The sequence below is a fragment of the Tenrec ecaudatus genome, chromosome 17 (assembly GCF_050624435.1).
Source record: "Tenrec ecaudatus isolate mTenEca1 chromosome 17, mTenEca1.hap1, whole genome shotgun sequence".
NCBI lineage: Eukaryota > Metazoa > Chordata > Mammalia > Afrosoricida > Tenrecidae > Tenrec > Tenrec ecaudatus.
In genome coordinates this window covers 40,123,016-40,195,104 of record NC_134546.1, presented here as the reverse complement: position 1 = coordinate 40,195,104, position 72,089 = coordinate 40,123,016, and positions in this window count along the sequence as shown.

Below are 72,089 nucleotides of genomic sequence, written 5' to 3'. Positions count from 1 at the left end.
AGTGGTACCCAGGGGTTTCCAAAGCATCTGTGGCTTACAGCAGACCAGGACAAGAGATGTAGAAATGGGATTATGATTATCGTTACACCAGACAGAAGACCCTACAAGATGGGTCCAACATAGTCGGGATGTGACTCAGGACCTTGCAAGTCTCCTACACCAAAGTTCCATCAAGGACACACCCAGGGAATCCCCCTAAGGGCTAGTCTGCCCCTCCCTAGACTGGTGAGGGCAGTGAAAATAATATATTTCAAGGACTAGGCTGTTCACATTGCCCATCAATGGTCAATAGTCAGAAGGAATTCAGTAGAGGTTTCAGGTATGTACCTCCTTAGTTAAAACAGATCTTGGATTTTCACCATCACTGTAGCCCCTGTCAAACATGGTGCTCAGAATTTAAGCTGTAATATACCAGCCAGTTATGAGTTCAGAGCTGTCATGTTCATGTTCAGACTAGCTCATTTAGGACACACACGCTCCAACTCTCAGTCACTGGCCAAGTAAGATCTCTCACGCTTTCTTTCCTCAGGACCCCAGGCACACTCCCTCCTCATGGCATTGGCTGCCACACTCTCTTCTTCCCAGAACCTTTTCCACAAGAGATCTGCCTGGCTTGCTCCTTCGACTCCCTTTGACCTTGGCTCAAATCAGGAAGGCTTTCCTCAAACATCCCCAAAGAAAATGGTGCTGATGAGCCCACAAGCACAACAGAAGGAGATACGGCCTGCTCCTGCGCTGCCCCCAACTGTGATTGTGCTCCAGCCCATTGTTGCTGCCACGGTGTCAGTCCGTCTACTTGTCCACGGCCTTCTCTAGGGACTGCCCTCTCCTTACAACCCGTCCAAAGGATGTCAGATGAAGTCTCGCCGTCCTGACTTCTAAGTTCTCTTCCAAGACAGATTTGTGTGTCCTGTTAACAGTACATGGTACTTTCAATAATCTTCTCCAATACACCCCAATTCAAACACATTGATTCTTCTTCGGTCTTCTTTATTCAATGTCCAGCTTTAGAAATACCCTTGCTTTTCATTGTGCCACAAAAGGTTTTGTGCAGCAGATTTACCTAAGGCAGTGCATCTTTTGATCTCTCGACAACTGCTTCCATGAGCAGTGTGGGTCCTAACAGACACAGTCTTATCTTTCTTTACCAGAGTAGGTGGTGTGTTCGAACCCAGGACCTTGGGGTTAGCAGTCCCAGCTTACCCAAGAGCATCCCATAAAGATCCACTATGTGCTCAATTCAAGTCTTACAGGAGAGGGCAGTAGCACACCTCGTGGAAAGCATTTAAGCAGGCAGGGGCTTTGAGAACGTCCCTGGCAGGGAACACTGACATCAGTCAGTCATTTCCTGAGGAAGAGGTGCTTCGATGGAGAAGAAATTGAAAAGGAAAAGTCAATTAGGACTGGGAGATCGCTGCTCTGCTTCCTTTCTTCCTCCCTTCGCTAAAGTGGTTTTTGATTGGGCTGGCATCTCTCTGAGTTAGAGCAGCAGCTAATTGAAGGCCATTTGTCTTCCCTTTGGGGCAGCCTGCTCAAGATGAGCAGGAGCTTGGCCTTCAGCTCGGCATTTATATAAACGTGGCCTTGGGGATGAATGGGGAACAATTATCCTCAGATCAGAGTCCTTTTCAGAAGAACAAAATCAACATTCAAGGTTAATACAGAATCCCAAAGAGCCCGAAGCCCACGGAAATCAGCCCAGTGCCATGTTATCTCCGGCTCTGGATCAGCTTCAAATACAGTCTGCATTTTCAAAACAGAAAGATAAGAGAAAGACGATACATAAATGAAACAAAGGAAAACACTATGTGATTATATCAATTGATATAGAAAAAGCTTTTGATCAAATGCAGCAATCTTTCCCAATTAAAAACTAAACAAAAAACTGCTGCAAAATAAAAATAGCAGGGCAAGTTCTCAACACAATTAAGGGTGTATGTGCGAAACTAACAGCAGACATGCTCACTAGAGAAAGACAGAAAGCACTTTCTGCTAAAATAAGAGTGATACACCAATGCCGGCTACTACCACTCTTAGTCAATATTGTACGGGAAGTCTTACCCCCCTCCCCGCCCCCCGCCAAATAGGCAAGACTGAGAAATTAAATCTGTACAAATAAAAAGCATTTACATAAGTAAATCCATCTCTTTTTACACATAACACAATCCTGTATATAGAAGATTCTAAAAATGCCCCCATGAAAATCGCTGAAACTAATGGAAGAATTTAGTATTATTGCTTGGCATAAAATCAATGCCCCCAAATCAGCTGAGTTTGTTTACACAAGTAAAGAGTATCCTGAAAAGAAAATAATATAGTTTATAATTACCTCTAAATGATAAAATACCTAGGAATTACCCTAGTAATGGACATAAAGATGATCTCAGGTTTAGGACCATACTCTCATGAAACAACTCAGTCCATTGACCTAACTTTGGTCATGAAGTTCAAGTCCTGCATCTACTGGAGTAGTGTCTGAAATCTTAAAAGCTTACAGGCAAAAATGAAAAAAAATTTAAAAACCGTACAGACAACCATCTAAGAAACAACTATTTACTCTTCTTGTCAAGAGCAACAGCTTAAAAAGATCGTCAAAGTCTCAGAGAATTAAACAAATCTGCAGGGCTAATTACCATGACCTCATTTACCCTGAAACCGAGCTTGATGGTGCCTACCGCCATTCAAAGAAAATGGTCCCAATGACCCATAGAATGATCAAAGAGTATAATTAATATTACATGCAAGTGAAATTTTGCTGAAGGCCATTTTAAAGCAGTTGAAGCAGTACAGGGACAGGAAGCTGTGACCTATGTAAGCAGGATTCAGAAGAGGACAGGGCGTGAGGACATCCTTGCTCTTGAGGTCTTGTGACGACAGACTTTGCTGTGACAGCACAGGTGGTGTTGTAGGTCCAGGCACCACCAATGACTGTTCTCCCGCAGGAGCCACAGTGCCAGCTCCCCACGGCATAGTCTCTTCGTTTCGGTGGCTGCAGAAGGAGCGAATGTAGTTGGCATGTTGGCTGATTTACATTTTCTTCACCATTTTCCTGAGGGAGACATCCCAACGAGATTTACCCACGATTCCAACCATCTTGGTGTGTTTGGCCAAACACTCCCCAATTTGACTGGAGAAAATCAGAGAGGGCCCCCTCCTCTGAATGCACCCCTCTAAGCCTGGAAGGAAGTCACCCACCCTCCCAGGCTGTGTCCCAGAGTGAGCACACACAGGCCTGGGAGAATCATGTTTTCTGATGCATTCTGCGCCTCTCTGCCTTTTGCACCAAGAGTTTAGACCAATGCCTTAAAGGTGATTACTGAAAATGAATGCCTACCTCATTCAATCTGCTGTTTGGTTGATTTGTTTTAGTCTTGTATCTTCTTTGTCTTTTAATTCTTTTTTTTAAAATAAATCATTTTATTGGAGGTTCATACAACTCATCACAATCTATCCATCCATGCATTGTGTCAGCACATTTGTATATTTGTTGCCATCATCGTTTCCAAAGCAATTTCTTTCTACTTGAGACCCTTGGTATCAGCTCCTCATTTTCCCCTCCTTCTCCCTCCCTCCCTCCCTCACGGACCATTGATATTTATAAATTATTTTTTTCATGTCTTGCATTGTCCGATGTCTCCCTTTATCCCCTTGTCTGTTTCCATTCCCCTGTGAGAAGGTTATAGGTACGTCATTGTGATCAGTTCCCCCTTTCTCCCCCCACCTTCCCCTTACCCTACTGGTATGGCTACTCTCAATATTGACTCTGATGAGTTTATCTGTCCTGTATTCCCTGTGTTTCCAGCTCTTATCTGTACCTGTGTGCATCCTCTGGTCTAGCCAGATTTGTAAGGTAGAATTAGGGTTATGATAGTGGGGTGGGGGGGGGGAGGAAGCATTAAAGAACCAGAGGAAAGCTGTATGTTTCATCAGTGCTATACTTCACCCTGACTGAGACCTGTCTTCTCTCCAGGGGATGTCCAACTGCCTACAGATGGGCTTTTGGCCTCCACTCCATATTCTCCCCCCATTCACATTATGATTTTTTTGTTCTGGGTCTTGAAGTCTGATACCTGATCCTATTGACACCTCATGGTCACACAGGCTGGTATGCTTCTTCCATGTGGGCTCTGTTGCTTCTCAGCTAGATGGCTGCTTGTTTATCGTCAAGCTTTTAAGACCCCAGATGCTATATCTTTTGATAGCCGGGCACCATCAGCTTCCTTCACCACATTTGCTTATGCACCCGCTTTGTCTTCAGTGATGATGTCGGGAAGGTGCGCAATATGGCATGCCAGTTTAGTAGAACAAAGTGTGCTTGTGTTGAGGGATCTTTTCAATTCTTAGTTGTCGGTTATTACTTGTGCATTGCTACTTTCTTCTGACAAACTTAAAAATTTCTACCTTCATTTTTTTTGTGTACTTTTCCTAGGTGATGTCTTAGTGGTTATGGTACATGCAACCATACACAACTTGCAATGGCAATAATGTCTATCATGAACAAGAGGCAACACATTAAACCTGGTCCTGATGTGCTCTCCACCCCTCAGACCTGTTGTTGAGTATCTTATAACAGCATTGTACATCCCATCTCAGATAGCTTTATTTTGTTCTCAATTACTGCAAACTTAACACTGGACTGCTTACAGCATTAGATTATACTCTCCTAAAAATAGTATACATTTGGTTTCTAGGACGCTAATACTGTTGCATTTTCCTGGAAGACTTTGCTGTCTTATTTTTGCCCTCGCGTGTACAGATGTGAGTGATTGCTTCATGCTCTTGTCTTTCAACTTGGAGAACCCTCTTGTGTAGTACTTATAGGGCTAGTCTGGTAATAGCAAATTCTTAGAGCTCTTGTTTACTTGAGAGTGTCTTGATTCCCTTTGTGTTTTTGAGTGACAACTTTTCTGGGTATTGAATTCTTGGCTGGCAATTATTCCTTTTCAGTATTTAATATGGGGGAAATTATAAAAGATTGCTACAGCATCATAGGAATCTTTAGTAAACAAAAATATAGAAATCTTTGAGGACAGGGGAGTGGGGAATGAGGGGGAGGGGGGGAAGGAAAATGAGCTGATTCCAGGAACCCAAGTGGAAGGTGAACTTTGGGAATGATGAGGGCAGCGAATGTATAAGGGTGCTTTACTCAATTGATGTATGTATGGATTGTGATAAGAGTTGTATGAGCCCCAATAAAAGGATTTATTAAAAAATATATAGAAATCTAAAGCTAGAGTTTCTGCACATATCTGCAGTCTCTGCACTTCGGAAAGCGTGTTCTATCTCGCTTACCCTTCCCTGAAGAATTCTGTGCTCTTCTATCTATTCCGCATCAGAACAACATTTTAACATCCGCCAGGGACTCAAATTGTGTTCCTGAAATGTTCTTTGCCTTTGGAGATAAAAAAAAGTATGCTGGGCAAGGTCAGGATTGTCGCGTGAAAGGGGTACGGATTCCCGAGGATTCTGGGAGGGCAGCCCGGGAAGAATGGAATGAGCCATGCTTTTCTGTTGTTTTCTCACCGATGCAGCTGGGTTCCATCTTCCTTTCTCTTCTTCCCGCTCCACCGCCTTTAGTTTTCTATTTTCTTACTAAGCCCCATGACCATCCGTGTCCTTTAAGAAAATTCATCAAGATTAACCCTTTGGAATCCCAATTCCATCATTATCAGGAATCTTTCGGAGCCTTCCTGATCTCCTCTGTAAAATATTGAGAATGGCCCCATCTGAGAGCAAGCCTGTCAAAACTTAATGTGATGATCCCTGCCAAGTGCTCAGCACACGGTCTTACACCTTATGTGGGGAGTTGTCATCTCCATTTTTATGGATTAAGAAAATGGGAACAGAAGAAATTTACCCAAAGCCACACAGTTTCCAAGAAGCAGAGCTAGGATTAGAACCTGCAACAGCCAGGATCCAAAAACCAAGTCATGATCAGTGGGCAGCAGGGGACCAAAGCCTGTTCAGTCTCCCTGGTCTCCTGTCACAGACTCGCTCCAGGTCTGCCCCCTCCGGTGACCAGATCTCTCCTCTCCCTCATGTGCATTGAGCCTCCCGATCCCAAACCTTTGCATGTGGATGACCTCACTGGCTCCTCCCCTAGACGCATCAAGCAGATTGGTGTTATTCCTGCCCCCATCCACAGATGGCGGCGCACACTGATATCTAGGAGCCAATTAACCCGCACAAACTAAAACAAACAACTCACTGCTGTTGAGTTGTTGCTGATTCATGGCAATCCTGTAAGAAAGGGTAGAATTTTACCCCTTTGAGTTTCTGAGGTTGTAAATCTTTACAGGCGCAGAAAACCTCCTTTTTCTCCCTTGGAGTAGCTTGGTGCATTCGAATTGCTGACCATGCCATTAGAAACTCAACACATAATTCACTAGCTCTATCAATTCGGTGGCAGCAGTGGGATCAGGCTTGCCTTGCCCCGCCCCCAGTCTCAGGCTACTTGAAGTCCAATTACTCCCCTCTGGGCCTCCCTGTTGGCAGTAAGGGAAGCTTGGGTAGGAGGATAGAACAAATTTTAGAACCACAACACTGGTTCTTTGTTTCCAACTCACACACAGCAGCTGTTGGTAAGAATAACGACCCTCTTTCCCCGAAAGTAAGACACCCCCCCAAAATAAGACCCACCTACAGTTTTGCCTCTCACTGAAGTATAAGGCATCCCCCCGAAAATAAGACCTCCTTGGAAATAAGGCCTCCCCAAAGCTACTGTAACTCTGGACTCTGGACCGTAGCGACGGGCACACTGTTGGCCGCAGTGCAGCTGGAGCAGACAGGAAGTGTGAGGTCTCTTTTAATAAAACAATTAAAAAATAAACAATAAATGTGTACCGTATTCTTCTTCGTGGAAACATGAGACCTAGCATATCTTTGGGAGCAAAAATTAATATAAGACACTGTCTTATTCTCAGGGAAACAGGGTAGTACATACACAATACACGGGTAAACTCCAACTCTCTCTTACCAGTGTGTATAGGCAGGTGGGCCCTTCTGGTCATTGTTCACCCAAAAGCCTGGGAGAGTGAGGAGGGAGGGACCGAGCAATGAGAGACCTTACTTGTAACTTGACTGTTTCCCGTAACTAGCTGGGGCTCCTGGACCAATCATTTCATCTCCTGGGGAGTTCCTAACCCTGGCATTCAATGGCTTTGCAGTCTGGCATGCCACGATTCTGAGTTCCTCCGCTGGTAACTAGCTGCCACTGAATGACCTCAGAATCAGGCCACCCCATGTGTGTCTGAGCAGAGCTATGCTTCACAAGATTTTCCGTGGTTGGTGTTTCAGAAATAGGTTACCAGCCCTTTCTTCCAAGTGCTTTTGGTGAACTCAAACCTCCCATGCTTCTGCTTGCCATCAAGCTCATTTATTGCTTGCACCATCTGGGGACTCTCAGAGTTACCCGGGACAGACTTACGGTAAGTCACAGTGAGACTCCTCCAGGCCCACCTCCCAGTCTATGCACAGTGGTGCAGGGGTGTCAGCCAGAATGGAGTGAGGCAGCAGCTGGGGCTCGGGCTTTAACTTTGCAGCAGGGGCTCCCAGAGAGCAGCGGGAAGCCCTCCACACTGGCATTCGGCTGCACCAAACGGCCTCAGAAAGCACCCTGTCATCAACTTGAGGAAGATGGCGCCAGTGGTCAGAGCCTTCTTCAGCAGGAAGAACCCGGTGGTGTCCCCGCTGGCACGTACAGAGATGACGGGCTTTCTCATGGCAAGAAAGGGACTATCTCAGAGACAAACGTGAGGAGGACAACTGCCCCCGAGATTAGAAAGGACACCTCCCTAAGTTTCCAGGGTGGCACTTTGTTAGACCTGTGCCTTGGCCTCAGCATGGTCCCTCCTCAGGGAGGCCCTGGGAAGGCAGAGCGTGTGGGCCAGGAGCCCAGACAAGGACCCACTGAGTGAAGGCCGAGGGACTCAGGGCAGGCTGGGCAAGGAGGAGACGCCTTGAAGAGTCCGTCCATTTGATAGGGAGAGAGAAGCACAAAGGACTCCCTCCGTATACACCACAGGAAAGAACCTCCTGTTTCCCGAGCCTTTGTGGTGTGCTAAGCCCTGTGAGTTGTCTCAGGGAGTCCTCACAACAGCCCCATGGGGAAGGAGTGGTTTCTTTTGACCCAAGAGGAACCGAGGCTCAAAGAAGTTAAAGAATCTGTCCAAGGTCACACAGCAGATCGATGGTAGAGCCAGGACTTGAACCCTGCACTCTGAAGCAACTCCTGCTCTTTAAGATGAATAACTCCCGCTCTTCAACATCTCATTTAGCGACCCACGGAAGCTCCATCTTCAACATCTCATTTAACGACCCACAGAAGCTCCATCTTTAACATCTCATTTAGCGACCCACGGAAGCTTCGTCCCTGTGCCCTGTGCTTTTGAGAGGCCCCCCAGACAGGTACCCGGGCCTTCTGGATGGTCAGGTTGCTGAGAGGTCCCGGAGACCACACCTTGGCCCTGAGCTTCAGGTTTGAAGCAACTGCGCATCAGCACTGCCCCCCAGCCTCTGAGAACGGAGACGTCACCATCCCAGATTGACCATGACAGACGGCAGCTTGCACCCAGCAAGGATAACGAAACTGAAACACCCAACTCACCGTCACGGAGTCGACGTGGACTCGGACACCAGCCTCTGTGGGGTTCCGAGAATGTAGCTCTTTACGGAGTAGAAAGCCTCTTCGTTCTCTCCGGAAGTGCTTCCAGTGGTTTCTAACTACAGACCTTGCAGTCAGTAGCCAAGGAAGTAACCACTTTGCACCAGTTGCTCTGCGGGGGGAATTCCATGGCCAAGTGGGTACGGGCACTTTAGATACAATAAAACGAACCACGTGTGTTTCCCACGGGACTTCTCAGCAGCTCCCTTTGCTACGGGGTCACGTGACTCTCGACGCTGGGCACGGAGCCAGGCTGCTTCTCCCAAGCCCTCGGATCACCTGAGGGAGCCCTGCTGACTCAGGTGAATGCTAAACTGCCAACCGAAAGGTCAGCAGTTCAAAACCACGAAGAAAAAGACGTGAGCGTTGGCTTCCACGAGGAGCGCGGCTTGGGCAGCCCCGTGGCGGCAGTTCTACGCTGCCCTCCAGCGTGGCTAGGAGGTGAAGTTGACATGAGGCCACGGCTTTTTCTGCCACCACAGCCATACGCCCAGAAGCTCCAGGGAGACCGAGGCGCCCTGAGGGAGACAGCCAGCCTCAGGAGGCACAGGGCTCGCGGTTCGAGTGTTTTCATTGGCCTTAGTTCTGCCTATGAATCAAGTAGAGTCCCCATTGAAAATTACACCTCAAGGCCAGAGCCTTAAAGAGAAACCACTCCCTGTGGGTGCTGGGAAGGTAGCAATCGGTTCCAGAGAGAGACCCGTATGGGAAGGCGGAGGTGAAGATGCCAGAGACAAGAGGCACAATACCCATCACCTGGAGCGTCTCCTTCACTGCCCCTCCCTCTCTGTCTCCAGCCTTCCCCTGTTAGGCAGAAATCACATCAGTTCCCAGGTGCCCAGTTCCACTCAGCCTTCTGTTATCCTCTGAGCTGGGGGTTTCTTGGCCAGAGCTTTGGCATGCCTGGTACTGTAAGCAAACCAAACTCCCTGCCATCGAGTCAATCCTGACTCATAGGGACCCTACAGGACAGGGTAGAGCCCTGTGGGTTTCCGACACTGTAAATCTCTATGGGAGTAGTGAGCCCCATCTTTCTCTCAAGGAGCGGCCGGTGACTTTGAACCGGAGACTTTGCGGTTAGCATCCCAGTGGGTAATCATGACATCACCAGGGCTCCTTGAACGCCGCCGTCCATGGCGGGCACTAATTTGGAGACGGACAGTGCTGAGGGTTCACAGCCCGGTGAGTAAAAGCCATGCCACTGAGTGACATGTAACACAAGGTCAATGTTTCTTATATCGACATTTGCCCCAAGAAGAGACATAAATAAAATCATAATTGAATAATGGAATGTGTTTAATAATGATTGTACCACAATGGACATAAATAGATCAACTCATCAGAAAGGGTAGGGATGTGTGTGTGTGTGTGTGTGTTTGCCATTTTATATAGTGCCATCTCGACAAGTCCAACATGTCATCTCAGCAGGGACCCAGGAGGGGCTCGGGTGGCCAGCTGACGGAAGAGGGGTCCAGGCGGAAGGAACAGGGACTGCACAGGCTCCGAGAAGGAAGTGTGTCTGGAGTGTGGGAGCAACAGCAGAGAGGCCAGTGTAGATGGAACGGGGTGAGTGGGGCCTTGGGGAGGAAATATAAAGTGGGGTAATTTATATATGACCTTGCAGGACTTGGGCTTTTCCTCTGACTGAGCTAGGGAGCCACGGAGGCTTCTCAGCTGCACGGTGACCTGACCTGGCTTAGGTCTTACAAGGACCCGTCTGGTGGCTGTGTTGAGGGGCAAGCAGGTGGCCAGAGAGAGGCTGCTGCAGGCACCAATTTATGAGGAAGGCTTTTCAATCCTACTGACTCATTCTTGCCAGTTCCTGGCATGCACTCCTCCCGTCCTGCCCTCTGAGGAGAGGGCAAGTCACAATCACAATGCCTCTCTGTGTCAGCCTTTCTCTGACAGGCCTGAACCGCGTCATTGCATTTCACCTCGAGAAGCCCTAAGGAGCTCTGCTGCTGAGGTGGTCACACGTTGGGCTGTTGACTACAAGGTGAGCAGTTCGAAACCACCAGTTGCTCCATCGGAAAAAGATGAGACTTTCAGTTCCCTCAAAGTTAGCCTCAGAAATCCACAGTTCTTCCCTGTCCTGTGGAGTCACTAGGAGTCGGGGATGACTGGCTTTTTAATCTGGTGGCATAGTGGTTACACATTGGACTGTGAGCTGCATGGTCCGCGGTTCAAAACCACAGCAGCTCCGAGGGAGAAAGACTGGGCTTTCTTCTGCCCTGAACAGTTAGGGTCTCGGGAACCCACAGCGGGGAGTCAGCCTGGACTCCATGGCAGGCAGTGAGTTTGGTTTGGTTTGGAGAGTGGCTGGGATTTGGAATGAACATGATGACAGTGGCTGTAGGTGCTCTCCAGAGTCCCTGGTGGAGCAGATAGTTAAGCACTGGCCAGCTGCTCTCTTCCATGGCAGCGAGCGTCAACACAGAACAACCAGACCCAAGCCCAACAACCCCTCATGGTTTGGGGGGCTGTACCCCTCTGTGGGATCAGATGGTCTCAACTTTCTCGTGTGCTCTCGAAGCAGGAGAAGAAGCCGAGATACTTTGGGCAGCAACAATATTGGGAAGTCTGCAGGGTAAGCTCTAGCCACGCCCCCTGCGCCCTTTGATGGGCCCCCCCACCCCTGCCCCCAGTGGCGGCTGCGCCCTGCTGTGTGGACAGCACCTTTCCCTGCATGTCTCAAGTTTGCTGCTCTGGGGACTCAGAGGCGCTGCACTCCACGGAGCCGGAGGAGGTGCTCTTGTTGGTGCGCCTAGACTCCCTCCTCTAAGGCAGCCACCCGTGCCCCCCTCCCGCCCGGCCCTGGCCTGGGCTCCGGCCTCCGGGGTCCCTTCTAACCACGGAGCTTATGAGCAGCCCAGACCTACTGACTGAGTCTGCACGTTAGCAAGAAGCCCCTGCAATTCACGACGCCCCAGCAGAATTCTAGGAGGCCTCCTCCCGGCATCTGTGACAGGCTGTTGAGGTGACTAAGGGCACAGACTATGCCATAGCCTTAACTTAGTCACTGAAAGAGTGGTCATTCAAACCCACCCAGCAGCATCTCGGAAGAAAGGTCTGGCAATCTTTAAGGACAGGGCTGTGTAGAGATCCCAATAAAAGGATCCCAATAGTCCTGACTCAAGAAAAGAAAGACCTTTCCTAGCACCTGCTCCAACTTGGATATAGTTAACCCGAAGCTATGTAGAGTTTGACCCAAACCCAAACCAAACTCACGGCCATCAAGTCCATTCTGACTCGGTGACTGTAGGACAGGCAGAACAACCCCTGTGGGTTTCCAAGACCACCACTCTTTACAGGAGTAGTGAGCCTCATTTGTCTTCCAAAAAGCAGCTGGTGGTTTCGAACCGCTGACCTTGCAGTTTGCAGCCCAGTGCATAACCTCTATGTTACCAGGGCTCCTAAAAAGGGACAGAAACACGAATTAATGGAGAAAGCCTATGAGGAAGCACTTGGTAAAGCACCAGGGAGATGCCAGCATTTAAGACCTTGTTCTGACCATGGTGCACACACACACACACACACACCACCACCACCACCACCACCACCCCTCCTCTCCTGCCCTCCCTGTCTGCAGGGCTCAGCCCCCGTCAGCTCCCAAAGTCTGCACTGCCCTGGCAGGCCTTGACTCACTGAACAGAGGAGAGTGCCAGAGAGATCCCCTTAACCTTGCCTTTCTGAGGCCATGGATACAAAACTGGAAATAAAGCTGCCTGCGGGATGGGTGAGGTGCTGGCTACTTCATTACATGGCGCCCGCCATCACTGATAAATACCATGTGATTGCTGCTGCAGGCCTGGCTCACCGCTCCCTCCTCCCTCCTCAAGTTCCCCCCAGCCAGGGTTGAAGACAAGGATACAGGCCTGTGGTGCCCAGCGCCTGTCCAACCGAGAGGTTGCCTGCCTGCCGTCCCCACCGTGCACCAAGGGAAGGCTTCAGCTTTGCGACACGTTTGACAGCAGTATAAAAAAACGACACGCCTCTTTGGATCCTATCAGCGTTGATATGCTGCACTGATAATCACTGCACTGAGGCCACTTCACGCGGCTACCTGCAAGGCTCCCAGCAGGATCTCAGAGGCTGGGTCATTGGGGTCACGGCCTGAGAGACTGGGGGGGATTGTGAGAGGGAGGAGGAACCCAGCAATGATCCTTCTGGCCGTTATCTCTGTAGATTCATTTTTCTACTCGGGAAACACGCACATATGCGAGCCCAGGAAACACCTGGGTGTCCATCAGGAGGGGACTGGGCAGTGTCTGCTGGTGCTTCCACACAGTGGATATTTCTGCTGCTTTTAGAACACTTCCCAGCAAACTCTCTACCACTGAGAGCGAGCGATCTTAAAGATATATTCTCTGGGTGAAAACAAGTTACAAAATTAGATATAGTAGCTGCCATTTGTGTAGAACAGAGCAGGGAAGGCAAATACATACTATACCAAAAATGTCTCTGGAAAAGATTTAAGGAAGGGGAAATGCTGGTGGCTGCTGGCAGAGGTAGGGGTGTCAATGGGTGGCTGGGAGACAGGAGTGGGAGGGCAAGTTTGCCCAGAATATCTGTGTGTTCTTTTTGGATTTCAAACCATGAGGATATATTACCTATTTAAAAATAAATAAATGTAAATGATGTCTTCACATTCAAAAGAAGCAAAACACCTACACCCAAAGAAGTCGATTTTAGAGGGCCGGGTGGCAGCAATCAGTGAGGGAGCTTGCCCTCTCTGGGTGCTGCCCCTGTCCATGCAGGTAGTATTCAGTTGCTTTCGAGTTGATTCCAACTCATGGTGGTCCCACGTGTGTCCGAGTGGACCTGGGCCCCAGGCAGTGTCCAGTGCTTAGCTCCGTCAATGCCCAGTAGCTGCCGGGCAGAGACTCTGGGCCACCTAAGGTCGTGTCAGATAAGTGGGAAGGAAGAACAGGCAGGCCTCTTGGTAGGATATACTTGCCCAGGGAACCTGAACCCTTCTGGCCAGGGAGTCTCATTCACAGGTCCCTGGGGAGCCATCCCTGCGGCTAGTTTGTCTCTAATGGGGAAGGTGTGTCTGCCCTGTCGCTAGGAAACAAGGAGCCGGGTGTGTGGGCTCCCAGCCTCCAGTGAAGGCAGATGGTGACAAGATTAAATAGTGCCTTTCATTTCAACATAGGAAATGTTTTCAATTCTCCTCTCTTTATGTCTCTAAAAAAAGGCAGGTGGCGGAAAAGGCCCGCTGGAAATTTATGAACAAAAGCCCAGGCAGCCTCCCCCTCCCCCCCCCTGCCCCCCAAGTAGACTTTTCCCCCTTTTCTTTTCACATGACTCTAACCAAGCCCCAGGCACTTGGAGAGTGGGCGCTCAGTCCTTACCGGGACTTGGGACTCGAGCCTTTATTCCGCCCTGCTTCACAGATGAGGGTACGGAGGCCTCCTGAGAGAAGGGGCCCCCTGGGAGTCAGAAAGCTGAGACTGAAACACAGACGCTTTCCCTACGTGTGCCTTTCTGACAATATTCTCAGTGTATTTGAAATGATGATACCAATCCAGAATCTCATTCTTGTTACCTTGATAAAAAGAAGCCGTTCTTGGGCTATGTAGAGTGAACACAGTATAAAGGGGTGGGCTTGTTCTCTCCACGGGTTAACTTAGGGCAAGGAACAAAGTGAACCAGGAGAGGTTGCTAGGCAGATGGGGAGCTTAAGATGCTTAGGGTCGGGGTCAGGAGCTGCTGATGGCTCCGCATCTGCTCTGACCAGGCCATTCACATACAGCTTTGGACCCCACAAGGTCCAGCAGCTCAGGAGGCTCAGCCTGTAACAGTAACTGGCCAGGGCCAAGGCTGTCCTGGGCACAGACTCCTGACTACTCATACAGGGCTCATACAGAAAGGGGGACATTTCATACTCCCTGGCATATGTGCGATGGCGCATTGGGAAAATGGCTGGTATGCTGGACTACTAACCAAAAGGTCGGCAGTTCGAGCCCATCCAGAAGTGCCTTAGTTGGAATACTTGGCGATCTACTTCTAAGAACTCAGTCACTGAAGACCTTATAGAGCACAGATCCACTCGGACACACGGGGTCATCATGAGCCAGAATCAACTCGTTGTCAACTGGTTCATGCCAGCATCAGGGACAGGCACCAGACTGCAGTTGGGTCCAGGGAAGGACGGTGGGGCCACAGACAGAGACTGGAGAGGCAATGCATTGGATTGTAGATCCATCTGCTTGGAGAAGAGCGGGAGGGGAAGATGCTCAGGATGAGGATGAACTTGCTTGTTCATTCATCCATTCACTTAGCAAACATGGATTGGTATCTACGTGCCAGGCTCTGGGTTTACCAAGAGGAACAATATAAGAAAGGTCTCGACTGGAGGAGCCAGCACACAGTGGGAAGAAGTCCTGGTGCAGCTAATTACTTCATATGACCCTTCTGGCCAAAGTCCTCTGTTTTGTGATGTGTTAAAAATTCTGCCTCTCCACTTGTGGTGCTAGGCCATTTTGGAGTGAGTTGTCTGTTATGCTAGTAAAGTAGGATCAAGGTGGGATACAGTCCCCATCTTACTGAAGGGTGAGATCAAGCCAGGTCCTTAGTTTCCTTGGGGTGTGTGGTCCTCTGATTAACCCATGTCTTTGATATCCATGTTAAAAAAAAAAAAAGCTAAGTTCCAGTTTTAAACGATTCCTTTAATAGGCAAACCACCAGCCACGTGCTTGATTGAGAAAAGAAGGAGGCTGGACTCTGGGACTGGCGGAGACTTACCTGGTCCACTCAAAATGCACCGAAATGATGGGTGTGCTCCACCTAGCCTTTTGACGTCAGGAGGTAAGAGCCACACCTCCATCAAAGCTCTGGATATGGGCAAAACTTAATTTTTGTGACATCCCACCCACCAGTGCTGAGTCATCGTAGCTGTGAACATCAATCAGATGCCAATTAGGCCCCCTCCCCAATACACACACACACACACACACACACAGGCCCAAGACTCCAGGAGCCTGCGGGGAGGGACTTTAGAAAAGGTCGCCCTCTCTTGCTCTGGAAGACACATCTGACATCCTCCAAGGAGCACACAAGGGAGAAGGAGAATCCAAAACTCGGCACCAGCCCCAAACGGGTTTCCTGCGGCAGAGATCAAACATGGCTCCACCCTCCAACGTCCCCGCTCCTGGCACTCTGCTAGGACCCTCAATCTGTGGCTACACCCGCACAGAGCTCTCAGACCACACTCACAAGATGAGGGCCTATTACGGAAGTTCAGAGGTTATAACAAGTCAGGATCAGGAATATTAAGATTGCAGTTCCTTTGTCTGCAATGCCTCTTCGCAGCCATGCCTGCAGTCATGTCTCTCTCTGGCCCTTGGCCCCAACTTCTCCACCCCTTGACCTCTGCCCTGCTTGGGCAAGTGTTACTAAGTCCCTTGAGCACAGATCGATGCCCACAGTGCATCCCGCGCTGCAAAGCAGCCTCCTGCCCAACGGCACTCAGTTGTATAGGTGACATGGGTTGAGACTCACTCCTGCTCCATCCCGTGGCCTCAGCAGGGATCCTGTCCGAGCTGCCCTCCCGGCTCCCCTCCTTTCTCGATAACCTTGGCTTCCTTCTAGTCTTGCTATTAAGGTGGCTCACTTTGTGCTGAGTGTAACGTGAGAACGGCAAGACTGACCAATTTCCGGGTTTATCTGCAAGGTCTCATCTAGTCACTTGGTGGGAGTTACAAAGATTATGGATAAAAAAAAATAAGTCATTTTACTTCATCCCAGAAGTCATTAAGCAAATGTAGGAAAATATGTAATTTTACATAATTACCAGGGGTTATGAGCTTAATTGTACTCCACCACCACCCGCCTGCTTCTCTCTCTCTCTCTCTCTCTCTCTCTCTCTCTCTCTCTCTCTCTCTCACACACACACACACACACACACACACACACACGTAGAAGGAACAATGGTGGCCCAGTGGTTAAGCGCTCAGGTGCTACCTGAAAGGTCAGTGGTTTGAAGGCACGAGCGTCCCGGAGGAAGAAATATATGACAGTCTGCTTCTGAGGAGATTACAGCCTCGAAAACCTTATGCGGCAGCTCGACTCTGTTCCACGATGGCTGTGAACATGCATCAAGCTGATGGCGGTAGAGGAAAGCTTTGTTGAAGTCCTAACTGGGGACGTGTGTCGATGTGACTTTATGTGGCATGGCATCTTTTTGCAGACGGGATCGAGTCCACAGGAGGTCATGCTGGTGCAGGGGGGGCCCAGTCTAAAAGGACTGATGTCCTTCAGAGAAGAAACGAGCAGAGACGCACACAGATGTTAGGTGGCCCTCGGACCCGGGAGGGAGAGACTGGCGTTATGCAGTACAAGCCAAGGAGGACTTCAGGCCACTAGAAGTTTTGAGAGATAAGGAAGGAACTTCCCTTAGAGATGTCAGAGAGATCATGGCCCTGTTGACACCCTGAATTCAGACTTCTTGCCCTCAGAACTGTGAGAGAATACGGTTCAGCTGTTGTAAGCTACCCAGTGGCAGTACCTTGTACAGCCTAAGAAGTTAATATACAACTGAAGGGCCGTGAGCAGAAAATAAAGGTAAGAGTTGAGACCAGGAGTCTGATTTATATTAGCAACAGAGAATGATGGTCAAGAAAGCATTCTTGGGGCGTGTGTGTGTGTGTGTGTGTGTATGAGTGATATTTGTTTTAAACCATGTGCATTTTAGTCCTTGGTTCTGGCAGCTTTCGAAAATCATACCAAACCCATTGCCTTCAGGTCAGTTCTGACGCAGGATGACCCGTGTGTGGCTAAGTCCCGCTGCTCCCTGGGGTGTTCTTAGCTGTCATCTTTACAGCACAGGTCTCCAGGCCTCGCTTCGGAGGGGCTTCTGGGGTGGGTTCAACATGCCTTTGGGCGAGTAGACTCTTGGGAACCATGTGTGTTACTCGGGGACCTTGAAGTGACATGAAGCTAAAGGACGAATAGGACCATGCAGACCAGAGGAAAGGCAGCAAGGAGAAGCATCGTCACAGGTATGTGTGAGGGTCCTGGTGACCAACCCACTGATAATTGGGACTCATCAGAGTCTCCTTTGGAGAAAGCCGTGGCAGTCCACCTCCATCAACATTCGTTTAGAAATCCCACGGGGAGTTCTAGTCGACCCTATAGGGTGGCTAGGAGTTGAAACCAACTTGAAGCCAATGAGTCTTTAGTTTTAATTTCAATGTAGACATTTTTTCTCAGAGCACTTAAAATAATTAAATCAAAATCATTTGATTGGGGTTCTTACAGCTCTTATAACAACCCATACAAAAACAATCCATATATCAATTGTATCAAGCACATTTGTACATATGTTGCCATCATCAGTATCAAAATAGTTTCTTTCTACTTGAGTCCTTGGTATCAGCTTCTCATTTTTTCCCTCCTTCCCCACCCTCCCACTCTCATGACCCTTGCTAAATTATAAATTATTTTTACGTTCACATCTTACACTGTCTGCTGTCCCCCTGCACCCAAGTTTTTGTTGTTCATCCCTCTTGAGGAGGGGGGATTATGTTGATCATTGCAATTGGTTTCCCCTTTCTCCCCCTTCTCCCTACCCTCATGGTAACACTAGTCCCATTATTGTTCCTGAGGGGTTTATCTGTCCTGGATTGTGTGTGTCGAGAGCTCTGATCTGTACCAGTGTATATGTTCCAGTCTAGCCGGATTTTTATGGTAGAACTGGGGTCATTGTAGTGGGGGGAGGAATGTTGAGTGTTTCATCAGTTCTATACTGCACCCTGGCTGGCTAGTCCCTTCCTTGTGACTCTTCTGTGAGGGTCACAATTGTCTACAGATGACTCACCTCATTTGCATAGATATGATTGTTTTGGATCTTCTGATGCCTGATACCTGATCTCCTGGACACCTCATGATCACACAGGCTGGTGTGCTTCCTCCATGTGGGCTTTGTTGCTTCCCTGCTAGATGGCCTCTTGTTTCACTTCAAGCCTTTAAGACCCCAGATGCTGTATCTTTTAATATCTGGGCACCATCAGCTATTTTCACCATATTTGCTTATGCATCCATTTTTACTTCAGCAATTGTGTCAGGAAAGTGAACAGCACAGAATGTCAGGTTATTAGAACAGTGTTCTTGTGTTGAGGAGGACTTTAATAGAGGCCTGGTGTCCATCTGTTACCTTGATACTTAACATATGTACATAGACATATCTGTATCACTATATATTAATATATTTGCACATATAAATACCTATATTTATACCTCTATAACTGGCTTTTACCTCCTTGTTCTTTCCTCTATTTCCTTTTACTTTCCTCCAGTCCCACTATCATGTTCAACCTTCATTCAGCTTTCAATAATTCCTCTCAGGTACATTGCACCTGATTAAACCCCACCAGGCCTTCTATACCCTCCTTGCCATCAATTTTAGATCACTTGTTGTTCCCTTGTCCCTGGGTTTGTTGGCTCCCCCTCCCTTCCCCCCAACTCTATCCTGTCCCCCGCCCCCAGAACCATCAGTCCATAGTTTTCTCCTCAGGATTGTTTATCTTGCCTATCTTATACAGATAGACACGAAGAAGGAGAAGAAGAAGAAGAAGCTATAAATAATTCTAGGTCTGTCTGCTGACCCTTATGTATGTTTTCCGATGGTGTCTGATAAGGTGCCAAGCCCTGCCCTACAAGTCTGAAGTCTATTTTCAGGATTCCTGGGAGACATGGTTGTTTTGCTCCCCTTGCTGCCCTGTTGCACTCCATTGGTGTTACGCCCCGGTGTGAGGGAGTCAGCCAGGGCACAGTTCCCTCACCGTGTCTGCAATGCTGTTCCCTGTAGTGCTGTGGGTCAGTGAGGAGACATCATGTCTCATGGGACGGCTAGCGCTATGCTCCTCTCTGCGAGCTGGCTGCTCTGAGCAGGAGTGTCGTCCTCTGGGCTTGATGGGCCAGGATGCAGTGTTCTCCCTCTCTCTCTCTCTCCTACCCCCTCTTAGTTGCTCCTATGTGGTCTGGGCAGACTGGCCACTCTCCCCAGGCTGTGTCCTCAGTGCTGTCCTCTGTAGTACAATCTTCTGGGGAGAGGGTAGATGTAGCTAGCTGGGTTGGGGGCCGGGCCCACAGACCTCTCTGTTTGTTCACTGAGAACACATTTTTTTAAATTCAGCTTTCGAATATTTCATGCAGTTCCTTAAACAGCCCGCAGGCCCCGCACCCAGTGTTCACGAAGAGGCACAGTGCCACCTGAGGCAGCTTTCCTAAAGTCACCAGCTGAGGGCAGGTCAGGGGTGTGTGGCCAGCACCAAGCGTGCAGAGCATCCACACACACCCTTGGAAGCCATCCTGACACTGCTGGGAGGGGAGCGCAATAGCGCTGGGCTCAGCATGGCAGATGTCCCCCTGCCACCTGGGCACTAAATATAGTCCATGCACAAAGCCCTCTCTGCCTGGGAACCTGCAGAGTCGGCTTAATTGGCTGGAATTGCCACAGAGAAAAGCTCTGTTTAAACGAATTGAAAATAGACATCCCCCCTGCAATTCCAGGATCCTCAAGTTGGATAATTAGACAATGGTATTTTTCTGCCAGCAGCACAACATTGCTGCCTTAATCACAGGTCGGGCCTTCAGTGTGGTCACTTCAGGCCTTGAGGCCAGCCGTGGAGTGGGTGTCTGCAGAATGTTCACTTTCTTCGGTGGCCCCACAGAGGAGAAAGTTACTCTGCCCTATTTTGTTCACCACTTTGGGGTGTGAACCAGTATCATTGCCCCCAGCCCCATGACAACCCAATCAGAGCCCGTGTTTTAACCGAATTCCCCAGTGATTCAGAAGCATGACGTCGAATAAGGTGTTGAGCCCCTGTGGGATCTGCAGGAGGGAGCAGGCATTTATTCCTCCGAGCGAACGAGAGTCCAGTGTGGAGGCGTTCCTTGGGCTGGCCAAAGAGATCGGTCACAGGGAAAGGGGCAGGAGCACTGGCGGACAAGAAGGAGCCTCTCCTGCCCTTTGGTTTTGCTGCAAAGGTAAGTCCGATAGGACTCCATATCTGAGCTATGCTCGGCCACTCAGCTGGCCTGGTCCAGCTCAGCTGGCCTGGTCCTCTGTGTGTGTCTGGTGCTGTTTGGTGATGTCAAGTCTGCTCTACTCATAGCCACCCAGGTACAACAGAACGGACCGTTGCCTGATCCTGCACCGTCTCCCAAATGTTTCTACCCTTAAAGACCTCACATGGAGGTCCTCCTCCTTTTGCCCTGCTTTACCAAGTGTGGTCTCCTTTTCCAGGGACTGGTCCCTCCTAATAACGTATGCAAAGAACATGAGATGAAATCTTACCACCTTTGCTTCTAAGGGGCCTTCTGGATGTGCAGACTTGTTGGTTCTAGAAGAGCATGGTGCATGTAATATTCTTCACCAACATCATATTTCAAAGGAAGTCATTTTTCTTAGGTCTTCTGTGTGAGGCCATGTTGTCTAGAGAAACAAGTCCAGTGATGCTCATAGAGGTGTAGGAAAGCTTTAGAGCATGAAGTAATTCTATATCATGAAGGCGTCCCAGCCCAGTCCAACTCAAGTCCATAAGTCTGATGCTAGTCCACAAGTCCCTCTTTAGACTCTTGAAGCCACATGCCAGAGATGCAGAAAGGTGAAGCAGGAAGATCATAGGCTGGTGGGTGCAGTCATGTGGATCCAAGGTCGGTAGGAACATGGCAGGACACTGGCAACTCTGGAGTGGGTGGCGCACATGGGGCCACCCCTTGAGGCAGGCAGAGTTCTAGCAGGCAGGAAGGCAGAAGGAGAGAGAGAGAGAGAGAGAGAGAGAGAGAGAGAGAGAGAGAGAGAGAGAGAGAGAGAGAGAGATTGTTGTCTCTGTTCATCTTACTCTTATACAGAAGGCCTATGACATCAAGGAAGTGTCATCAGACTCCAACTTGATTGACAGGTTTGACAGGAGTGTTTAATTGGCATAACATCATCCAACTACTATTACTTACAATCCTTGGATCACACAGGATTGTCTGCTTCTTCCATGTGGACTTAGTTGATGCCTCACTTAGAGGGCTGCTTCTTTGAAAACAAGCCTTTAAGACACCCCCCCCCCCAACGCTGTTCTTTCTTATAGTTGAGCACCATCTAGTTCCTACACCACACTTTCCTATCGTTCCCATATCTTCAGTGATCTCTTCATGAGGTCAAGCAGCAAGCAGGGCTATGACATCCAATTTAAGTTTTTTAAATTTTGAGTTAGGCTAAAATTTACAGAACATATCATCTTTTTATTCAACAGCTTATCAAACCTCCCAATGGCTTCCCAAATATTTCCTTCATTTGCACCTCTCTCCCTCTTGATGGAAATTGCCTTCCTCTCCCTCCAGTGAACACCTGTGTTCCTTCTAGCCTGTAACTTCACCTCTGTCCTTCCCCTTCCACCTCTGGCAACCATCAGACTCTATTTCTTTTGATATGAAAACCTTTTCTCCATTTTTAAAATATCAGTGGTTTTATACAGCATTTGTCCTTTTGTGATTGATTAATTTCACTCAGCATAATATCCTCAAGTTTCACTCATTACATAGAATGTTTCACAAATTCATCTTTATTCTTGAATGTTGTGTAGTATTCCATGTATGTTTGAACCAAAGATTATTTAGCCATTCCTCCAGTACTGAGTACTTAGGTTGTTTCCATCTTCTTGCTATTGTGGAGAATGCTGCAATGAACATGGGTGTGCATAAATCTATTTGTGCTATTGGTCTTGTTTCTTTAGGGTATCTACCTAGTAGAATTGCTGGGCCATATGATATTTCCATTTCCAACTTGTTGAGGAAATGACACACCATGTTCCACAGTGTTTGCATTGCTTTAGAGTTTCACCATCAGCATTCTTCACCACATTTGCTCATGCATCCATTTTGTCTTCAGCAACCACGTAGGGAAGGTAAGCATCGTGGAATGCCAGTTTAATAGAACAAAGTGTTCTTGCATTGAGGAAGTACTTGAGTAGAGGTTCAATGTCCATCTGCTACCTTAGTACTAAACCTATAATATATGCACGTAGATATATTTCCCTATTGTCATATATAAATATATTTAGATATATGCATGCCTGTATTTAGACCTTTATGAGTGCCCTTTGCCTCCTAGTTCTTTCCTCTATTTCCTTTTACTTTCCTCTTGTCCCACTATCATGTTCAGCCTTCATTTGGGCTTCAGTAATTCCTCTCAGTTACGTTGCCCTTGATCAAGTATTACCAGGCCTCCTACACCCTCCTTACCACTGATTTAGGATCACTTGTTCCCTTGTCCTTGGGTTTGTTAACACCCACTTCCTTTCCCCGTCTCACCCTCTCCCATGTGCCCCCAGAACTGTCGGCCCAGTTGTTTTCTCCTCCAGATTGTTTATCCCACCTATCTTATCTAGATGTACCTGCAGAGATAATAATATGCACAAAAAACAGAGAAAAACAAAGCAAAAAAAGAAAATAACAACAAAAAATGCTGAAAAAAGAAGTCTGTAAATTGTTCATGGTCTGTTTGTTGACATTTAGGAGTGTTTTCTGGTAGCGTCTGATGGGGTGCCATGCCCTGGCCCCAATATCTACTTTTGGTATTCCTAGGGACTTCCTTGCTCTGCTCCTCTTGCTGTTCTGTTGCATGCCCTTAGTATTTCACCTCAGTGGTGGGGTCAGATCGGGCAAAATTCCCGAACTGCGCCTTCAGTGTTGTCCCACGTAGCAATGCTAAGATTCTAAGGCCTTTTTGGTATTTATCGGAAAAGAGAACCTTTATGGATTAACGGCTGTCTGCCAAGAGTGCAGGATGGGAATGACTGCCAAGGATTTGCTAATTCTGCTCAAATGCAAAAGGCACTTAAAATTGACACATGTTGACACATGAAATAATTAACCAAGTGATTCGGTTTATGTAGTTCAAATTGACCACTTATTCATATAAATAAGATTTCCTGACTTTAATTTGTCATGTAGGAAAATTAAGCAGGAACAACTAGAAAGAAATTGGACAATTGCAAAAGAAGAGTATGTAGGAGAATTAGCCCTCCCAGGAATTAGATTCCATCGTCATTTCTATTTGTCTTTGTTGTTACAGTGTAACACCTCTGGTGTGGGATATGCTTTACATCTGTCTGCCTGGAGGCATGAGGCCCTGGTGTCACTTCCTGTCACATGTCAATACGCCCAGAGGGAGGCTCAGTGAGTTGGGAGAAAATCCGACCGGTAAGGGTGAGGTACCTTTCTGAGGCATGCTGCATCAACCCCTGAAACTGCTGCCCTGAGATCATCTTTAAGCCTTCCACCAATAATGTCCCTTGAAATTATCTTTAAACTAGCGAAGAATGTTTGCCCTGAGCATCGTGTTCTTTTAACAATGCTCTGTGGTCAATTTGACAACCACTTGGAGGATTAAACTGGAACCTTAGGGGCCGGTGAGCTTATAGGAATGAGAGAAAAGAATTCTGAAACGGTGCATGAGGACAGTTGAGGCACAACTTGAAGAATATGACCGGGTCACTGAGCTGCTGAATTGGTGTGAGCCCTATTGTTTATATTCTCAAAAGTAACAAAAGACAGCAAGGATGAAATGCTGCATCATCAATGTCATACCCTCAAGGTCATGGAGAATGGTACTGTTTGCTTATCAAAATATGATTCAGAAGACAAACATGGAGAAGGAAGGAATCGTAGGACTACCCTTGCCAATTTATTTTGCCAGTATTTTTTTCCATGTATATCCAAGTGTGATGTATGATAAAATTCGATGTCTAAATAAGTTTTAAAATGTCTTTTCATAAGTAATAAGTTTAAGATTTTAGTGGGAAAAAGCATCGAATTCTGGTTTAATTGGCGGGATACTTTTCTTTCATGTGGTTGTTGTTAGGTGCTGTCGAGTGGATTCCCACTCACGGCAACTCCCTAGGTGACCGAGGACAACTGCCCCCTGGGCCTTCCTGGGCTGCAATCTATACAGAAGCCGAACTCTAGACATTTTCCCTTGGAACTCCTGGGTGGGTTTGAACCGCCAACCTTTGGGTTAACAGTTGGGTGTTGAACCATTGTGCTGCTAGGGTTCCTTCATGGTCCATAAAGTGATAGTGGTCCATACAATCAATGACTTCTTGGATTAAAGGAGGGAAAAAAAGACTATTGTAAAGGAATGATAATGAAAGGCTGTATTACTAGAGCGTAAAAGGTCCATCCATTCTTCATTTAGAAACAAGTCTTTCTGGAGCACTTACTACACGCCAGACCCACGTCTCCATGCGGAATATAAGACAAGGAGAGAAAACCAGAGTCCACGATATAAGTCCCTGCTCTCGTGAAAGCTTACATGCTAGCAAGAGAAAGTAGTCAGCAAACAAGTATACAAATAAAGATGTACTCTTTCGGGGTTGGTTAGTATAGGGTAGGAGGCCCTGGTGGTGCTGTGGGTTAGGCATTGGGCCGCTAACCACAAGTTCAATGGTTCAAGCCACCAGCGGCTCTGCAGAAGAAACCGCCATAGGGTTGTTATGAGTCTGAATGGACTCCGGGGTAGCAGGCACGCTTTCATTTTGGAGGACAGGGCAGGAGGCCTTGAGTTGTGCAGATGGTTCACACACTCAGCTGCCGGCCACAGGTGAGTGATTCCAGTCCACCTGGAGGCACCTTGGAAGAAAGAGCTGTTGACCGTCTTCTAAGAAATCAGCCACTGAACATTCTATGCGGCTGTCTTACTCTGCTGCACATGGGATCGCCCCGAGTCAGCTCGAAGGCAGATGGCAAATGCAGAGTCAGGGGAAGGGAGAGGGCGCAGAGTGGAGGCACTCTTTCAGGTAGAGTTGTCAGGAAAGATGTGCTAAGAAGGTGACGTGTGAAGAAGCATGGAGATAGCCAGGTGGGTCACTGGGTGAAGAGCATTGTTGACAGAGAAAACCGCAAGTGCCAAGGCCCTGAGGCAGGAGTGCACCTGGTGTACTCAAGGAGCAGCCTGTGTGACTGGAGCTCAGCAAAAGGGCAAGTTCATGGAAGAGGGATAAAAGCCAGAGAGGGGTCAGGTCAAGTAGAACTTTGAGAGGCTTTTGGAAGCCTCTAGGGCAGTGGTTCTCAACCTTCCTCATGCCGCAACCCTTTAATACAGGTCTTCATGTGGTGGTGACCCCCAACCATAAAATGATTTTGGTTGCTACTTCATCACTGTCATTTTGCTAATGTTATGAATCATCATGTAAATATCTGATCTGCAGGATGTATTTTCATTGTTACAAATTGAACATCATGAAAGCATCATGGTTCATCACAAAGCAATATGTAATTATATGTTGTGAGATATTTATTTCTAATGACAAATCAATGAAACTTTGTCTAGAAGCATGGTGTAGCATGGGTAACAGTCTTCTCGCCGGGTACTCCTGGGTGGAGGGGGCGGACCCTCCTGGAGACAGATAGAGGAGTGGTGTCTCGGTTCCTAAGACCATTGGAAACATGTGTTTTCCAATGGTCTTAGGCACCCCTGTGAAAGGGTCATTCGACCCCCAAAAGGATTACAGGTTGAGAACCGCTGCTCTAGTGTGTTGATCAGAGGAAGACGTGATCTGAGTTACATTTTAATGAGCTACATCTAACTCATACTCCTTCTGCCTCCTAGAGAAGAAGAGGTGCGGGCTGCTGGTGGGGGAGGGGGAGCAGGAAGGGGAGGGCTCCACAGCAAGACCTATGAGAAAGATGGCATCATTATCCGGGTGACTGCGGATGGACAGTTGGTTGAGGTGGTTGGAGACTGTATGGACTGGAAGGCAGTGCTGGCAGGACTTGATAGCTGGGGTTGGGGGTTGGGGAGGGGGGGCGGTGAAGAGAGGAAGAGTCAGGACTTGTTATTTTCTATTTCTTTACTTGAGCTACTAAAAGAACAGAGTTGCTATTTCTTGAGTGAGGAGCATTGTGGGACAAGCAGGTTCTGGGACAAATGTTAAATTTGAAATGCAGATTAAGCCACTGAGTGGAGGAGGTGAGAGGGTTGTAGACTAGATAAGCCCCCGGAGGTTGGGAAGAGACTTAGACTAGAGGTACAAACACCACCAATGTACAGCTGGTGCTTAAGGCCGAGAAGCCCGACGCCATAAGCTTGGGAGAGAGAAGGGGAACTACACATGGACAGGACAGCAGGGGACTCCAGGGTATATCAGAGGGAGGTGAGGGCCAGAAACCTTAGGAAAAGACCCCCAAAATACAAGAATTTGGTGTATGACAAAGGCAGCATTTCAAGCCATCGAGGAAAGCATGAATTATTCATCAAAGGGAGTCATCAATCAAGGGGGAGGGGAGTGACGCTGGAAAAGTAAAAATTTCCAATAGACGCAATATTTAACTAACTAAACAAATTATTCCATTTCTATGTATTCCTAGAGAGTATAGGCAGATGATGTTGACTCATCCTTTGTAGGTGGACCTCAGGCTGTGTAGTGGTCCCGCTGTGACCCACACCGTGGGCAGCTCTGTGGGAGAAAGGCCGAGTCTCTGCTCACACGGGGAGTGGGGAGAGGGCGGGGTTGCTGTGAGTCCGCATTCACTCTTGGCAGCAAGTGTGGTTTGGGGTTTGTATTGTGATAAAATACTATAAGAAGCCATTGCACCACATAAACATAGAAGCTATCTATATGGCAAAACTCACCTTCATTTATTTTTTGTCATATTTATTTTTATTTCATTATCTAATCATTTTATTGGGCGCTCTTACAGATATTATAACAATCCAATTAGATCTACAATTGCTGCCACCATCAATTTCAGAACGTTTTCTTCTCCAATTCTTTGATATCAGCTCACTCTCCTTTATCCCCTCCCTCCCTCCTCACTCTACCCCCCCCAGGAACCCTTATTATTACATATTATTATTGTTATTTTTGCCATAACTTACACCATCCAATGTATCCATTCACCTACAGTTCTGTTATTGGTTGCCTTGAGTGGGGTTATACAGTCATCATTGCTATGGGCTCCCCACCCTCCTCCGTGGGGTTATACAGTCATCATTGCTATGGGCTCCCCACCCTCCTCCTCCAGTACCCTCAGGGGTTCTCAACCTTCCTCATGCCATGACCCTTTAATACAGTTCCTCATGTGGTGACCCCCAACCAAAAATTTTTTTCATTGCTACTTCATAACTGTAATTTTGCTACTGTTATGAACCGTTTTTCAAGAGTCCACTTCTGTACATGTTAAGTTGGAGATGGCAGGCAGGTGCCCGGTGGTGATGTGAGTAGGCAGTGAGTGGCATACACGAGTTTACGATGGAGAGAAGCGATCTAGGCTGGGACATACACTTGAGACTCCTCTGCTAAAGATGACATTTAAAACTATGAGAAGAAATGTGTTAGTCTGGGTAAATTAGAGAAATGAGTCCACAGAAACTCATACGTATCTAACAGAGAGTTTTATATAAAGGGTAAGTGCACATTCAGAAAGCATCGCAACCCAGTGCTGTCCAAGCTCATAAGTCCAACATTAGCCCATATGTCCTACACCAATCCAAAAGTTCTCCTCCATCTCACAGAACACACGCAATGACACTGACTGCAGGAGGAAAGCTGAATCAGTGAGCGTGTAAGCATCTCAGCATTGGCAGGGGTCTCCACACGGCTGCTCCAGCACCCAGGGCTACATCAGGGTAGGCCCATGTGGCTTCTCCTCAGGGATATCTCATAGGAAATGAGCCTTGCCAGCTAAAGTAGAGAACTGGCTAAGGCAGCTACACCCTGGTCTGACCATCACAAAGATGAGGCAGTCTGCTTAGGTAAAGATGGACGGCCTGGGAGACCCCAGGGAGCCATTCTGCTCTGCCCTTCAGCATCGCTGGGAGTCAGAATTGGGTCCATGGCAGTGGGCTTTTGGAGACTGTGGCAAACTGTCTGCACAATGTCAGGCCTCCCCTCGGAGGCTCCTGCAGCTAGGGCAGAGTGCTGCTGCCCATGTGCCCACCGACCATGGCCATGGCCATGGCCATGACCAACATGGCGCAGGACCAGGCTTTGAACTGGGATCCATATTGTCACCAGGGATTTTCACCAACTCAGTGGCAAGCCACAGTAGCAACCATTTCACCTTGGCACCTTGACTGCTGTCTTTCTGGTCTCCCTTCATGGCTCGTGTGGACAGTCTTTGCCAAGATGGAGGTCTGGCCAGCATAGCAAGGAAGCAATTCACCAGCAAACGCCAGCAGCCTTTCTCTAGAATGAGGCTGGTTTGTCTTATAGCCGGTATACTCTGCAGAGGGAGGGAGACCAGAGAGAAAGAGAGACGAGGCTTCCAGGAGGTCCTCTGGGTGTACATGGTGTTTACTTACTGAGAGGCATGGCCGTTCCTCAGTTTGGGGTGGGTATGTGTAAGCATATGTATTCTACTTCGATCATCAGACCTCTCTTGGAAGTACCTGATGCCCTAGTGATGTTCCCAAACCCCACATCAACGTCACCTGGGAACCTGCTAGAAATGCAAATTCCTGGAACTCATTGTAGGCTGCCTGAATCAGAAGCTCTGGGGGTGGGACCTTAACAAGCCTTCAGGGGAGTCGGATGCTCACGTCTATTTGAGAAACTCTGCTCCAACAAGATAATTTTCTTTGCTGCCAGGAGCTGCTCTGGGCATTTTCGGTATGATGTGGAGTTGTCTATTTGGAAAATGATGGTGGGGGTCACCTGTCTTATATTTGAAATGCAAACTATAGACTGCTAGGAGAGGGAGAAGCTGACCTTCTAGAAAACCAGTGATAGAGTTTCATGCCCACTTAAGAGGAGCAAGAGTTACATGAGCTTCTGAAACCATGATTTATACAAAGCAGGCCTGGGCCTCAGGTCCTGGAGGGTCTATGGGAAGACTGGGAACCTATCCCTGCTGCCCCCCTCCACCCCAAATAGACTAGCAGGGGATTTTCTTAAGAGAAACAAATCCAGGGACACTCATGTATGTGTAAGAGTGAGCTTTATATCATGAGGCCAAATGCAGGAAGGCCAGGGGGTGAAAAGTCTTATGGATCTAGTGGCAGTAGAAACATTTTGGTGCTGGCAGGGGTCTCCATGTGGCTCAACAGGAAGGTGAAGCAGAGACAGGGACTCCCCCAGGGCTCAGCAAGTCTCCCTTGGCTTGTCAACAGGTAGATGAGGACAGAGACAGGAAGTTCCCAGACTCTTCATGAGAAGGCCACGCCCACCAGGAGGCATCATTGTGGCCTGATTGAAAGGCTAGACTTCACCTCTATGCTTATCAAGTTGACATGAAATGATGTAACCACCAACTCCCCCTCCCACTGCCTGTCCCCCAGCTCTCAGCCCAGGGGCACTGGACACCCAAAAAGCCCAGAGATCCCAGAACACAAAGGAGGTTGATGTTACTGGTTGCCAGGGATTCCCCGGGTGGCTCCTGTCTGACTTTCTCACTAGCCCCCACCAGGTGCCTTCCAGGAGACTATAGCAAGCTTGTGTAGACCAGAGCAGAACTGTGCCCACAGAGTTTACAGACACTTCTTGATCCCAAGTAGATCACCAGACAGTTCTTCTGAGGCACATTAGATAGAAGCAACTCTCCACCCAAAAGGCCCCTCATGAGGAGCAGGCACAATCATCACGATATGAACCCACACGGTAGTGGTGATGGTCGGTGAGCACACGTCCATTGTTGCGTCATACGCATCTAGGGACTCTTCTGGCAGCACCGTCAGGCAATGTTCTGCTGTGACCCATGCATTTTCAGTTGCCACTTTTCATAAGTAGCTTACCCGGCATGTCTTCCTAGTTTGCCTTCCTTCTCAAGGTCAGCTAAGACTGACCTTGCTGGCACGTGCATTTCCAAGGGATAGCCTCCACCCCCATAGCAACGCACGAGCTCCCACACAGAGACACACTAACGAGGTGTGGTGAGGAGGACTCCTCAATACCGGTTTCAAGCTCCATTCCCCATGAGGTGGGGGGGGTGTGCATATGCTGGGGCGAGGGGGCGCGGGGGGCATGTCTATTGTTCCTTAGATTTCTGGTCGGCTTTCTGAGCACAGGGTGGAGTAATGGAGGTAGGAAATCCACTTGGTGACTCTGAACAGTATTGATGGAGCATTCAGGCATCTGTCCCAATCAGAGCAGCGCCATCGCTCGGCTCGTCCATTTATCTGGGGCCTGGCATCCCCACATGGAAAAGCCCGCGGGGTACATAAGCACAAGACGGAGAACAACTGTGCTGTGGGGGGGGGGGTTGGGCTTCTCCTGAACTAGCCATCTCGAGCTCTCACCCATAAAGCAGGTAGCACCCTGTGATACGTGCCTCACGTGGGAACGTTGACACAGTTCTTGGCTCGGGGAACCCCTGAGTGCTCTGCCCGGAGGTTGTCAGCAGCCACAGAGGGTCTGAGCTCATTGCACTGTTGCTGAGCGTCCTCTGAAACCCCTGCCTTCCCCACAGGTGATGCGAGGGGAAGGCTTCATGCCCCGTCTTCAAACACACAAAAGCAGACTGGCAGCAGCACTCTACTCTGGCTGCAGGAGCCTCCGAGGGCAGGCCTGACATTGTGCAGACAGTTTGCCAGAGTCGTCTCCTCTCCCCAAAAGCCCACTGCCATGGACCCAATTCTGACTCCCAGTGACGCTGAAGGGCAGAGCAGAATGGCTCCCTGGGGTCTCCCAGGCTGTCCATCTTTACCTAAGCAGACTGCCTCATCTTCCTCCCAAGGACCAGACTGGTGAGTTTGAACCCACAACCTTGTAGTTAGCATTCCCTTGCTTAATCCCATGCACCAGCAGGACCTCACCTCCTCTGCCATACATCTGCTGGAAAGCTATTTTCTCGCTTTCCCCTCTCTCTGGTCAGTCTTTTCTCGTGGTTTTAAATGTCATCTTTAGCAGAGGAGTCTCAAGTGTATGTCCCAGCCTAGATCACTTCTCTCCATCGTAAACTCGTGTATGCCACTCACCGCCTACTCACATCTCCACCAGGCACCTCCCTGCCATCTCCAACTTAACATGTACAGAAGTGAACTCTTGAAAAACAAAACAAAACCAGAAAAGAACTCTTAATCTGCACTTTTCTAACCCAAATCTTGTCCTCCTACATTTCCCCTTCTCAGTAAATGTCTCTAGCCTCCAGTCACCCAGTTGTCAAGGCAAGGATCCATGAGTCATTGTACCACTCCCTCTCATCGCTGCAACAGTCGGGTTTGTTTCAACTTGGCTCGAGCAGGGTCCTCTGCAGTGTGGCAGTAATCCTCCATAATATGATCTAACACCGTGTAATCAGCTCCCTGATGGAATGCACCCTGGTGACCCACCCTGTGGGCAGCTCACAGTTGTGGTGAAATACAGCCCCCCTGATTAGGCCACAGCCTTGACATTAAGAGAAGAAAGGCTGTGGGAGTGTGGCCTGCTCCTTTTAAAGTCAGCGCCATGGGAAATCTTGTCACTTCTGCTGGCTCTGGTTCCTGCATCTGGTTTGTTGACCACCTTGCCGTATTGCCTACCGATCCCAGGAGTCATCAGGTAGCCTGCAGACCATGGATGTTTTCAACTCTCCATCTGCCAGCCTGCGGTCTTCATGATTCCAGGGTTCATCAGCCCCTGAATCTGCATGAGTCAGGAGAAGCCTCTAGCTACCACCTGACCCACTGATTTGAACCATACTCGCTTTACCCATAGCTGTGTGAACCATTTCTAGATATATAGACACACATACACACAGATATAAATGTCTAGATTTTGCTTCTTTAGAGAACCCAGTCTAACACAACCCTTGACAGCTAATGTGTTGCTAATTTCTCTTGGTTCTACTCCAAGATATGCCTACTCTCCTTCATGTCCCCCACCCTCACTCAAGGCACCATCCCCCCTCAGGAGTGCAGCCCCTTTGCCTTCTCAGTGGTCTTCCTGCTTACTGTGCCTGCCTTTCTTGTGTCCTACCATGCAGAGAGGCAGCTGAACACTGAGCATCTGATCATGCCATCCAGGTGCCTAATATGCTGCTGCGGCCCCTGCCACCATTAGAATGACATCGACTGCCTGCAGGACCTGCCTGCCTTCTCACTCACCTCACCTGGCATGGCCGTGTCTTGCCATCACTCTGCCTTCTAGCTTCCTGGCCTCTTGCAGCTTCTCAAATGATCCTTCTATGCTGCCTTCCCCCAGTGTCTCCCCACTCGGTCTTCTTCTCCCGGACCAAAGTGCTAACTCTTTAGAGAAGTCATCTATCTAGTTACCGTTTGCTGCATGAGCCATCCCAGAGCGCGGTGGCATAAAATAACCCCCGTCTGGTTATTTTTCCTGATTCTGGAGACTGCCTGGGGCTTAGCTGGATGGTTCTTCTGCTGACCTTGTATGGTCTCCAAATGCCATGGAGATGATTCTGACACGTGGCAATTCTGGCAAAGTGGAACTGCTCCCCAGGGTTGCCTAGGCTGTGAATCTTCCTGGGGGGAGAAAACCTCATCTTTCTCCCGTGGAGCAGCTGGTGAATTTGAATAGCTGACCTTGTGGTTGGCAGTCCAAAGCATAACCCATTCTGTCACCAGATGGGGTCAGAAAGTACTTGACCACAACTGACATTTAAACAGCCCCACATGGCTATAAACTCCTGGGTTGGGTGATCACTTATGGAGACTCTCATATTATCAAATGAATCTTCATGGACAAATGGAAGGGGCTCTGCAAAGCCCTTCCCAGAGGCTGCTGGGCTTGGTGCTTTGTGAGGGAGGCTGTGGAGGGGGAGCACGGGACCCCTCCAGTCACTCACTACCATGGGAAGGCTGGGAAAGTTGGCAGCCCCTGTCATGGGGTGACATCCTTGCTCATTCTGCAGCAGCCACTCGTTCTGGATGTCAGCCATGCCTGGTTCAAAGTCAAGGGCCCATCTGTGACTGAAATACAGCACTCACAGGAATGTGCAGGGATAAAAAGCAATCTCGCGTTCCCTGCTTGGAGCACAGAGAAGCCTCTTAAGTGGCCACCCCAGCCCTGTGCTGGTCCCCCCATTTTCCACTTATAAGATAGCGAAGGAAGTTCAATTATGAAATAGCACCAGACTATTCTGGAAGATGGCATGTTTAAAAGGCACTCTAAACTTTCCGCTATTGTGAAGCCCATAGCCCTTCGGTCTGCCCGAACCATCAGACACAATCTTGGAGGAATATTCCAGTCACCCTTGACAGATCAGCATTTCTCCGCCAAGGTTGGCAAAAAGCCTCTCCCTCAGGTTCCCCCAAGGCTACTTTTGGCGGGGCTGAAACCTGAAGCCCTCACCCCAAACCCCTCCACCTGCCTGCAGCCAGGGCCCTGAGCAGGGCGGAGGAACAGATCTAAGTGTGGGTGAGGGCCAGAGCTGGGCTGAGCTGGGGTGGGGTCATGACTCAGGAGACCAGGGGATACACAACGGAGGTAAAGGGGGAGCTAAGGGGGACAGTGTTGGTTCAGAGGTGGAGCATCCTCCCCTTCTACACAGGGAACCTGGGTTCCGGTCCCAGCCATGGCCCCTCAACTATAGCCACCAAGCTTTGTCAGTGGAAGCTTGTAAGTTTCTGTGATGCCCAATGGTTGCCAGCAGAATTTCTAGACTAAGAGACCTGGAAGAAAAGCCAGTCCCTGGGTGCCTGGGGTGCCCGAAGTCCAGGAGCAGCTCAAGGACAGCTCACAGGGCTCTCGCGGTGTAGACAGAGAACATCTGCAATGTGCTCTGAGGTCAATCAGCAACTCTAGCCTCAGACTTAGCACAGTGGTGGGTCTGAGAGAGCAGAGCAACGCTATGGGGCACCCTCAGCCAGAGGAGCCGTGGTCGTGGGAGGACACCCCAGCTGGGTACCTCACCCAGCCACAGATGGCCCCCAAGAGCTGCCCTCATCACCCAGAGGTAGAAGTAGGGATCGCCTCTGGCCAGAAGCCCTCCTGTGCGGGTCCAAGGTGGCACGTGAGGAGGGCAGGAGAGCAGGCTGCGGAGTGTTGGAGCAGCGGTCACTCCCATCCCTAATGTCCCACGCCAGCCTTGCAGGCATGGTGCCCCGGGGGTCAGCTCAGTGGTAGGGCTCTTCTGGTTCTGACAAGCTACAGCCCGGAGTGGGCCTCTATAGCGCCTTCCTTCAGAAGCAGAGCCCCCGAGGGTTCGTGGACCAAGAGCAACCGAACCATTGTGAATAGAGGTGGCCACCCATGAAGCCTGCAAAGGGGAGAGGGGACTAGGACCTCACGCCCACCCCAGGCTGCCACGTGAGGTGTACACGGCCCGGCACGCGAACCTCCAGCGCTGCCGCCTCCCTTCTCCTAGAGAGGCTGGCTGCTGGCAGGTCGGCCACACAGCATGTGACTCATGTCGCAGCCTCCCTGCCCGGGATGTTGGCACGATGGCAGTCTCTCTCTCTCACACGCACGCATGCACCAACCCCCGCCCTCGCAGGCCTGCTGGAGACACGATTGCTCACTCCTTTATTTCCTGTTCCCCAACTACCTCTCCTCACCCCAACCCATGACTAATTGCCCCACACCACCCCAGGCATGCTGGGAGGGACCTAAAAGCATTTCTATCCCACCCCCACCACCCCCACCCCGCCCCTCCAGCAGCAGCTTTTGCTCTGGAAATGGCCGGAGAGCCCGGCAGTTTGGCTGCACGGTGTCCACAGGGACAGTGGCTCCTCAGCTGTGGTTGCCTGTGGCTGCAACAGCCGGAGGGGACAGGTGGGAATTCCTTGTCAGCCATTTCCACCAACTCCTCCTGCTTAGGAAATGTGGGGCTCTCGAAATGAGTTCACCCAAGGGCACACGCCCGAAGACCCGGCATCTTTTAAAACATGCCCAGCCACGTCCACAGACATGCCGTCAGCTCTCCGCAAAGGCGGGTGCCGTTGAGAGGACGATGGCTCGGGCTGACCTGCAAGTGTCAGACAGGGACTGGGGTTTTAGAAGGAGATCACCAGGGAGGTGTCTCTGGGGGAAATCGACCCTCCCGTCTTTTCCATTAGCCCGTGTGTGTGGACAGTTGGCATCAGTCTGAGGAGCTCTCAGTGCGGGGACTTCTTCCAGGGTTGCTTGTCTTCCTGGGTGGGACCTTCTGCTCGGGGCCAACCTGCTCCTCTGGCCGCAAGGGAGCAGCCGTTTGCCCAAGCCTCACACTAAGACGACAGAGGCAGGACTGGACATGCCCACACACTTGCTGTCCCTCCTGTTCTCTCACAAGAGTCCGAGTCCCAAGACAGGCAGTCAAAGGTCCCTCAGTCAGCTCAGCATCCCCGGCCACCGCCTGTCCATCAGGTCACCCCTCACCATTTGGATGGGATCATCTCACCAGCCTGAGATGCCCTCACGACCTCTCTTGTCTCCCTCTTCTTGGATCAGGGTCTATCCTACATACCTGGTGCCAACCCACCTCACAGGCTTTCCTACCTGGGCACCCTGCCCGCCCACCTGACAGCTGGCCGCTGCCCTGAGATGCTGACTTGGGGACAACTACTCTGTGGGGAACTGCAGTCTGACAGGGAGCTTTCCCCTCCTCTGGGGCCAGGGGAGTGGGGGGGAAGTTGGAGGGGAGGGCGCTGGCACACAGAGGCTGCTGAATACGTTTGAGGACGGGCGTTGTTGATGTGGCATCGGTTCTTCCCCCCACCCTGGACCGTCCCCCAGGGGATCAACGCTGCACCTCCAGATGTCTGCTTCTGGCACGTCTCACCCAGGGTTCCCTTTAGGGGTTAACACTGACAAAGTCCATTTGTGGGACATTCACAACCAGGCAGGAAAGCCCACCTCCTCTCCACACCAGCCATTGAGAACCAGGGACTGAGTGCTGGGGGCAGGGGACAGTTCATGCACCCCAACCTGACCACAAGCACGTTGTCAAAAGCCAGGACTGATGGGCATTGGGCAGGAACAGGGAACACTGGAGCCCCACTCCTGCCTTCACTTGCTTCATCTGCAAGGACCCAATTGGCTGGAGACAGGTGTAGATACCTCCGCAGGTGGATCCTGGCCATTGGGCTCCTGTCACCTCCTGTACTCTTCAAAGGGCACTGCCAGCCCCATGTGACTGCCCAGCTGGGAGGGCAGATCTTGCCACCCGCTCACCCTGAGGAGCAAAGATATCTCTCTGCTGACAGCAATGAGGTTTCTGTCCCTAGAGGGGCGCAACAGGAGAGCCAGTGAAGGGACGGTGGAGATTTGTCACAGGTGCTGGCAGCGCGGGGTTGTGGTACATTTCGCTTCCTACGGGGACCGCTAATTCAAAGTGAAGTGGCCATGGCTGGAAACCCAGGATGGCCCCAGGTAGGCACAGATGGCAATCAGTTGTGTGCTCAGGGCCACCTCTCTCCCACTCTCTTCACTGCCAGTCACCATGACTCAGCTCCCCTTAAATGCTTCCTTGGCCTCTGACCTGTGTAGCTTAGCCTTGTACAACACACGGCGTCATTCACCACACAGACCCTCCAATGTCAAGGAGATGGGAAACAGACTCCATAGCTTGGCAGAGTAGGTTCTGGAAGAATATAAGAACTGGAGGTTAGAGGGGTTTAGGAGAGGAGATGGGTTAATTAGGGTGTGAGGTAGTATCGATGAAGAACACAGCTTTCCCCCGGATCCTGGATGCTTCCTCCCCCCAACTACCATGATCCAAATTCTACCTTGCAGGGCTGGATAGGACAGAGGCTGTACACTGGTGCATATGAGGGTTGGAGGTACAGGGAATCCAGAGTGGATGATACCTTCAGGACCAAGGGTGTGAGGGACGATGCTGGGAGAGTGGAGGGTGAGTGGGTTGGAAAGGGGGAACTGATTACAAGGATCCACATGTGACCTCTTCCCTGGGAGAGGGACAGCAGAGAAGGGGGGAAGGGAGACTCCGGATAGGGCAAGATATGACAAAACAACGATGTATAAATTACCAAGGGCATATGAGGGAGTGGGGAATGGGGAGGGAGCGGGGGGGAAAAAAAAAAGAGGACCTGATGCAAGGGGCTTAAGTGGAGAGCAAATGCCTTGAGAATGATTGGGGCAGGGAATGTATGGATGTGCTTTATACAATTGATGTATGTATATGTATGGATTGTGGTAAGAGTTGTATGAGTCCCTAATAAAATGTAAAAGAAGAAAAGAGAAAAAAATGATTAGGGCAAAGACTGTACAGATGTGCTTTATACAATTGATGTATGTATATGCATGAACTGTGAAAAGAATTGTATGAGCCCCAATAAATTGTTAAAATTAAAAAAAAAAGAAAATGATTAGGGCAAAGAATGTACAGATGTGCTTTATACAATTGATGTATGTATATGTATGGATTGTGATAAGATTTGTATGAGCCCCTAATAAAACGTTTAAAAAAAAAAAAGAACTGGAGGTATTGCTGTGGTCATTTGGGAAAAGACAGCCCCCACCCCACCCCCAATACTTCTCTCTAGAAGCTTCACCACCCCCTAGGAACTTTCAGCTGGGAGAATTCGTTTCGTTCCAGTAACCCAGGGCTATCTTCCTAAGGGACTCATGGATATCCAAAAAAGACCCTGGGGTGTTGGGGAATGGGGGGTGCTGAGAAGGCTTTCAATGAAGGGAGAGACGATTCCTGGAGGGCCCGGGGAGAGCAGGCAGAGTGAAATGGCTTTGGTTCTGCAAAGCGTCCTGTGGAGGTATCAGCTGTCTCCAGGTCCTACATGACCAGGAGGCGAGCCTGCCAAACTGACTCAGTTTCCTCACTTGCAGGGTTGACTAGACTGGTCTGAAGTCCTGAGTGAAGTAGGCAGCACTTGGGTTCAGCTGGACCCTTTGTGCCTGACAGTCTAAGTAGGACACAGATCCACCCCCAACTCCCAGGAAGACTGGGGCAGGGCCAGGGCAGTCAGCTGCTGCACACAGACGTCCAGTCTTGTTAGAGACTGTTAGGTGCAGGTCTCTCTAAGGTCCCAAGCCCTCAGCGGTGACCTACATAAAACACGAACAAACAAGCCCAGATGCTGTTGGGTCGATGCAAACTCCTGGCCGCCCTGTGTGTGCCAGGGGAGAACTGTCCTCCCCAGGGCTTTCAGTGGCTGGAAGGAGACCGTCAGGCTTCTCTTCCTAGGTGCCTCTGGGGGAGCTCCAATTTCCAACCATTTGGTTAGCAGCCTAGTATGGTAACCTCTTGAACTACCCCGCTGCCCACACTGTGCCAGAGAGGATTTGCTAGAAGGCCTTTCTCTTGGGCCCAAGACAGGCTGAGGAGTCCCCTGTCCTCCCAGCTAGAGGCCCTGGGAGTCAGGTTCGTGCTGATCCACTATAGGCGGGCTATTGGCTCAGGGCTTTCTGTGCCCACCCCTCCTTCCCCCCTTCCCCTCTGGCACTCTCAGAGATGCTCACAGGCCCTGACGTCGGTTTTGTCAGGGCCTCAAAGATGGATGCAGAAATGTGCAAAGGGCTTCGTCACCCCTTCTCCTTCGGCATGCGTCCAGGAACGGCCTAGGAAGCCCCTGCCTGCTCTCCCCAAGGCAGGTCACGGGCAGCAGGGGAGTGTGGGAGCTAGGTTTCAATGTCCTTCACTTTGTTCTGTCTTGGGTCACTACCGTATGCTCTGAGAGCAGGGCGGGGTGGGAGGCGGTGAGCTGGGGTAGGGTGGGGATGGGCAGTCGTTTCTCTCTATTCACTCTTCTGGTTTTATGGGCACCGTGAGAGTTCTGGAGATGCCCTGGTGGCTCTGTAGGTTCGGCACCAGGTTGCTGACTGCGAGGTCAGTTCAAGCCCAAACCTACCGGCTGCTCCGGGGGAGAAAGAGGAGGCTGGCAGCAGGATGCGACGATTTGGTCCCGTAAAGATTTATTGTCTCCAACACGCCAGGTAGGGAGGCTATGCGTGCGTACTGACTTGTTTGTTTTTGGTGAGAGGTCAGGAGGCAGACCCAGGACTCCGGGTGCCCAGGCAAAGTGCAATCACGATGTCTGCTTTCACCCCCGCTCTTCCTGCCCCCACATTCACCCCAGCTCTGCTGCGGCTTCAGGCCGACACCCCGGGAGTCTTCACTGCAAGGAGACGATGTTCAGGTGGCTTGCTCACGATGGGGATGGAGGATGAAGTGACGGCGTTGCTCTCAGCTCTCGGTGACCGCCACATGACTCCAGCTGTCGTGTGTCCTGGGTTTCCATGGCTGGTTTTTCAGACGTACATCTCCTGCCCTTGACTTTGCGGAGAGTCTGGGGGCACTCGAATGGCCAGGCTTTGGGGTAGCAACTGAGCTTCTTAACTTCAGCACCGGGAACTCCACGTGATCCAGAATCCCCTCCTCCACAGCCTGGTGCTAATGGGACTCCTCCATGGGCTCCTCACCACCCCTGCTGCTCCCCCTCTCCCATCCTCGGAAAGCCCTGGGTGGGCAGTCAGGCCTGTGGTCAGATCCCTGTCTGCCCTGTCCGTGTGTCTGCTGCAAAGACCCACCAGGGCCCTTTTGGGGACTCCATGACCGTGGCTGAGGGTCAAGCCGCTGCCTGAGCAAAAACGGCAAATTCTCACCCATCAGGGACCTTGGGCATCACTAGGGAATGCTGGCCGCCACCAGTGCTACCTGTGTGGGTGCTGGAGGTCGGCGGCAACCTCCGTGAGGCATCGGAGAGCAAGGCAGCCCGTGCTGCCCGGCCCTAGGGAACCTGGTCGGCCCTGGAGGGGCAGAGATGTGTCCCCTGGCACCGGTCATGCTGGGGCTCTGCTACGCGCCACTCAGGCCCAGCACGAACCCATGAGAACGTCTCCCCTAAAACCAGCCCGGCCAATCTCAGAAGCAAACCAAGCCCCCAGTAGTAATCCTATTCAGCCGCGTTTGCTCCCCTCTTGCGCCGTTCCATCTCGCCCTGACGACAGCGCTGAGGCTGGGCGGCTCTCTCCCTATCCTGGTTACATACAGACTCTGTACCCAGAGAGGGGAAGACATGACCCACGGCACAGAGCTGGGGACCGGCAGGGCTGGAACACCACTCTGTCCTGCCGGGATTGTCCTGCGTACTTTCTGACAGGGCCTCTTACCAATCTGTGCCCAAAGGACATTAGGCACCAGGGTAAGCGGTGGGAAATGGAGGAGCGGTAAGCCCTCCGGGGCAGCCTTTATGCCTATGCATGCAGAAAGTCCCCGTGCCTAACTCTGGGTCTATTTTTAGCTTCTTCCGCTCTCACCCAGCCCAGGCATGGCCCACAGTTCTTTCTGCAGGCTCCTTGGGCACTGCCAAGTCCGCCTGGCGCTCTCTAATGAAATGCTGGTGGCATTTGAGATGAGGTGGTTTTCCCAGTTAATTTTAACCTGTCAGTTTCCACCCTTTCCTTTGAAGCCCAAATAGCAACGTGTCACCTCCGTGAACAAAGAGCCGGCCTTGCCTATGACTCCCCACTTTGAGTTGGAGTCACAGAAGGTGCCAGAATCAGGGAGGTGGGCCCTGGATTTATGCATAGGAGAAAGATCGTGGGGTGACAGAGATGATGGGGGACCCATTTCCATACAAAACAGCACAGCTATGAAGGTGCTGCTGCGGTTATCAATAAGAGATGGTGTTTAAAATACATTGTGAAATTTAAGAAAAAAATAAAACCTAGTTACAGAATGTAAGCTACTTCCAAAACATGTAAATACAATTCAAGTACATGTAGATATATTTTAAATGCCCTATTTTGTGTTTGAAATATATTTACATGTTTCAAAAAAAATACCAGGAAGACATACTCTGAAATAATGACAATTGTAATCTCTGGGCTGTGAGATTTGGGAGTTATTTTCTGTTAGCCACTTACCTGCTTTTCCTAATTTCTCCCCAAATTAAATAGCTCCTTCAACTTTAATGCACAGCAAATGAACTGATAAATGTAGAAGTACTAGACCCTTGTCTCAATTTCAGTGAATACTGGTTTCTCAAATCAGGTCAGGATAAGCTTATATTTGAATGGATTTGTATTCAGATGTATATTTAATTCATGTTCTAACCTAGTTAAAAACGAAAGAAGAAACATAACCTAAAGCCCATAGAAAAGTTGTACTTCCAGGAGCCCTTGTGGCTTGGTGCTCATGCCTGGGGCATACTTCAAGGTCAGCAGTTTGAAACCACCAGCCTCTTTCTACGTCCATAAAGAGTTACAATCGATGAAACTCACAGGGGCAGTTCTACCCGGTCCTAAATGTGGCTAACCACTCAAGGTCTATATCTTCTACTTTTGGGAACCCCCCACACCCCCCAACCACACTCTCTACTTTGCTTGCTATCTTTTAGGGAGATGGTACCTGAGAAAGATTTGGCTGTTGTGTGCTCAGATTCCACTCTACTGAGGGGAGAGAGGCCCCAAGAGGCTCTGTAGGTGAACTTGCTGGAAGTTGGTAGTCTGAGGTACCCCTTTGGGCCAAACCTCTACTAGAGGTATGTCAGAGATACAAGGAAGCACAGAAACCGTTTCTGCTTTCAGAAGGGGTTCCCCAGCTCCCTCCCTCATGCCCTGCCAGTCGGTGACAACTAGAGCCAGTGGGTAAGACCTCCCTTCCAGACTGCCTTCTTAGAGGACAGGAGGCCACCCGCCTTGCCTGTGAGAGCCAGACCCTGGACAAGTCCCTGCCCACCTCCTGGCCCACGTTGCCTTTCCCCAAGCACATCTTTTTTCTTTGGGATCAGAAAAGCTGCCTTCTGGTTCCCGCGTTCCCCTCCCTCCCGGGTCTAACTAAAATCCCACCCACACTTTTGGGTTGATGGAAACCTAGTGTCTGGCGCCCCAGGAGACCATGCTGAACTCCTCCCTGCCACGTTCACTTCGTTCCCCCCCCCCCCCCCCAGAATTCCTGCCCAGGCACCTACTACCCTCCCCTTCGTTTCATCCGGGCTCTGGTCATTGGGGACTGCATCAAGGGACACTTTTTTGGGCAGGTCGCAGGGAGGGGGTTGCCTGTTTATATTTCTACATGGTGCCGAATAAAAAAGTGATTACTTTGTGGTGTGCAGAGGACAAGTGTAAGTGGATCACCAGGGATTGAGCCTCAGGGTACCAGGGCCGTGTGCGACTTAGGGAGCGGGAGCAGATGGAAGCAGACTCCGCCTCCCTTCCTCCCCTCCTTGGACAAATACTTCACACGAGCACCACACTGGACACTGCGCAGAGGTAGAGCCAGCCCCTGTGTTCAAGGACATGCAGTTAGTTACTAAAGGAAGGAGAGGCGTGGAGCCCAAACAGCAAGAACAAGAAGTACAAGAACCACCCATGGGGGATGAGTGCTGACCCACTGGGAGTTGAAGGCTTCACCAAGGAAGCAGCGCATCAACTGGGCCTTGAGGCCCACGTAGGAGTTTCCGGGGTGTCAGGGCTCTGCCGGCAGAGGGAACAGTGGCAGCAAGTTGGCTTGAGATTGCTGGAAAGGCTTGGGTGGGAGATGAAGAGACACCCAGAGCAGCAAGGCCAGACAAGGGGGCTCCCCATCGAGTCCACACTGCTGGACAGTGGTGGCTGCACATGAGGTTGGCCTGGAACACCACACGAGTCTCCCACCTGGGTGGCAAGAATTCTGCCACTGTAACACCTTTGCCTGACGGCCCGAAGGAGGTGGGGGTGGGAGCAGCACTATTTGCAGCCTGCATGTTCATCTAGACAATAGGTGCTCCAACATGTTTGGCTACCGCTCCCTTTGCAGGAAAAAAAATGACCCAGCACCTCCCTGGCAACTGAGAGCTTTTGTACTGCAGTCCGTAATCCAGCGCGAAGTGTTAATGGTGTCGTTAGGTGGTGTCCAGTCGGTTCTGAGTCACGGTGGCTCTGTGTCCAACGGAACAGAACACTCCCGCATCCGGCACCGTCCGCACAACTGTTCTTATGTTTCCATCGTTCTTGTAAGTCACCGGGTCCATGAATCTCAGAGGTCTTCCTCTTTCGCTCTGCCCCTCTTCGTTACCAAGTACGGTGTCCTCCTCCAGGAACTGGACTCCCTGGGCACATGTCCAGAATGCACGAGACCAAGTCTGCCCATCCTTGTCCCTACGAGGCATTCTGGCTGTACTTTTTGGTATTCTTCACCACCCCACGATTCAACTGCAGTGATTCTTCCTTGGTCTTCCTTATTCGATTCCACCTTTCCCGTGCATGTGAGGCATGTGAAGAGACGATGGAAGATTTTCTTCTGACAATAAGAGATGATTTCAGCCCAGTTACATACTCACTGTACCTAAAAATTGCAATTCCAATTCCACACTGTCTGAATGGCATGTTCTCACAACCCTGGGTTACATCAGAAATGGAGGGAGACCCTTTAATAAGCTGCACCATGCCAAGGACCCAGCCTGACCTGCTGGCAGTGAGGAGGGCTAGAAACACTTGCTGCAAAGACCAAGGATTGTGGCCTTCAATATGGATTATACCTCAATGTAAAGAAAACCAACATCCTCACAACCGGACTGACAGGTAACGTCATGGTAAATGGAGAAAAGATTGAATTTGTCAAACATTTCAATTTGTTTAGATCCACAGGCTACCCTCGTGGAAGTAACAGTCAAGAAATCAAACATGTATTGCATTGGGCAAATCTACCACAAGACTCCTTTAAAGTGTTAAAGAGCATAGAAGTCATTTTGAAGATTAAAGTGTGCCTGACCCAGGACACTGTATTTTCAACTTAAAGGTGACACCTCTTGAATATGTATACAGACGCTGGACAGTGGAAAAAGAAAACTGAAGACTTGACCCATTTAAGTTGGGGTTTGGGTGAATACTCTAATCTCCCACGGACAGTCAGGAGAACAAACAAATCAGTCTTGGAGGAGGCCCAGCCTCCAAGTTCTTGATGCTCATTTGAAGTAAGGATGGGAGACGCTGCCACGATGACTTTGGGCACATTATTAGGGTGGACCAATCCCCCCCAAAGGGCATCATACTTGTTCAAGTAGGAGAACCGAGAGAAGGAGAGAGCCCCTTGGTGAGATTCACTGACGTAGTGGCGGCCACACCGGGCCCAGACACAGCAACCATGATGGCGCTGGCACGGGGCTGGGCAACCCTTCCTTCCTTCCCTGACACGCAGTGCTGCTGAATCCAAGTCACAGGACAGCACTTAACAATGACCACAGCTGGAAGCGGAGGTCCTGACCAGTGCAAAGGCTCATGTACTTGGCCGCTACCTGAAAGATGGGAGAGTGGAGTCCTCCCCAAGGTGCCTCGGAAGAAAGGTCCGGAGATCGACTTCTGAAAAACCCCGCGGCACCCAGGCTGCTCTTACAAACATGCGGCTGGCATGGGTCAGCTTCAACTCAATGGCAACGGGCTACTGGTATCTGTCAAGTCTGATCTGAGTTGGCAAGTCTTCACCCCACCCCTTCCCAGAGCCTCATCATGACATTGAAGCACCTCTGTTAATTCCACGGTGGTATCCAGAATTCTTTTCCTGCTCTTTCAGTCTGGCAGGGCCACGCCTCCTGAATACATTTAAGTCCAATTGGATTCTGAGCATCCTTCCTGTCTTCCACTGAGGTCATTACAGTGACAGGCAGAAAGCCGATCCTTGTAGACTAACAATTAGAAGGATGAAAGGCCCAGGAAAGAAGGACTGAATCTCAGGAAGGTCACACTCAGGGTGTGGCCAGAAGGGGAAACACATTCAGTAACTTCTCATAAGGGTCTAGGACAGCCCGAAGATCAGCTAGGAGGCACGGGGAACCTTGAGCCAGATCCAGCACTTGGGGTGCGTATGCCCCCACATCTCCAAAAACCATGGTGAGCACGTGGAAGTCAAGTCTGAGAGCTTCCTGGGAGGAGTGAACCTCGGTAGGCAGGGGGAGGCTGTGTCTGTCTGCGCACTCCAGTTCACCACACACAGAGGCACACAGTCTAACAAATGAGTGCACAGGGGAAGGGTTTCCCCCACCCCTGTGCTCAGAGCTTGAGGTGCAGAAACCAAGCAACCAGAACAGGCCTGCAAGTTGCCTCTCAGAGGAAGGCGAATCAGTCCATTCATACTGAGGGCAGTCGGGGCTCTGTCAAGTATATCTAAGAAGGGGTTAAGATCAACACCAACAACCACAATCTCACTACCACCAAGTGGATTTGAACTCATAGTCACCCTGGAGGACCTGTTAGAACTCCCCGTGTGGGTTGCTGAGGCTGTAAATCTGTACAGGAACAGGTAGCCTCGTCTTCTCCTATGGAGCAGCTGGTGGGCTTGAACAGCCAACCTTGTGGCTAGCAGCACAAGCTATATTCCACTGCGACACCAGGACGCCTTGTGAGGATTCAAAAGGGCACTCAGATGGGAAGGAGGCAGCTGGGCTAAGTGGTGTGAAGGCGGCTCACGTATTGAGTACATGCTTTTATGTTTTACAGTGGAGAGTATGGCTAACCACCCTCAGCCACCCCTTGGCACTGCCTCTGTTGTAGGCTAAAGGAGTGTAAAGAGGGCAGTGCCTTCCTCCCCCAACCAAAACAAGATGAAACAAAAACACCCTGCCATCAAGCATAGCGACCCTATAGCACAGAGAAAAACTACCCCACCGGGGTTCCCAAGACGACAGTCCCTACGGAAGCAGATGCCCCATCTTTTCTCTTGCAGAGTGGCTGGCAGTTTAAATCGCCGACCTCTTGGTTAGCAGCAGACCGCTGTAACCCAGGGGCACCAACCTTCCTTTCCTCCACCAAAGAGACGCTCTGGCAGAGGCAGACCAGGAAATAGAACTTGAAACCAGAAAACAGTGCCCCAATTTTGCCCAACCAAATACGTTTCTCCAGCTTAGGGAGACTGCTAGGCTGGCAAGCATGGCCGGGAATTGTTTTCCAAACAGGCAAGCTGAAAATTCTGCTTGGCCAGACAGTGCTTCCTAGAAGGCTCCAGGGTTTGTCACCTGGCCCTCCCATTGCTGAGTCAGCAAGAGGCCTCCATGGGCTGGTGACTCCTTATCTAGCCGGTGCCTCAGCACCCACACCAGACTTGGAATTAATCAGTCTTCTCACGAGAGATGGCAAAAGCCAAGAGAGAGAGGAGGAGGAACCTTAGAGGGGTGATTCTCCAGCTGCGTGCACAGGGTGGTACAAGCCCGGAGCAGGTCTACCCTCAATTCCAGAAAATGGTACCTGGTATGACAGTTACCTGCTCTCCTTTCAATTTGAAAAGGGGTGGAGTCTAGCCTATCAATCAGGTTGCATCTTGATGACTTCATTTGAAAGTGCCATGGAGATAAATAGCTGCCTGGAGGCCAGTCAGACTCTCTGCTTCCTCTTTCTGACAAGACACATGGAGTTACACTAGAGTCCTGGAGCGGGAGGAGCCACGTGGAGACCAAACCAGTGCTGAGATGCTTCCATCACCACTGGATCAACAAGACCTTCCACCCACTAGCCTGGGATCTTCCTGCATTTGGCATCATTGCATGTGTTGTGTGCGTCTGAAGAGGATTTTATAGACTGGTGTCAGACATATGGGCTAAGATCAAACTTATGGACTTGATCTGGACTGCACTGGGATGTTTCCATAATATACAATTATTCTTTGATATAAAGTTCTCTATAACCCACATATGAGTGTCTATGAATTTGCTTCTCTAGTCAACCTGAACCAACACACCTGAGAAGAGAATCCAAGCATAAATGCCAATTCTTTGACCTGCAGCTGGGCCCTGTCTGCAGGAGACACCGGCCAGTTGTAGGCAACTCAACCAGCACTGACTACTGTCCACCTGCCCAGCTCTGTGTCAGGCACATGTGTGGTGGGGTTCCAGGAAGAGTCTGGAAGGAAATCAAGAAACATAGGCCATGCCTGTCCGTGGACCAGCCTCAAAACACCATGACAGGCAGAGCAGTGCCCTAGATTCATGGTTCTAGAACACCTGGATTCCAAGCTGAGAGACAGCATGAGGCCTGTCTTTTTCTTCTTCTTCTTACATAAACAAATATGTAACAAAACATCAGGAAAGGTGCGTGTGTGTGTGTGTCAAGGTTGTCTCCTCTTGCTGTATATATTCAATCTATATACTGAGCAAATCATCAGAGAAGCTGGATGACATGAAAACCCCCCTCCTCACAAGGGCACCCATCAGGAACATCATGGTAAATGAAGAAGAGATTGAAGCTGGCCAGGATTTTGTCTTGCTTGGCTCCAAATCAATGCTCACGGAAGCAGCAGTCAAGAGATCAAAGGACAGGTTGCAGCAGGGAGGCCTACTGCACAAGACCTCGTCAGAGCGTCGAAAAGCAAGCTGTTACTGTGAGGACGAAGGTGCGCCTGGCTCCACACCATGGCATTTTCATGTGCGTGTGAGTTGGACATTGAGTGAAGAAGACTGAACAAGAATCACTGCCTTTGCTGGTGGTGCTGGCAAAGCAACTCTGTCTTGGCAGAAGTACAGCCAGAGTGCTCCTTAGAGGCAAGGATGGCAAGACGTCTCACATGCTTTGGACATGTCAGGAGAGACCAGTCCCTGGAGAAGGACGTCATGCTTGGGAAAGGAGGAGCGGAAGGCCTTCGGGGAGATGGATTGACACAGTGGCTAAACAATGGGCTCAAGCACAGGAACCGTTGTGAGGATGGCACAGGCCAGGCAGTATTGTGTTGTGCACAAGGTTGCTATGGGTCAGAACCGACTCATTGGCACCTGACAACAACCGCAAATATTCCTGTACAGTTCAGCTGGTGCCATTATACAGCCGTCTTGGCCTATGGTTGTACACAACACCACAGATGAGAGGTCTGAGATGACAGCATTTAAATGCAGGGCTCTCTTGCTTGCTTTCAAGCTTTCTGACTTTGGCCAGAGCAGTCTCTCTGAGTTTCCGTCCCCTTCCCTGTCACAGAAAGCCTGGGTTCTGCCCGACCTCCAGGACTGCTGTGGAGGCCGTGTGTGAGAGCAGGGAAGGCATGGCTTCCAGTTCTAGCCCGGCACACACTAGCTGTGGAACATGGGTAAGTTTCTAAGGTCCGTAAGCCTCCACATTTGAATTCTTGGGCAGAGGAGCAATACGCTGACCACGGTGACAAAAGTCATTGGCTGGCCATCTGGACTTTCCTTTTCTTTCTCCCAACCTCATCCTAGGCTTTAATTATAGACAATCAGCTCATGCGACTTCCCTAAAGACATTTGATTATGGGGCTCATAGCAAAGTCTGGGAAGCACAATGAAGAAGGGAAATTCCACAGCAATGCACTGTGCTCATGAGGAGCCTGCCCATGGATGAGAATACAGTCAGTCTAATGGAACAAGAGCAAGGAGGCTGTGTGCTTCCAAATGGACAGAGCTGTGTACCAGACTTGAGTTCTTCCCTGTACCCATGCAATTTGTGCACTGGACAATGGTCTGAGTAGCTGGACTGTATGAAAAAGAATGTGGCATCGGTTTTGGGTGTCCAGACTTTTGATGTGTGAGTTAGAAACAGCTTTTATAAGGAAGGAGACTTCTTATGGGCCAACTCCCACATGTGTAAGTGTGTGTACCCTTTATATCATGAATGCCACAGAGCAACTCACATGGCCAACTCATAAGGACCCTACAGGGCAGGGTTGAACTGCCCTGTGGGTTTCTGAAATGATAACTCTATATGGGAGTAGATAGCCTCATCTTTCTCCTGAAGAGAAGCTGGTGGTTTTGAACTGCTGAACTTGTACTAGGCAGCCCAAAGTTTAACACCCTACACCACCAGGCTGCCGATCCATCAAATTGGAGAACTCATTATGGTAAGTTAATGGTTCATTCTTTTCAGTAGAAGCACAGGGAAAGAGGGACCAGACTTCAATCCGGTGTTCCAAGATGTGAATGCAACATACCAGCATGAAGCAGGGAACCAGTAGAGAGGGCTGAGGGGCTGGCCCCAATCCCAACCAAAGAAACAGCTGCCCCTCCCCCAAGAAGAATTTACTTCATAGGATGGCAATGAAGCTACAGCTCTGGGAGAGGGACATGTCTGATCAGAGCACATGGGAGCAAAAGAAGGGGGAGGAAGAGAGAGTGGAGCAAATACTGGTCCACCAAACCTTGAGGACGATATCCCCTCTCAGAGCAGCCAATGCACAGAGAGGACCATATGGCCAACCCCACTATGAGACATACCATCCCTCACTGACCCATAACCCTACAGAGGACAATACTGGAGACACAGTGTGGGAATTGTGCCCAATCTGACTCCACCACACTGAGGTGAAACACTAAGAGCGTGGAACAGAACAGCAAGAGGAGCAGAGCAAGGAAGTCCCCAGGGAATACCAAAAATAGACTTTGGGGCCAGGGCGTGGCACCCCATCAGACTCTATTGGAAAACACTCCTAAAGGTCAACAAACAGACCTTGAACTATTTACAGGCTTTTTCCTTTTTTTTGTCATTGGGTTTTTTGTGGTTTTCTTTTGTCGCTTTATTTTGCTATGTCTTTTTTTGCACATATTATTATCTCTGCAGGTCTATCTAGATAAGATAGGCTAGATAAACAATCTAGAGGTGAAAACAATAGGACAGATGATTCCAGGGGACATGGAAAATGGGGAGGTAGGGGAAAGAGCTGTTAACCAACCCAGGGACAAGGGAACAACAAGTGATCAATCAAAAATCGGTGGCAAGAAGAGTGTAAGAGGCCTGGTAGGGACTGATCAAGGGCAATGTAACCAAGAGGAAGTACTGAAACCCAAATGAAGGCTGAGCATGACAGTAGGACAAGAGGAAAGTAAAAGGAAATAGAGGAAAGAACTAGGAGGCAAAGGGCATTTATAGAGGTCTAAATAAAGGCATGTACATATGTAAATATATTTATATATGAGGATGGGTAAATAGATCTATGTGCATATATTTATAGGTTTACTATTAAGGTAGCAGATGGACATTGGGCTTCCACTCAAGTATTCCCTCAATTCAAGAACACTTTGCTCTATTAAACTGGCATTCCAAAAAAAAAGAGGACCTGATGCAAAGGGCTTAAGTGGAGAGCAAATGCTTAGAAAATGATTAGGGCAAAGAATGTACAGATGTGCTTTATACAATTGATGTATGTATATGTATGGATTGTGATAAGAGTTGTATGAGCCCCTAACAAAATGTAAAAATAAATAAATCAACCGGCATTCCATGATGCTCACCTTCCCAACACAAATCGCTGAAGACAAATGGGTGCATAAGCACATGCAGCGAAGAAAGCTGATGGTGCCCGGCTATCAAAATATATAGCATCTGGAGTCTTAAAGGCTTGAAGGTAAACAAGCAGCCATCTGACTCAGAAGTAACAAAGCCCACATGGAAGAAGCATACCAGCTTGTGCGATCATGAGGTGTCGAAGGGATCAGGTATCGGGCATCATCAAAACAAAAAATCTTATCATAGTGAATGAGGTGGGGAGTACAGAGTGGAGATCCAAAGCTCATTTGTAGGCCACTGGACATCCTTTACAGAGAAGGGTCTCGGGGAGGAGACAAGCCAGTCAGGGTGCGATATAGCTATGATGAAACATACAGCTTTCCTCTAGTTCCTAAATGCTTCCTCCCCTCTTCCCCCATTATCATGATCCCAATTCTACCTTGCAAGTCTGGCTAGACCAGAGGATGTGCACTTATACAGATAGGAACTGGAAACACAGGGAATCCAGGGCGGATGATCCCTTCAGGACCAGTGGTGTGAGTGGCGATACTGGGAGGGCAGAGGAAGGGTGGGTTGGAAAGGGGGAACCGATTACAAGGCTCTACATGTGACCTCCTCCCTGGGGGACGGACAACAGAAAAGTGGGTGAAGGGAGCAGTGGGTTTGAGGCAGAAGAAGGACCAGAGAGTGAGATTTCCCTCATGTCAAGCCCAAGAGCGTGGGCCTTACATCAGGGCACAGGGGGCAGGAGGCGGGTGGAGAGGTGTGTGCCACGGGTTATTCTTGGGCAAGAGAGCACTACAATGGAGCTAGTGGTTCAGTGGATACGTCTAACCTACCAATACAGGCAGGTTTGGGGTTGAGGGTCTAGTCTTTGGCTTTAACTCAGCATGAGAGGAATAGGGCAGCGGCGAGTGGGTGGTGAGAAAGGAAGGGAGGGAACCAGACCCAGCACAGCAGCACCCAGTGGGAAGATCCACAGAAATTCTGGTCTCCAGACCCACTCTGCCACCACTGCATCTTGGCTCCCAGTATCAACAACACCATCCCAGATATCTACCATCTGCGGATATTTTCCTAGAAAAGCTCAACATCGTGGCCAAGAAAAATGGTCCAGGATCCAATATGCAAGCTGCCATGATGAGTCTGGGTCAGGAAGGGTCTGGGCAAAGCAGAGGATGGGCAGGATCCCTTTTCTGAAGAACAGGCTCAACCTGGTCCCTGTGGAATTGGGTGTCAGGCTTGGGAGGGGCACGCAGCTCCAGACACTTGGGCTGTTCTTGCAGTTCTACAGGGTGGCAGCCAGAAAGGTTCAGCAAGGCCCCAAGAGGCAGCCACTAGGCAGGGCACTCTCTGGCAGGGGGTGTGGGCATCTGCTGCTGCCACACACTGATGACTGTTTCCACATTTCCACCAACGAGGCCTAGGAGAGGGACTTTATTCTACTAGTCTACCTGTATAACTTGTCCAATGGGCTTGAAGCCAACCCAGTAGGTGATCATCCCATGGTGGTATGTGTGTGAACATGCATACCTGCAGAAACCTCAATGTCCCAAACTGAGAGCAATGCAAAAAGGCCTAAATGGATGGAGGGAGCTAGCCCGTGGTCATGGCTCAGAAGGTTCACTATTGATAAGATGTCAACTCTACACCGATTGCTCTATAGAGTCAATGCAGCCAACTAGAATCCCAGAACATGTTTTGTTTTTTGGTAGAAGTTGACAAGCAGATTCTAGAATACATATGGAAAGGCCAGAACGATGTTGAAGGAGAAAAGCAACGTTCAAAGATCAATACAATTTAATTGGTTTCAAGACTTACTAGAAAATGACATCAAGACAGTGTGGTATTGGTGGTTGTATTGGACAGGGTTCTCTAGAGAGACAAACCAGATTGCTAGTAATTATATATAAATATATTTATAAGGATAGATATATAATTCAAGAAATAAACCGTTAAATAATATACAGATAGATAATACAAGAAATTAAGTTAAATTTTAAAGCAGTGAGACACTAGCAGTCCTTCAAGTTTTGAGAGCTGCCAGGTGCCAGTCCCCTTCTGTAGAGAGAGCTGGGCTATATATACCCAGGCAGCAAACAGCAAGGCAGGTCCCCAACTGTCATCAACTGTCAGGCCCCAGCTCCAGAGATGAACATTCCAATCGTGTGGGCTTAAAGGGACTTCAACTTACAGCCACACAGTCCACAGGCTAGGCATCCCACAGGTAGTGTACCCCTTTAAACTGAGGCACAGAACAACCAAGGCGAGGCTCACCGAGCCATTTATCCCTCTGCCCTTCAGTTAATCCTACTTGTGTTTATCGGCCAGGCTGGCACAATAAACTATAGCAGTAGTGTAAGAGACAAGTCGAAAAAAAATGAAACAAACGAGAGATTCCAGTTATGCCTTCCCACATATATGGGCAAGTCATCTTTAACAAAGCTTCAAAAGCAACACCCAACCAAAGAAGAGTCTTTCAACGAAAGGTCCTGAAGCAACTGAAGAGCCAGATACAAAAGAATGACTTCAATCTACTCCTCTTTCTATGCAACAATGAGCTACATCATACACTTAAATATAGAACTGTGTCACTTCTGGAAGAAAGTAGGAGAAACTTTTTCAGTTTGGGGTTAGGCAAACATTTCATACTATCAACAATAAATCACCATCTAAAATTCTGCTGTTTGAAAGACATTCGGTTTTTTTTAATTAAAAAATGTTTTAATCATTTTTATTGTTGGCTCTTACAGCTCTTATAACATTCCATATGTCACTTGTGTCAAGCGTATTTGTACGTATGTTGCCATCATCAGAAAGACATTGTTAATAGAACAAGAAGACACACCATCCTCCCAGCGAACAGCCTTGCAGAGCATAGGCAAGGGGCTTCGAAAAGCTGCTGGAAATGACCATTCCCTTTCAATTCCACTTTCCACAAACTTTTTGAAGCGCTTTCATTTCTGATAAAGGACTTGAGCCTCAACGATACATCGTGAGCTCTCAAAACTCGGGACTAAGACGTCAAGCTATCCCACTTCCTTAACCCGGCACAAGACTCGAACAGACACGTCTCCAGATGACAGCTGAACAGATGCTCGGCACCTTAGCCACTTGGAAGCACAGGTGGAAATCGTGATGAGAAAGCACCACTCACCCACCGGGCTGGCTGAGACGGCGAAGACTGACCATACCCAGTGTTGGCAAGGGTGTGGGGCAGCAGGAACCTGGTGTGGCACACGGCACACATGGTGCCATCCCCTGGAAAACAAGCTCTTCGTCTCTTATACAATCAAACGTGCCACTTTATCTGGCTCCTGGGTGTTTACTCAAAAGGAATGTAAACATATGCTCCTATGAAGGCTAATACCCAAATGTTCCTAGATGCTTTATTTATCTTTGGGGGCTATTTATAATAGTCCCAAACTGGAAACAACCCAAAGTTCCATGTAGCAGGGAAGGAATCAACAAAGTGGCCCAGCCATACGCAGAACCCCTCGGAAGTAAAAAAGGAACAAACTATTAATAACTCAACAATATGAATGAATCTCAAAATAATCATGCTGAGGGAAAGAAGCCACGCTAAACAGAAAGCATGCTGCTGCATTCTGGGAAACGCCAGCAAACCTGCAGTTGGAGCAGTAGCTGCCTTTGAAGATGAAGGTGGGGCAGGGCAGCAAAGCGGAGTTGCACAAGGCGAGGGGCGATGGTCATTCTCATGCCCGAGGTGTTGGTTCCAGGTGCACACACTTGGGAAAGCGCATGAAGCCATATCCTTGGTACCGTGTCAATAAGCCGTGCAAGGGGGACCCTCCAAACTCTCCACCTTACATTCAAGGTGAAAGTCTAATGCAGTGTCCATCACTGCCTCTCTAATTTCATGTCCTCCCATCCCCTTCTCCCCAACTCCAGTCTCCCCCGCCCCCTCTTTAACTCCACAGGCACAGTCTCCCGGGGATCTTTGCACCCGCTTCCTCTGGATCGCTGGTCCCCAGATGATCACACAGCTCCCCTTCTCGCTTCTTTCAGGTCTTTAATTTTCTGCTTCTCGGCGATGTATGATCTAACCTGCTGCTGAAAATCACCGCCCATCCCCCTCCACCACTCATTGCCCTTTGCCTGTTCTCGTCATCACTCTCTCACTAACCGAGAGGCCATGCGCTTCATTGCCTCGAGGTCTGTCTTTTACAGCTAACACGAAAGTACCACCGGCAGGGAATTCTACCTGCTTTGTTTTTCTGGTGACCCAAACAGTGCTTGGTACATGTTGCCACAGACTCACATGCTGCCCTGTCTTGCATGTTGTGGATCAGGTCCTTTCGATCCAGAGGATTTTCATAGGCTCATTTTGGGGAGTCGAACCCTAGTTCCCCACATGGATGATGAGAATTCCACCAAAGGATCAGCTCTCACACCATTACTGAGTGCACGGAAAGAGCTAAGCATTTATTGAATGATCACTTAGCAAGCCGCTAATGAATAGCAGGTGATAATTACTGAAAAGCACAGGGCAATATTGCTCAAAGGCTTACACGCAGAGTTATTACAGGACCCAGCAACGCCACGCCTAAGTGGAATTCCACCCAGAATTGAAAACACATGTCTACACAAAAATTTTACATAAATGTTCATAGCCACGATTCATAGTAGCCAAGCACAAGAAACATCTCAAATGTTCATCAACCGATGAATGGATGTACAAAATGTGGTATAGCCATACATGGAATTGTGTTCTCCAATTAAAAAAAAAAGAATAAAGTCCTAATACATGGTATAGTGTGCAGATGAACCTTGACACCATTATCCTGCGTGAAATAAGTCAGACACAAAAGACCACCTGAGTCCACTGATAGGCACATCTTTAGAGACAGAAAGCAGCTTCCTGGTTGCTTCGAGCTGGAGGGAGTGGGGTTGGGAAGGTTGAAGGGTGACCGTGAGTGGGCACAGGGTTTCATTTGCATTGGTGAAAGTGGCCTAAAGTGCCACTGAAGTGTGCACTTCCAACGGTGGAATTATAGGCAGATAAACACTCTCTCAATAAAGCTGCTTTAAGGAAGTGCATGTGGTTCTTCTTCTGGGGCTTTCACAGCTCTTGCTCCAAGTCTGAGGGGAGAGGTAGTCCCTGGTGACCAGCGGTCACTGCCATGGTTAGGCTCCCCTCCCTGGTACCCTGGCGGAGAAGGGACGAAGTAAGAGCCCTTAGGGCAGGGGTTCTCAACCTTCCTAATGCTGCGGCCCTTTCATACAGTTCCTCATGTGGTGCTGACCCCCAACCATAACATTATTTTCATTGCTACTTCATCACTGTCATTTTGCTACTGTGATGAATCGGGCAACCCCAGTGAAACGGTCATTCGACTTCCAAAGGGGTTGTGACCCACAGGTTGAGAACTGCTGCCTTAGAGGGTGCTGGGTGTGGGGAGGAAGGCTCCTATCTCTGGGGCCAGCAAATGGAGCAAACTGCTCACAGCCGTGAGGCACACAGCTGAGGCTCTGGCTGCTGCCTTGAGCTGTATTGAGAGACATGACATCCCCCGATTGCCATGCGCTGATAATACCTTTTATGTATACAAACACCTCTCTCCCCAGGAGAGCACTGTGCTTTCCCAACATTGATTCAGTCGTCAGCCAGACGGAATTGAATTAAAATTCACAGCAGCCACTCACAACAAACCAGCCCCTTTCCCTGGCTGCCCGCCTCTTCTCGGCACCTTGCTGTGATGCTCACAGCAAAACCAGGAAGGTGGGAACTGTGACTTTCTACACACGCGCATTTGAGGAACCTCCATTCCCACCCAGCTCCAGACCTGGGGTGATAGACGATTGTGTCACTCCAGGGCCCTGCCATCAATGCAGAAAAGAGGGGAGCTTCAAGTGGACACCCTCTCCCTTCCTACAAGCATAAAAAACAAGCAACAACAACCTAAGCTTGCTGCCATGCCGTCAGTCCTGACGTATAGTGATCCTGTGGGATGGGGGGACTCACCTGCGGGATTCCAAAGCTGTGATTCATGATGGCAGCAGAAAGCCTCATCTTTCTCTGTTGAGCAGCTGGTGGGTTTGAACTGTTGACCTTGAGGTTAGCAGTCCAACTCAGACCCCATTACCAGGGCTCCTTCCCATAAGCATGTCCATTTAAAACCATTAAAACTTAAGCATGACAGTCGTTACTGATGGGATATCAGGAAAAGAATAGAAATCCATTGAAGGGGGGTATGGCTATTAATATCTTTTCAAAATTGTGAGTTAAATACACACAGGTGTCTAATTTGTCCGGACTTCTGATTGGCTGAGTGAAGGGCGGGTCCCTGGGCAGAAACTCTGCTCATCAGAGAAGCAAGAAGGAAGGGCTGGTGGACTCTGCCAGCCCCTTCCATTTAGACAGCTTCCTCTGGCTTCCTGATAACCTTGTCCTGAAGGTCAGCGAGCCAGGAGGGACTGTGGAGGAGCTGCACTTTGATTGGATTGTTGGATGGAACACACACACAGGTCCCCGCTCCCTTTCTGTAATCCTATCTTGCCCTGGGAGTCCGAGGATCAGGATAATGCTGGGGTAGGGCTCTCCAGCATACGCCCCGCTCCTGACACCCACAGTCTAAAAACCAAGGAAGCATTATGTCCTTTTGTGGACACGCGTGCCGCATTCTGTGTGTGGGGTGGGGTGGGGTGGGGGGAGACCACATCTGCTGGCCTGGCTGGAGAGATGCAGGTGGCTCACGTGATGAGAACAAGAGAGCCTGCCAGAAAGCAGGGGGTCATGAGGTGCATACAGCATCCCTCAAACCACAAGCCATGGTGCTCCCCCATGCTCCCCATAGAGAGTGGCTGCCCATGTGTTAGCTTCTATCATGTCCTATATAGAGCACCAGTCCAAAGCATTCGATTTTATATATGTGTTAAAATCATACCCAACGGAGGGAGGGGAAAAAAAAAAAAAGAGGACCTGATGCAAGGGGCTTAAGTGGAGGGCAAATGCCTTGAGAATGATTGGGGCAGGGAATGTATGGATGTGCTTTACACAATTGATGTATGTATACGTATGGATGGTGATAAGAGTTGTATGAGTCCCTAATAAAATGTAAAAAAAAGAAAAGAGAAAAAAATGATTAGGGCAAAGACTGTACAGATGTGCTTTATACAATTGATGTATTTATATGTATGAACTGTGATAAGAATTGTATGAGCCCCTAATAAATTGTTAAAATTTAAAAAAGAAAAAAAATCATACCCAACATGCTACGGTATAATTGTCCTTCTCAGCCCTTCCAATGGTTAGATGTGCGAAGCAGCAATAATCTTAGCAGGAAGAACAAAGCACTTCACGATAACAAGGGTCCCTGGTGTCGCAGCGGTTCAGTGCGTGGCTGCTAAACCAGAGGTTGGCAGATTGGACCCACCAGCTGCTCTGAGGGAGGAAGCTGTGTCGGGCTGCTGTTTCCTTAAAGATTTACAGCCTTGGAAACCCAAAGGGGCCTTTCTACTCCATCCTGTCGTGTTGCTACGGGTCAGAATTAACTTGACAGCCATGGATTTTCATGATAACCTTTTTTTTTATGTGCCCACTACAGATATAGTCATATATGTTGTAACGTGGATTGAGAGAAACCCTGTGTTCACGTGCTGCTCAACCACCCTCCCCACCGAGGCCCCCAGAGAAGGGTGTGGGATAGGCTCCTGGCAGTGCTGCCTTCGTAGATGAACTTGACTGTCCTGACTCAGCATTTCAACTCCCTCCCCTGGCTTTGCTGCTGCTGTGGTGGCTGCTCGCAGAGTGACCACCCCAGCAGGCCACTGTACCCTGATGAGTGGCTTCCAGTCACCGCGTGCCTGACCCTGCAGGGGAGAGAGGGCAGTGCTGGGTGGCTGGGCGATTTCATGCCTGCTACAAAATCCCAAAGTTCTCTGCAGATTTAGAGAGGGCAAGGCGGGGAGCAGGGTGAGTGGAACATGCAGGCTCTGAGACGGGCTGCGTTGTCCTTTCCTCCATCCTTCTCGTTTGACATGGAAACGGAATTCCAGAGAGGACAAGGGACTTGCTTCAGGTCATACAGGGGCAGAGGGCAGGTTAAGCCCAAGTGCCCCTAGCTCGGCTCAGCTGTTTCCGTGCATCTGGCCTTGTGAGGGAAGCAACTGAAACCTTCCGGAAATTAAACCGAAGACCCTGTGATCTCCTACCACTGCTTGGAAAGGCCACCCAGGCAGAGCACATGGACAGACTGACTGCCTCTCCCAGGAGCTGAAGAGGGAGGCTGTTCTGGGCTGAAGGATGAGGGGTGGGGGAGTGTGCACACAGCTCCTCAGGAGTGAACATCCCTGGGTTGTGTCATCAGTTATGAGCCCAGGAATGGTTCCAAACCAGGCTGGGGGCTCCTGGGGACCGGACAGAGCATGAACTAGGCATCTGGCAGAACTTCTTGAGTCACATGGGACAATAACAAAGAAATGTGTGGACTCAAGTCCAAAATATCTAGGGAGGCACAGCATCTCACGGACATCCAGGCTCGCTCTTCATCCTTCCACCTTCCACTCTGTCCCTCCCGTAGCAGGCTCGGTCACTGCTGCTTCTGGACCCTCCCCTCGGGCATTGGCCTCCTGGGACCCCTCGTAGTCCAGGTTTGATGTTCCTTTGAGCCCAAGCAGGTGATACACACTCCCTGGCTCAGCCGAAGTCATGGTCATGCCTATGGCAAGGGGTGGGATGGGGCAGTGACCGAGCCTTACAGATTCTACCCGCCCAAGCAGAGGGATGGAGAGTGGGACAGGCAATGATGTAGGCTGGGCAGAAGCAGCAAATGTCTACTCGAGGATCACAGAGGGTATAATGTCTCGTGTCTGTCTTCTCTGACCCCTTGCCTCATGCTGAGACTTTTTTGAGGTCTTGAACCTCCTAGAACAACGCTGGTTCCAGTCATCTCTCCCAATGTCACATGCAAGTCAGGCCATGTGTCCCAAGATAGGATTAGAAAACAAGGTCAACAGCAAAGTGAACCAGAGTTGGTCACAACTCGTGGACAAGCAGACGGGTTCTAGACTTCCATGTCATTCTAGCCTCAATACAAGAACAGGGCCCTGCTCAAAATCTTCATGAAGAGATCACGGAGGAGAAGGACGCTACAGCCAAGTGTGGTGACGGAAGAGCTGGCGCCAGCTAGCCATTGGAATAGTGTCTGAGGTCTTACAGGCTTGTAGTCAAACAAGCGGCCCTCTAAGCAAGGAGTCAGCTAAGTCCGCGTGGAAGAAGCACACCAGCCCATGTGATCTGAAGACAATAACAAGATCCAAATCTGATGAAGGGGAAAGCATCCAAGCTTAAATTATGAACAGTCAATTTGTAGAAGGCTACTGAGGACAGTGGGAGCCCAAGTCCATCTGCAGAGTCCCTAGTCAGATTAAGCGTCTGGCAGGGACTCGAACAGCTTTACTATCAGGCAGAGGTGGTAGTGAACTTGATGATGGTGGATCGAACCATGGTAGAATACTCTACTTGGTCAGTTGTCCTCCCCCTGACACAACCTGAGTTTGCCTAGGCTTAAATATTTCTCACTTCTTCCATGGCAGACATTTCTTTCTTTTTTTTTAGTATTTTATTTAGTATTTAGCCTTTTCTTTCTTAATCTTTATTTTTGTCTTTATATGATGATGATGGTGATGATGACGATGATTTTCTTCTTTATGTTTCCTTTTGTTTTTTATGCTGTCTGTGAGGTTTCTTGCAGGTTATGAAGCTCAGAAGGAGTGGATGCATAGAGACCACTGATGTTATCAGGGGCGGGAGCATCGTGTGGGCGAAGGGAATTGGGGCACAAACAAGAAATGTGGGAGGGGTCAGTAGAACTGATTGTGATGATGTATATACAACACTTTTTAAAAGCGACTGAGCTATGGAAGTGTATGGTATATGAATGTCATATCAAGAACACTACTAAAAAGAAAAGAAAAACAGAAAGACACTAAAGTTGACCAATGATTACCAGGGGTGAAGGAGGAAGAGTTTTTGCTTAGGGGGCATTGACTTTATGGTAATGGTGGTGGAGTAATTTGAAAAAGGATATCAATTCAAAAATGGTTGTGCAACATGAAGAGTATAATCAATGATACTTAATTATATATGTAGAAGTTGTTGAATTGGAATTGTTGAATTGGAGAATGTGCCTAATTATGCCACAACCTTAATTGAAAAGAAAGCTGAAAATATTAAGAACTGGAATAAATTTTAAATGTGTCAAATGCTAAAGTGTTGAATTTTAACCTAATTGCACCTGCAGCACATATTCTGCACAATAGTTTCCCCTTTGCTTTTTATTATTATTAACGGAAACACCTTTCAAATGGGTCAAAAGAGAGATCAAAAGGTAAGATGTACATGTTAGCCTAACTGTGTCTTCCTTAAATTACCTTACACTGCGCTTTGTCGTGTGGGAAGACTGTTCACATCCATCAAGTATGGTCAGAAGGGATTTGCTGGAGAGTAGTTGATGTTTCAGAAATATAATTCCAGGTCATCTTCCATGGTATCTGGTAGACTTGAACCCCAATTCGTTGGTCTGTCAACATGGACATTAACTATTTGTACCACTATGGGTCTCCATAAAAATGTTAGCATAAAACAAATTTCCAATATGATTTATTTACAGTGTGCTTTAAATTCTCTTTGGACAACATGAGCGAGGATTTTCAGATTCCATGGGGAAGTAGCTACAAAGACTTTTATGAACTTACTGGTTTTCCAACTCCATTTTTCTGTAAGGTCTTAAGTTTCTCAGCTGAGAATCCTCTGATCACAAGGGTGTTTGGAACAACTTGGGGTTGACAAGAGCATCGCTATTTCCATTTAATGATGATTCTCCTAGATCTCTCTTGTGTCAATTGGCTCAAGGGAAGTTGCTGTTAGTATGTTCATTAACAAGGGCTCACTTTGTCATTGTCTTCTGACATGGCCGTGGTGTCGTCTGCAAAGTCTGTTTTCTAACACCCCCCACCCCCGCCCCAGGGAGGTGGAGCTGTCCTTTGGAAATGAACAACAGTAACCCGTACAATTCCCACACAGGGAAAAGTCAGCCCCAGTAACGGGACCTTCAGGCCACGCCCTCTTGCAAGACAGGTGGCTGGCCTTTCTTTCTCCATCAAAGGGGCGACCTGCCTCCCGCAGAAGGCTTTCCAATGAACAAATGAGTCCACCTGTGTGAACGGCTCAAAGAGTTAGTTTAGTTGCAGTCTAACTTTAGCCTAAAGAGAACTGTCCCCTAGCTGGATTCTATTTGTGGGAGGAATGGACACCTTCATTTTCACATGCACTAAGTCTGGTTAGCTCCTCCCCTTCAGAGTTTCTACAGGAGCAGAGAAAAGACAAAGGGCACAAGAAAAATCCAACTCCAGTGGTCTGACGTGGAGTATTGCATTGCAATCCAGAGGTGCCGTTCGACTTGGTCTATAGTGTCCTTGTGAGTCGGAATTGACTTGGGGACAGTGAGTTTGGTTGTTTTGGCTTTGGTGGTCTGTGTTTGGCCAAACTCTGACATCTAAGTGAAAATACTTGTTCATAAGGGAGATGGTAAACAAGAGGTAAAGTATGGGGTTAAAGGAAATTTTTAAAAATCTATACTCTCTTATTACCCATTGTTTCATTATTTAAAAATATGTTTATTGAGATAAAATTCACCATTTTAACCATTTCAGGCATACAACGCAGTGTTAGTTTGTTTTTAGTAATGCACGATGTTCCACAGCTAAATCCACTAGCTGAATCCAGAACATTTCCATCATCCCAAGAAGAAACCTGAGCCCTCCCAATCCCCACTTCTCCCCATCCCCTCATAATCATTCACCTAATTTCTATCTCTACGCGTTTGCGTAGTCTGGATATTTCATATTGGTGAATCATGTCACGTGTGGCCTTTCTCTCTTTGTTTCTTGAGCGGTCCTCACGGGCTCAGCACTGTGGGGGGGTCTGCCATCAAGGGGCTGCACCTAGGCAGGAGGAGGGAGCTGGAACAAGAGTATTGTCCTGCCTCCGAGGGTTGATGTCGTCCTTACATAGGAAGTGACGCTCCTCTTACTGTGCCGACAAAGGAAAAAGAGTTTTCACTAAAAACAAGGAAAGGTAATTCCAGGAAGCAGGAACAGTCAAGAGGTAAGGTCATGGCCGAGCATATTGGGGGAAGGCTGAGGAGTCCGGTGAACATGGACGGTCAGGAAATGCTGGGCTTTCAGGAGACAAACAAGTGGGTTACCTGAGAAGAGCCTTGGATGCTGCTCTAAAGAGATCGGGCTACCCCTCTGCAGAGAACCAACAGAGGCTTAGGGACAGGGAAGTCAGGGGCCACCCGAAACCGAAAACCAAACTCACTGCTCTTGAGTTGGCTCCAGCTCATAGTGACCCTACACAGGGTTTTTCAAGATTGTAAATTTCTTTTTTAATGAAATTGTATGTCACACAAGAACCAAACCCGTTTCCGTTTTCCTTTCCCTCATGGAACAGCCCCTTAGACCAGTGATTAGGTCTGAGGGCAAGGGTGTCTACAGGTTCTAGGGCTGTGGCCCTTCACTCTTTCTAGTTTTATTGACTTGGTGTTTTATGTATATATTTAAATTTGGGGTGTGAAATATCATATTTACGAAGGAAAACATTCTATGTACATGCATGGCCCATCTCATCAAATCAGATCGGTAGCAGTATCCCACTCACACACATCCACACACCATATATGCAGTCGTTTTTCTCCTATCTTCCCCAGCCTCCTTCCCGCCATTGTTTCCTGTGCCTTCACTGCCCCCACTCATCGTAATCTTTAAAATCTTATCCTTTGATGTGAAAATCATTTTTCTTTTTATATTTTCCTTGATAATCATGCACCATAAAATGATTTTCCTTTATAACCATGATGTCATAAAATATTAGTTCTCGTGAGACTGGCTGACTTTGCTAAGCATAATGGTCTATAATTTTGTTCAGGTCTGAAGGTGTTTCACAGGTTGGTCATGTTCTGTAAGGAAGCATTCTATTAGGCACTCAGTATGAAGCAGACTGTTCCATTGGATGTGTGTACCAGAGTTTCTTTATTCAATCCTCCATAGCCAGGTTTTAAAAAATTACTTCCACCTTTTTGCTATTATAGAAATTGCCACCATAAACACACATGTGCCGGATGTCTGTGTTTTGTCCTTCATTTCTTTAGGGTGTGTACAAATAGAGAGCGCGAAGGATGATAGGTATCTGGATTTGCATGTGCTTCAGGAGGTCCCACACTGATTTCCAACGGGGTGGCATAATGCTACAGTCCCATCAGTAATGTATTAGCATTCGAATCTCTCCACATCCTCTCCAACATTGATTGTTTCCTTTTGTTGTTTTTTAAAATGTTGCTAGTAGTGTCTGTCTGAGATGGTATCTCGTTGTTTTAATTTGCATTTATTTAAGTGCTAATGAATGTGCACATTTTTTCATATGATTATTGGCTGCCGGGATGCCACTGTTAGTAAATTATCTATTCGTGTCTTGTACCCATTTTTGATTATGTTATTTATGCTTTTCTTATTAAAGTATTGTAGTTTCCGATACGTTTTCAAAATTGGCCCTATTTCTTATATATCACTGCTAAATATTTTTCCAAAGCTGTGGGTTCCTTTTTTTTTTTTTTAAACTCTTTTGACGAAGTCTTTCAATGTCCATAGATGTAATTTTGGAAGGTCCCAGTCCTCTATTTTGTCTTCTATAATATGGGTATTTTTCAATATGTTTGGTAGTGTTTTTATACATTGTTTTAGAACCTGTAAGTTGGTTTCTGTTTTTGATGGTCTTTATTATTCTAGGATCTATATTTAGGTCTTGAAACCATCTTCAATTCATTTTTGTATATGGTGTGAGATGAGCTCTGTTTCATTCTTTTGCAGGTGGAGATCCAGTTTTTCCAGCACTGTTTATTGAAAAGGTACATCTTCCCCATTAATGTGTTTTAGTCCTTTATCAAAGACCGGGTGTCTGGAGGTACTTGGTTGTGTCTCTGGGGGCTCAATTCTAACCCACTGGTCTTCAGGTCTGTCGTTAGATGTTATGAAACTGTGGCTAGGACTGTGAATCTTTACAGGAGCACACAGCCTCATCTTTCTTCTAAGGTGGCTTGTGGATTTGAACCACTGACCTTGTGGTTTGCAGCCCAATATTTACCCAGCATTGCCACCAGCAAGACTCCAACCAAACCAAACTCACGGACATCGAGGCCATGCTGACTCACAGTGATCCTGTAGGGCAGGCCAGAGCTGCCCCTGTGAGTTTCCAGGACCGGCCTTCTGTACAGGTTTAGGAAAGCTTTCAGTTGGTGATTCTGAATTGTGGACCTTGCCGTCAGCAGCCCAGCTCCTCAGCACGACACCACCCCCGCAAGTCCCTAAAATTAAGTAAGACGGTTAGATAGCATCATTGCTGAGAGATACTAACTCCCTTCTTTGTAATATGTCCCTTTTAGGAATCCTAGGGGACTGAGAAAAACAAGAGGCTGGGGACAAGAACCAGTCCCAATCAGATCAACCAGCTCACGCATCTCCAGATCAGGCCAACTTGCCCTTTGGATGAACTACTGCCGACATGAGGGACACGGGCCGGTCCTGCCGTGTTGTCCACCTGGCAGACACCTGAAGCTCACAGAAGGATGGCCCTGGCACCAGCCCATTCACTTCATCCCATCGTTTCAGACTCCCTTCCCTGCTTGAGATTCTTCCTCAAGTTTCCTGCCATATAAACCCTTACACCTGTGGCTTGGAGCACACTCTTAGGGATGGAAGCCTCAATTTGTGTCTTTGCTTGGCCAACCACATAGGACTTTCTTTCCCATGTTCGACCATTCTTCTCTGTGAGCCACGCTGACTGAGACCTGACAGACTACAGGAACACAAGACTCGAGGACTCAGTGGTCCACAACCTTCCCAATGCCACATCCCTTTCATACAGTTCCTCATGGTGTGGTGACCCCCAACCATAACATTATTTTCGTTGCTACTTCATCGCTGTCATTTTGCTACTGTGATGAATCATCATGTAAAGATCTGATCTGCAGGATGTATTTTCATTGTTTCAAACTGAACATAATTAAACATAATTAAAGCATAGTGATTCATCACAAAACAATATGTACTTACATACTGTGAAATATTTATGTGTTTTCCAATGTTCTTAGGCGACCTCTGCGAAAGGGCTGTTTGAACCCCAAAGGGGTCGAGACCCACAGGTTGAGAACCGTGGCTCTAGGTGGAGGGTCAGGAGGATGGCACCCAAACAATGGCAGTGGATCATTTGAGTGCAATTTCTAAGGTAAATTGGGTGGGAGTTTGGTGCCTGCCTCGCCGCGGAAGGTGAGAGAAGCAAAGTCTGAGTTCTCCACCAGGCTCCTCCTGGCACTCAGAGAGCGGTCAGAGCCTGTGGATCCAGCACCCTTGACTTCAAATGGGCCGTGACTTCCCTTTTCTCCGAGGAGTTCTTCATTTGGCTCACTGTGTGCTGCAGGCTCAGTGCTGCCCGCTTGCATCGCCCCCTCGGTGGCCTGCCTCAGACCTTCTTCCTGCTGACAGGTCTGTTCCCTCTGCTCTCAGGCACTCGCCATCCTGTCTCCTGGGATGCCTGTCCACCCCAGCCCCAGAGTCAAAGATCCCCACGGGAGTGTTCACAGAGTCACACAGTGGTCCTTCCTACCAACTATGACAAGGATCATTTTCTATTTCCTTAGTTTGTGATTCCTCCCTCCAGCAAGTGCTGGAACCAAGTGGTTGAGGGCTCTTACTGAGTCCACCTCCTAGCAGTGCCCCTGCCATCGAGTGGGCGCCCCTTAATCTTTGCAGTGGGGGAAAAACAGACAGCCCAAAGGCCCCTCAACAAGGAACAGATAAACACAGCATGGTACACACACACACACCGTAGCATATCACTCAGCTGTGGCGAAAAATGAAACCCTGCCGTAGCTCATGGATGAACCTTGAAAACCGAACGCTGCTCGAAAGAAGCCAGTGGCAAAAGGACAACTACGGCCTGGTTTCGCTTAGAGGAAATGAGCAAATGTGTGCTCGAGTTGCTTCGCACGCGTAGCAGCCCTCGTAGGACACAACAGAGCTGCCCACAGGGAGCCCACGGCTCTGTGCGTTGATGGAAGCAGATGACCCCAGGTTCCCTCTCGGAGTCATTAATGGGCTCCAGTCTGCAAAGTTTGCATTAACTTAACCCACTGTGCTACCAAGCATCCTGGTAAGCCACTATATAGACGCCAGAAGTTATTCATGGTTGCCAGGGAAGGGGGCAAGGAAGACACTTTGCCCAAGGAGCACCGAGTGTATATTGATGGAGGCAAGATAACTTGGAAAGGGAAAGGAGAATAGTTGTGGGATATAATCCAGGTCACTAAACTGTCCAGGTGGGAATGGAAGGGTTGTCACATATTTTCTTACGTCCTTTTTCACCGTGATATCAAAAAAGGGTGGAGATTAATTAAAAGAATTGAATTAAGTGAAAGACTAAATTGGAGAAGGTAAAAAGGAGAACGAATGAAACAGATAAATGAATCTGGAATTCTTTCACAGGAAGCCTGGGGCTCTTTAAAATATGAGTTGGATTCAGACACATTGGAAGAGAGGAAAGAATTCTTCTGTCTCAGTGGGCCTCCTCCTTCCGTGCCGAGTAAGGCTGCCGGCAGCTACAGCGCCCAGAGTGGTGCTTTGCTGGCTAATGACTCCCGGGTTACAGTGTATGATGCTTTTTCACATCGAACGCAATGAGGGCTCATAATGAGAAAACACCTCCCAGATTAGAACCAATGTCCAGAAGCCCATTTATTCGGCACTTTCCCCCTGTACAACATGCTTACAAGAGGATTGAGTTTTTCCAGCATCCTTTGAAGACCTGAGCCTACCTCCCTCCCTTTTCATTTCCCCTTCCTCATTCCACCTGACAATTCTTCTCCAAGGGTTTTACTCCAAGAGTTTATAAGTTGTTTTAATATTCCACAGAAGGGCTTGCAAGCTGAGAATGAGAAGACAGGCTCTCCCCACCTGGTTTAGACGAGGCCTCCTCAAGAAACCCGGAGATATGGTCGTGATGCTGGGAGTAAACCTGGGAGAACCCGAGTCAGGGGCCTGAGTTTTCTGATGTTCTGCTGCTGTCCATAAGGTTGTCACTGGCTTGTAAGGAATAGTTTATTTTATCAGAAATTAACAGTAATAGAACATGCAAAAGAACAAGTACAACACGAGTCCACTGAGGTAAGTTCAAGCCGCAGAATGGGCACAGGGGAAAATGCACATATCGCACAATTCCCGGGCTGAGGACCAGACACTCTGGCAAGAGCCAGACCGAACCCAATGATGCATATGTCGTTAAAAAAAAAAAAGATGCAGATACTCACTGAGGCTGAAAGACATCCCTCCACACCCCCAACTCTGGCCTCTCATAGGTCTTTACAGCCCACCGAGGGTTAGGGGAAAGGACAGCACTGGGGACCAGGGCACTCATTCACCCAAGGGGAGGGCAAAGGTGTAACAGGGTGGGGTACACTAGATCACTCCATCTCTGACTGCAGGAAGAGCAATGCTGATTTGTAGGAGACATGCCTTTGCTCACAAATGCTGACAACTAAAAGGATCCTGGAATATGGAATTCTGAAAGAAAAAGGGATTGGACAGATGGGTTATAACGGCCTGCTTGCTATTTAACAGAGAGATGCTATTGACTCGGGGTCAGGATAAAAGTTAGACCTGGAACTATTTCTATGGTCCTTTTTTGTTTTGTTTTTTCCCCTCTTTCTTCTTTCTTTTGGTGTCTATCTATACAAGATAGGCAGGAGAAGCAATTCCAAGGAGATAGCAACGGGACCGATGGTTCGGTGGGGGGGGGGACATTAAGGGAGAGGAGGTGGAGGTAGGGGAGCTGGGAGCCAACAACACAGGGACAGGGGAGTAGCCAATGTTCTAAAATTGACAGTGAGCAGACTCTAGTGTTGCTGGCTGTGTCTGATCAATTGAAATGTATCCAAGAGACATTACTGAGCGGTGAATGGTGGGTAAGCAAGAGAGTGGAACAGGAGGAAAGAAAAGATGAAAAAGAGGAAAGAAGAAGAAAGATCAAGGATGGCAGTCTTCAGTGTGGATTACAACTCAGCATAAAGAAAACCAAAATCCTCACAACTGCACCGATAGGTAACAAGGTGAGTAATGGAGAAAAGATTAAAGTTGGCAAGGGTTTCCTCTTGCTTGGATCCAAATCAATGCTCCCGGAAGCAGCAGTCAAGAGATGAAATGACTCATTGCATTGGGTACATCTGTTTCACAAGACCACTTTCACATAATGAGAAGCAAGGATGTTACTTTGAGGATAAGGTGTGCCTGACCCGAGCCATGGAATTTCCAACGGCCTCAGAGGCATGTGAAAACTGGACATTGGATAAGGAAGAATAACTGCTTTGGAATTATGGTGTTGATGAAGAATACTGAAAGTACCATGAATTGCCAAAAGAACCAAAAAGTCTGTCTTGGAAGAAGTACAGCCAGAATGCTCCTTAGAGGCAAAGATGGCGAGACTTCATCTCATGTGCTTGGGACATGTTGTCAGGAGAGGCAAGTCCCTGGAGAAGGACATCAAACTTGGTAATGTAGAGGCACAGCAGAAAAGAGGAAGGCCTGACAAGAAGGACTGACACGCGGCTGAACAGTGGGCTCAAACGTAAGAGCAATTGTGAGAATGACACAAGACTAGGCAATATTCTGTTCTGTTTTACATAACATCTCTGTGAATTAGAATCAATTCGATGGCACCTAACAATAGTAATATCTGGGTTCACTTATGGGTAATTGAGGTAGTTCATTTATTGTGTCAACCTGGCTGATAAACACATGTGGGATTAATTGAAGGGCGGAGAGATAAATGGCTCAGCGCGGCTTGCCTTTTTGTCTCTTGCTCTTTGATCATCTGACCAGTATGCGGCTGCCTTGCTTGTTCTGTGCCTCAATTTGCAAGCTACACTACCTGTGGGACACCTAACCCATGGGCTGTGTCTCTGTAATTTGAGGTTCCTTCAAGACCTTCTTCGCCACACTATTGGAATTTACATCTCTTGAGCTGGGGACTGTCAGATCCTGTCATTTGGCTGACTGGTGGTGACTGCCTTGCTGTTTGCTGCCTGTGCCTGGATAGCCTGAATTGCTCTACAGAGGACTACCTGGCGGCCCTCAAGACTTGATGGACTGCCAGTGTTTTACAACTGTCTCACGGGAAAGAGTTGCACTGAGACATTTGTATTGCTTTATAATTTAATTAACTGTTTATTTCTTACGTTATATATCTTTCTATCTGTATAAAGATATATCAAATTATTAGCATTCTGGTTTTGTTTCTCTGGAGAACCCTGCCTAACACAGCAATGTACTAATCTCAGGTTATTGTCTAATGTTGTTGGTTCTCTAACTGAAGAACTCCTTTTATTTTTCTTGTGAGGTTGATCTGGTTTTTACAAATTTGCTTAATTTCTCTTCATCTGGAAATGTCCTCATTTCACCATTATATTTGAGGAAACACTTAGCTGGATATATAATTCTAAGTTGGCATTTTTTTTTAGTTTCTATATGTTATTCGCTTATCTTCTTGCTTGCATGGTTTTTGCCATGAAATCAGAGCTTAGTCTTATTGGTTCTCCTTTGTAAGCAGTTTTCCATTTTTCCTGAACTGCTTCCAGGATCCTTCCCTGTCTTCCATTTTGAAAAATTTGATTATAATATGTGTTGGTGTTTTTCTCTTAGGGTCTGTCTTGTCTGGGATTCACTCAGCTTCTTGAATGCTATCTTCTTATTTTTCATGGCATTAGGGGAATTTCCTTCCAATAACTCTTTGACATTCTCATCTGTGCCTTTTTTGGGGGTGGGGATCTCTTCCTGTTCTGGAATTCCAATCACAATTAAGTTATTATTCTTAATGTTGTCCTATATGGTGCTTATACTTCCTCTGTTGTTCTTCTTCTTTTTATGATTGTTCATCTAGCAGAGTAGTAGTGAAAGATTTGTTTTCAAGGTCACTCGTTCAATTTTCCATTAATTCAATTCTACTTTTGTGTTCTTTCAATGTTTGCTCTATTTCTGAATTCTTAGTATCAATCCTCTGGGTTCATATTTGTTGTTTTTGTATCGTTTCTTATTTTTCATTTATTTTGTCAGTTTGTTCTTGTAGAGCTTTTCTGAATTCTCCTAAATATATTTTTTGATTTTTTTTCTTTTTCTGTGTTTTTCTTGATTTCTTTTAAGTCACTGCAAATATCTAAATATCATTCTTTTGAATTCCTCATCAAGGACAATGCCATTTGTCCTTCAGAAAGGTCTTTTGGCTCTTTACTTTGGTCACTTGCTTGAACCGTTCATCTTGGTGTTCCATGTGAACTAAAATTATATTTGTGTTTTGAATTTAATTGTTTTTTTGTGTTAATGTATACTTAGGCACTCACCGCGCGTGTGTATGTATGTGCAAATTTGTCTGTCATTTGTCGTTCGTGTAGCACAGTTGAAGACAGTTTGGCCTGAATTTGGCCACTGTCTATCATTGATCAGATGGTATAGGAGTGGATAGTGGCCTGTGTTCGGTAAGTGGACCCACAGGAAGTACAAGTGTGTCTTGTCCTTGTGGGAACAGTTGTTTTCTGGTTACCTACTTACAGTGTGGGTGTTTGTGCTGTCTGTGGTGAGGGGAGCCAATCATATTGGTCATGGTCACAAATGAATACTGCTGGCAAAAAGGTAAAGGTGTGTACCCTGTCAGTCTACCTGTCAACTCACCCATCTGTCTGTCTCTTCTGTTGTGCTTTGTTCAGTTCCTTCAACCAGGTAGTGAGATGATAAATAAGCCCAGTTAACTGCTCCACACTTGTACTCAATCAGTTTTCTGCCATTGTGTTCAATCCACTTCTCTATGCTTACCTCTGAAGCTCAGGGCTCCAGGACTATTGCCCGTGTCTATTTCACATAATCTCTCTTTTTGTGGTAGAGGATCTGGCTAGCATGTCTACCTCGTCCACCTTCTTGCTGCAAATCCAACCCATGGTATTTTCAGTCCTGCCATCTGCATGTAAAAGCTGGATAGTGAATAAGGAAGATTGAATAAAAGTTGATGAATTTGAATTATGTTATCGGTGAAGAATATTGAACTGTCAGAAGAATGATCACATTTGTCTTGGAAAAAAATACATGTAGAATACTCCTTAGAAGAGAGAATGGTGGGACTTTATCTGACATATTTTGGACCTGTTATCAAGAAGGGAGGAGCCCCTGGAGAAGAAGAGCAGGTTTGGTTAAGTAGAAGATTAGGAAAATAGAGGAAGCCCCTCAGGAGTTGGATTGACACAGTGGTTACAACAATGGACTCAATCATAGCAAGAATTTGGAGGATGGTGCAGCACTGGGGAACATTTCATTCTGCTGGGCACAAGATTGCTAAGAATCAGAACTGACTT